This window comes from Peromyscus maniculatus, chromosome 23 (assembly GCF_049852395.1).
Source record: "Peromyscus maniculatus bairdii isolate BWxNUB_F1_BW_parent chromosome 23, HU_Pman_BW_mat_3.1, whole genome shotgun sequence".
NCBI lineage: Eukaryota > Metazoa > Chordata > Mammalia > Rodentia > Cricetidae > Peromyscus > Peromyscus maniculatus.
In genome coordinates this window covers 30,993,580-31,055,596 of record NC_134874.1, presented here as the reverse complement: position 1 = coordinate 31,055,596, position 62,017 = coordinate 30,993,580, and the positions used below count along the sequence as shown (strand labels likewise).

The 62,017-nt window shown below is 37.0% G+C and overlaps 1 pseudogene; it reads right to left on the bottom strand.

Annotated features, from left to right (window-relative positions):
* Positions 1 to 3,439: 3,439 nt before the first annotated feature.
* On the bottom strand, positions 3,440 to 10,880 carry LOC143270410 (vomeronasal type-2 receptor 116-like; annotated as a pseudogene).
* Between the last annotated feature and the right edge of the window lie 51,137 nt (positions 10,881 to 62,017).

The window sequence follows — 62,017 nt, the reverse complement described above, 5'->3', positions numbered from 1 at the left end:
ACTAGAGCCACATGATGTTATCTTTAGGGAGATAATCTCTCTAGGTTTATGTTCCATGACAAGGTATTTATTACATTATTTTTGTTTGGGTTTTTTTCGAGACAGGATTTCTCTGTGTAGTTTTGCACCTTTCCTGGATCTCACTCTGTAGACCAGGCTAGCCTTGAACTCACAAAGATCTGCCTTGCTCTGTCTCCCAAGTGCTGGGGACTAAAGAATTTATTTATTAAATTTTAAAGAAAGAGCATGAGCTCATTTAAAGGCAATTTCTACTTGTCTAATGACCATTTTTCACTGCTTCAGATGCTATAAGAAGAGAATTCTAACTTCTTCAGTTATTCACTGCAGAAACTTGCTTAGGAAATAAGAGGAAAAACTAGTTATCCTCAATGAGATCTCACAGGGTACACAGACTCACTGAAGATTAAATAGGCACCATGTCCCGCATTACATGGAAACACAAAATGAAGAACTCAGTGGAGATTTATGACTTTTCTATTTGTATGTTGTTTACTAGATTGTATTGATTTTATTTATTTAACTTGCATGTCTGTGTATTCTTACTGAGAAGGAAAAAAGAAAGGTTGAGTTTTGTGTGAGTAGAAAGTTGCAGAAAATCAGGGAGAAGTAGGGTAAGGAAAACCATGATAAGAATATAGTGTATGAAAAAAACCTATTTCCAATAAATTAGAAAATTAAAACATTGAAATCATGATATCTTGTATAAGTTTAGGGACTCATAATTCTCTGTTTTTTCATAATTTAGCTTACTCATCATTTGCTTAGATATTATGGTTTCCAATTACATTTTTTTTTGTCTTTTTTATCTTTCCTTTTCATTGATGGAAAATATTTTTTTAAATAGATGATATATCCTAATTCCAGTTTCCCTATTCTCTTCTTTTCCTGCTCAGATCAAACCCCATTCTATCTCTCATTAGAAAAGATTCAGATTTCTAAGGAAATCTAAGGTTTCTCTCAAGACACCATTGAGTTTGTTTCCTCTTTGCAATCTAGCGTTAGTTTTGCAGCCTATACTGAAAGAAGATTTTGTTGCCTTAGTAACACTCCCTTAGAGAAAACTAGACTTTCATTTGCAAAAGTATAGAGAGTTGCTGTGGATGATTGATAAATTTATTGATAAATAAAACACTGATTGGCCAGTAGCCCAGCAGGAAGTATAGGCGGGACTAACAGAGAGGAGAATTGAGAAAAGAGGAAGACAGGGGGAGACACTGCCAGGTGCCACCAGGACAAGGAAGATGTAAGCTACTGGCAAGCCACAAGCCCTGTGGCAAAGTATAGATTAATAGAAATGGGTTAATTTAAGATATAAGAACAGTTAACAAGAAGCCTGCGCCATTAGGCCAAACAGTTTAAACAATATAAATGTCTGTGTGTTTATTTTATAAGTGGACTGTCGGACTGCCGGGGCTTGGTGGTGGTCCCGGAGAGAAATTCTCCAGTTACAGAGAGTGGAACTAGCTACTGGGTTAGGAATGGAGGAATGTGAAAACTTCCAGTTTTAGCTCTGGGTTTTTAATAGTTAAGAACCAGTGCAGGTCTTGTGTATGTTGTCACAGTCTCTACGAGTGCATATGTACATCTATCTTGTTGATATAGAGGGTCTTGTTCTCTTTGTGTTTTCTATCCCTTCTACCTCCAACACTCTTTCTGTCTCATCTGCCATAATGATTCCTGTGTCCTGAGGGGAAAGATTAGATGGAGGCACACAATTTAGGGTAGTGAATTCCAAGGTCTAATATTCTCAGCATAGTGTCTGGCTGTGTGTCTCTATACTGGCTCTCATCTGCTGCTTGACAAAGCTTCTTTAACAATAGTTGAGGAAGGCACTGATATATTCCAGAATGCCATTATGAGTCATTGCTATGTTATTTACTAGAACTGTAGTATTTGGTTTTCCCTAGGCCCTTGAGCTATCTATCCGGTTTTTTGTTTGTTTGGGGTTTTTTTTGGTTTTTTTTTTTTTGGGGGGGGGGGGTTCAAGACAGGATTTCTCTGTACCTTTGGAGCCAGTCCTAGAACTCGCTTTGTTGACCAGGCTGGCCTCAAACTCACAGAGATCTGCTTGGCTCTGCCTCCTTAGTGCAACCACCACCCAGAGAGCTATCTATCTTTAGGTGCTTTGAAACATGAAAATAGTGTCAGGTATATTTTCCATTTCATGGATTGGACCAAAAGGCAAATCCGATGCCTGTTGGTTACTCCCCCAAGACCTATGTCACTATTGCAGTTGCTTATATTGCAGGCTGTACACCTGTGTGTAAACATATGTTTGTGTGTGAGAGTATGTCTATATTTCCATGTATTCTGCATACTGTACTTTGTGTTGATAATCTGTGTTTGTTTTGTTCTGGTTGGGTTTTTCCTGTTTGTTTTCTAAATAGACAGAATATATTTTTAAAAGTGAGCAAGGTGAATCTATTCTCAAAGATAGAATCTGGCTGGTTTTTAATTTAATTAATATTGTAGATATAATTAATCCTCTAACTTATTCTTAAAATGTTATAGCCTGAAAACTATATAAAGACTGATTACAATGAATGACAAGATACAAGGCAAATAGCACATAAGGTCTTAAACATTTATGAATACATATATTATAGAAGAAATAATATGTGTCAGAATTATACATGTCATATGAAATGTTGATAAAATATGGGGAAACAAGTATTCATAAATATGTAGGAGTTACATAGTACACAGTTTCTGTTGGAAGAATATAGAACAATTTATCAAAATTGAATAATTATAAATGACTGAGTACACAAAACATTTGGACATCTACAATCAATGATAGCCATGAGCACAGGTTTTATAGAAGTCATTACAGCAGGGATTTTCACATTCCTCACAGATTTAACAGTGCTGTCATGAAACTTACTGTTTAGGGAATTATCTGATTAACTGTTATCTGATTTAAGTTATAACTAAGTAATAGACTGGTCTTTATTCTATTCTAGTATGCTTCTCATTATGTAATTATTTGGCAGAGTAATATCTTCATGTCTAAATCATATTCATTTTTTAAAATGTGTCTCCCTTCATAGCAAAAACATACATGAAATGTAAACATAAATCCTGGAAAGATACCAAGTGCATCAAAGACACATGGCTACATATAAAAGCATTGGTTGCTATAAAGCCAAAACTATGCATTGTTGAAGTGGTGAAGAATGCATACATGTCCCATTCATCCTTTCTTTAATATTAATTGAGAGAGACAATGAATTTTATGGAAATAGGCTTTCTAATTTAGAGAAATATGTAAAAATATTAGAAGAGTAGATAATAAAGATGGATTTCAATATTAAATGAAAGCAATAAATATAAATTTTTAAATTTCTGTATAATCTCTGACAATTGCATTCATGTTAAACAGACTTGAAAACTTGTATATAATTAAGAAAAACATGGACTAGGCAGTATGATCTACTTTTCCTCTAGAATGTGCTTTGTTCTTGACATGATGAAGCACATTCCTATGTGGTCTGAACAAAATAATATAGCACTTGGGGAAAAAGATGCATCCTAGGATACTTGCACTGGAAGTCAAGATGGAGAAGACTTCCATGGCCACCATGAATTTCCCCTTGGTGCTGTGGTAGACAGGGAGGAAGATGACCCACACACTGAAGAACACCAATATGCTGAAAGTGATGAACTTGGCTTCATTGAATGTGTCAGGCAGGTTCCTGGACAAGTGAGGCATAGTGTAGCTCCCAAATGCCATGGAGCAAAAGTAAGCCAGGAAAGAATGGAAGGCAATAGTGGAGCCCTTGTTGCATAGAATAATTATGTGGCCATGTTCAGTGTAAGCATCTGAATCAATAAATGGAGAAGAGGTGCTCAGCTAAAATCCACAGAGCACAAGTGGGATAAGAGTACAGACAGGAATGATAAGATTAGTAGTCCTTGATATCATTATCCACCTTTTCAGCCTCCCTGGCAATGTAATCTTGAAAGCCAGAAGCACAGTAATAGTTTTGGCCAAGACTATGGAGAGAGACACTGTGAACAAAAATGCAAAGGTACTCTACAGGACACAGGTGGCTGTGTTGGGATGGCCAATGAAGAGCAATGGACAGAAAAAACAGATCAGAGTGATGAGCAGAATCTAAGAGAGAGTTTGATTGTTGGCCTTGACAATGGGATTGTGGTGGTACTTTACAAAGACACCAAGAACACCAGCTGTTAGTGCAGAGAAGCCCAAAGCCAAGTTGGTGAGTGCCATCCCCAAAGGGTCTTCATAGGCCAGAAATGTCACTGCTTTCTGGAGGCAGTGGTTCTGCTCTGTGCTTACATATTGACTTTCTGGGCACCCCACACAATGATCCATATCTATTCAGGAATTAAAGTTATTGTGAGTCTCTGCTCAGGTTCCCCTTTTATCTCAAGCCTTTTCCCAGCACCAGCTCTCTGGCATTTCGCCACATTTCCTTTGTTGTTTCAGATTCAAGTAAATCTGTTCTCAATAGTAATAATTAACAAATGTTCTCTAATCACTCATTCCAGATTAATACTGCCCTTTTTTTGTTGTTGGACATGAATTGAACAAGTCTATCCTTCTCATTGCTATACTTAAATATATTGTAAATTAAGTGATAATATTTTTAAATTCATATTGTCATAAATTATTGGATTAAATTACATAAACATGACTTGTCAGAGTACCATCTCCTTCTGAATTCCCTTGTGTGACTTTGTCATGTTAGTTAAGTACAAGTTTACATGCCTTGAAATTTCTTTCTTTTAGTTTTGTTCTTATACTCAATATCAAAATTAAACTATTTTCATAGAATTTATTAAATTCTCCAGTGTGCTTATTCTCTGATAGTGCTTGTGGGGAATGAGAATTATTAGGTTCTTGAAAGATGGAAAAACTCCCTTTATGAAACTGTTTATTCATTGCCAGGGAGAAAAAAACATATTTAACAAAACTCTTGTTTTAGTCTTAGATTGTAATGGAATAATTTTGTGATACTTCATCTTTTCTAATTTTTGAGTTTCATCTTGAATTCAAAAGATATAAGTATCAATGTACTTATTACATATTTTCATTAAAATAATTCTATTTCATACTTTAATTAAAAATTTTTGATATTTTTTCAAAGTGGAATTTGTGATTTAATTGTTGAGAATTCTAATGAAAAACCTATTTATTCAATCATTTTGCTAGTGTCTACAGAATTGTTTATTCCATTATCAGCATTTTTGTTTCTTCTAGATATGCCCTCCTGCTGTGCTCACACTCTCAAGGCACTGTCTCTACTGTATTGCATGTGTTTAGTTCTACTCATTTCTAAACAGAGCAAGAATGCTTCATATGCCAACCTCATATATTCTCTGGCGAAAGAACAGGGTACATAAGTCATGACAATTATAAATAAAGATATAAGTATGATTTTTTTCAATACAGATACACCTCATTTTTTAGGATTTCTAGTAGTTTTCACTGTTTTTAAATATTTAGCATTGATCTGTTACTCTTAAAAGGGACCTGTTTTCAGTTGTATGTACCCACCAGGAGATATAAATCCCTCTTCCAACTTTGATGTGTACTAAACAAGTACATGGTACACTTACATGTATGCAGGCAAAACACTCAAAGATAAAACAAAATGAAAGAAAATCTAAAATAAAGCATTTAAAAATATGTCCACAGTTACATCAAATTTGACCTTTCTGATAACATCTGATATGTTAGATTGACAAAGGTAAATTAAGCATCACCATTGGAAAACAAAACTGTACACTCCAGCTGTGAGGAAGTACACAACAGTATCCACATGCAATTACAGTTGCCCACTTAGACAAGAACTCAGTGACCAAACTTCTTATTTTGCCCTAGCTTTTATATTTTCACAATTTTTCAGATATCTATTATCTGATGATCATTATTTAAACACATTGATCTCCATTTGTATACTATGTTGAAATTAGAAGCATCAAAACAAGAGTGTGCAAAGAATAATTATAAAAATTTGACATGAACTATGACTGAAATTATGCATGTAAGAGTCACAAGGATGAAACCATTAAATGTGTGTTAACTATAAACTAAGTATGCTTTGAAATACATGAAAAGTCAGGAATTTATAGGTTGTGTGTGTTAAATGCCATGGTGAATCAGGCAGACTACTCTATTTTGAGTAAATTGTTCTCTGAAAAATAACAATGGCTATAATACATCGAACAAATAAATCTGGTGGTAGTTGCAATGGCCTGAGCACCGTTTAAAGTGATAATAAAATGAAACAAAACATTTTTACTGGTAACTGAAAGAATCACAGGACTTATCTCTACTGTTCCTTTACAAAACTTGTCCATCTGCTAAGACATTGCAGATTACTGTGGAAAGGTTGGGAATACCCCAGTTAGACTGATACTTACCTGTCTTGTTAGAAATCTCATTGTCTGGGCAACGATTGCAATCATAGCAGCAGGCAGCCTTGCCCTCCTGGGGGGATTTTCTGAATCCAGGAACACAGCTCTCAGTGCACACAGAAAGAGGAAGCTGAGAATTAAATATAAAAGAGAAAATAGTCAGGAGTGTATAGTTTTAAAACAATAAAAATATTATTTCTCAATATTTACCAATGAGATGACAAATTTTTATAATTATTCTTTGCACACTCTTGTTTTGATGCTTCTACTTTCAACATAGTATACAAATGAAGATCAATGTGTTTAAGTAATGATCAAAAGATAATAGATATCTGGACAATTGTGAAAATATAAAAGCTAGGGCAAAATAAGAAGTTTGGTCACTGAGTTCTTGTCTAAATGGGCAACTGTAATTGCATGTGGATACTGTTGTGTACTTCCTCACAGCTGGAGTGTACAATTTTGTTTTCCAATGGTGATGCTTAATTTACTTTGGCAATCTGACAGGATTTAGAATTCCCATATAAACTATTCTTTGTGAATCTCTGTGAAATATCATCGACATTAGGTACTAGAAGCTAGAAGATATATTTCATAATGAAGTATTGCTATTTCATTGGCTATTGTTAAGGATTGAATAAAATCAAAAAAGGATGTGAAGAGCAGTGTTCACATCAGTCTACTTCCTCACTGACGATATAACATTTCTCAGGTTTCTCACTTTCTCAGGTTCTTGCCAACATGATTGCCTGAATCATTATGAACTGCTCATGCTAAATGTGACCCAATAAAGTCTTTGTTCTTATGTTTGTCAGTCTGTTTTTCTTTCTTTCTTTTTTTTTGGTTCTTTGACAGATTACTTCCTTTTTTTAATCAGGAAGACATGTATTTAAACCATACACATGTGCCTTTCATACTATTGTACATTGCCATGTGCCTGAAATCAAATGACCATGCACTGATATTTTCTAATCTGGCAGTCAAATTACTACATTTGTCAAGTGGTTGCAGGACAAGAATGAAATCTTAATAAATAGACACTGTATTTATTACTGGAAATAAGTGCCCACAGAAAAAATATAGAAAAATAAATAATCCCATTCTTCAGAATAATAGAAAACTTCCTCATATGACAGTAATTTTGTTCATACTGATGGGCATTCTGTAAGGAACCAACTATCATAACATTCACAAACAAATGTTATTGACATAAAGTTCAAAGCAATGAGACAAAATGCATCCCACCTCTGTAAATCCTATAGCCCACTGTATCATATTCTCAGACAAAAAGAGTTCTTGGCCCTGTGGAGCTTTTGGAGAAAATGTTCCAAATTTCATCTTTTGTCTGAGACCATCTGGAAAATTTCAGAGAATATCATATTCTGCTTCGAATTCCCTTTGTGAATCCAAAACCATAAGGTTTCCAGCACCATTTTTGAAATGGAAATTCTTGAGATAAGAGTGAAGCTAAAAGAGATACAAAATTTGATGATGAATTTATTCCCAGAAAGATCAACAGAACCCATTGAAGCAATGGGTCTCATTTGTCCTAAATCCCTGATATGCATTGTAAGTTATACCATTGTTGGACCCTAAAGTTTAGGGTCTCAAGTAGGCGCCCCAAGAACCCAGACTCCAGTCCAGTTGATGCAAAAGCACGAGGATTTATTAAAGCTTCTGTACAGAAGGGCAAACTCTTGTCCTGAGAGTAAGAGCTGCATCTTACTGCAGCCACATGGGGGCTTTTAAAGGAAAAACCCACAAAAGCCATAAGATTACAATTCCCATACAATTTTGTTTCACAAGATCATGGTCTGGTTACAGAGTGATCACAGAGAGGGTACAGTTACATCAACAGGTACATTCTTCCTGAAACCTCAAGGCGGGTATCAGGGCAGGAGTGGAGTTTACACAAAGGTCATAGTGGTCCTTCCTGGAACACCTGCAACTATCCCAGTCACAGTTGAGCACATCTCTTAAGAGAAATCTTTTTACATTGTTATAGGGTTGCAGGGAAGATTGAACAATAGCTAAGTCAGGTTGCCCTTGGAACTAGATTTTTAGTTTCTCATTTCCTGGTGCTTGAAGTTTCTCTTTTCCTGAGGCTTGGGGGTGTAAGCCTGAAGGGCTAGGGTCTTTCACCATGCTATAAACACTTTAATAGATAAAGATTAAAAAGGAATATATCATAATGTTTCTTGTTAGTTAGTTTCAAAGGAAAGAATTCACACACACACAAACACACAAAAACAAACAAAATGATTTAATCAACTGTGGTGATGTATTGTGTCCCATAATATATTGTGCACCACAATGAAGTCTGTCTGAGGTTCAGAGAAAGAAGCCAGCTACTGTAGTAAACATAGAAGTCAGGCAATGGTGCACGCATCTTTAATCCTGTCACTAGGGAGGCAGAGATCCATCTAGATCTCTGTGAGTTCAAAGTCACCTTTGGAAACAAAAGAAGGCATGGTGACACATGCCTTCAATCCCAGCACTAGCCATAGAGGTCTGGAAGTCTGTACAGAGAGAGACAGGAAATGATATAGCTGGGCAGAGAGAGGAAGTGAGGTGCAGAACAAAAATGGATATAGGTGTGGGTATACATGAAGTATGTCTCTTTGGCTGAGGATCTCCAAGTGGTAAGAACATTGCTTACTCTTTTTCTGCTTTTCTGATCTCTTGGCTTTAACCCCAATATCTGGCTCTGAGTTTTGTTTTTTTTTTTATTAACAAGACCTTTTAGCAATTCATCCTACAATCAATGAATGTTGATTCCAGCAAATTTCCATAATAGTAATATACTCAAAGTTTCATTTTGTTAATTGGGGTGTTAATGTCCAAAATGAAATAAAATGGTCAGTTAGGAATCATAATCATAGATTCATAATTTGAACTTTAAGGATCTAATAGAATTTGACCATTAAAGATATAGTTCTTTTATTTCTGTTCTGCAATACACTCAGAGATAATAGGGTTACATTTGAGTATAGAATCATGAGAAGATTGTGAGTCTAAGTGTAAGACAAAGCAGATAATTATATACACATAATTAAACTTTGTTGCATTCCATTTAACCTGAACAATGACACATGTGTCTGTAAAGATTTCTAGACAAAGAATTACATACAGTCTCTCAGATGATTTTTGGTAAAAACCTGCCACAGTGTACAAACATGTATTGTGTGCTTTTAGGAAAACTCAGTATGTCACAGTGTGTTTGACAATATATAGAGGAAGAGAAATTACCTCCCAGTGGTAGGTATTTACCTCCCCATTTCCATCAGGGTGAATTTCCACTTGTTTCAGAGTCATCTCATGGATACTGTGAGCCACAGCATATATAGAATTATATACATTGTAACTCTCTTCAGTCATGTCCATTCCAAATCATTTCCAGGCAACATTTTCAAGGAAGCATTGGGTAGACAGCTATCCAAAATTTTACAGTCAGGTCCAGAAAAAGAGCAAATGAAATATCTCTTCCACAAAAGAGCAAGGATATAGTCTTCTGGATATTTGGAAGGCTTGTATGTCTGGATAAACTTCCCAAAGTCAGAAATCTCAGCATGGTGGTGTGCAAAAATGAGACTCCCATGGAATGGGTCAAATATGAAATAAGGAACATCAGTAGTTATATCCCATTGTGACTTAATAATCCAGACTTTCCAATTAATAAAATGTATTCCTATATATAATATTGCACCATGCAAATACTGAGTGACATCATAAAGGAAAACAACAGTTGTAGTTGATTTCAGGATATTTCAGTTAACTGATCTGGTTTCATAGTGCAAGTAAACATGGCTGTCTGGAATCATTTCTACAAAAGCCACACACACTCTGTTCCTGTCCATCACTCTTCTCAAGTGTGGTAGAATCTCAGCCACATTATGGTCATTTATGAGAACCAGTCCCACCCAGGTCCAATTGAAATGAAGCATCAAAATGACAATGCCATGTGACAGAGACATGTCCTTTTGTGCTGTCTGGTAGAGAGAAGAGAACTGGATTCTGTCACTCAGGATAGTGTCAAATGGCCCAAAAGTAATCTGAAGGAAATTTCAAATAGGAAAGAAGAGTGAAAACATTGACATAGAACACAGTTTTAAACCTGAGGTGACACTTTGTATTGGTATAGACTACCTTCTGCTCATGGTATTTTAAACTCGCATCTTTTTTCTGGAGATATTTATAGACAGTTTCTCACAAGACAGAGTTTTTTCTAAACACTCACTATAGGCTCCAGCATCTGCCTCTTCTCTATTGTGAGAAAAATAGATGAGGACATATAACCAATACCTGATTTATTTCTTCAATAGATGAATGTCGCAGATTTACTTCTTTACATTGTAAACATCTCAAATGTCTTCAGTTTAATATGGGTTTCTTGTTCCCTGCCAGCTATGTTCCTCACTTGTGGATATTTGTAAAGATTCAGCAGTCTCCCAACTTGTACAGATGTTTCCCATGCTGCTCGTATAAGTAAAGCAGCAGCCTTGTTCTTTCTTCTACATTTGTAATTAGGAATGTTTATTCTCATTCCTGTGAGGCAAAAGAAAGCTTTCTGCATAATATCCTGTAAATTGCTTTCAACATTATAGAGCTCAAATCCTAGAGATGTGTTGGGTAAAATGTGAGTGTTCCTGTTGATCTCCTCAATGGCAAATATGAAGGCCAAAGAAAACTGGTAGCTCCTCAACTTGAATCTGCAGAGAAGGATTGTCAATATTCATGGCGTGGACTCATATCATACCTAACAGTATGATGCTGGATTACATTGTAGATGGTATGGTACCAATGGCTTGTATATATCTATGAACAATAATTTTTTCATCACAGGAATTTTTTTAAATGCCACATTATCTAATGAGTGATGGTTTAATTATCTAAAAGACTTGGGTATGTCTAAAATTTCCTGGCAGGAATCTTGACCTGCACTGATATTAACCTTGGAATCTCTAGTATGGGGGAATATAAATAAAACCACCTAAATTTATTATACTTTAATGATATAAACAGCTGATGGAGACTTTCATCCTTAAAGGCTTCCCTGTTCTGCACTATAAAATGCCAATTACCCCACATCACAATCACTCTGTCTGTACAAAGATGGAGAGACAGCAGCCTTTCACTGGTTTTGATGAAGGACCAATAATGATTATGGGGATGTCAGCCTGTGTTGAAACTATCAATCCCAAAGCAACCTTGGATCTGAACCTGAGAAGGTTTAGGAGTCCAGCATCAAAACACATCTCTTTGAACAAGCTTCCCTCTCATGCCATCTTCCTCTCCTTTCTGAGAGCCATACAATGAAGAACATAATAACTGGGTGAACTTCTTATAGTTTACCAGTCTACAGTCATAACTTGAATCCCCTGGGCTACTTAGTGCCAAGTTTTTGCTATTTCTACCATTTATCTGCCTTTTTCTTTATTCTTTCAATATGTTCTTACCTCCCACACAAAGTGGATTACAAAACAACCCTGAGTGCCCTGATGATAGATGTAATTACATTATCCTGGAGCTGAGTACAACTTGAACAGAATATATGACCTGGTTTATTGCACACATGACTTGAGGATTCTCATCAAGATGGAAGCATCCATTTGCCTTGGCAGCTAGTTTGCTAATTATATCATAAAGCAAGCATATTCAATGTGACTTTTTGGAATCATCCAAAATGGTGACCACTGTTATATGTCATTGTCCCATTGAGTCCAGTAGGATCCACACACCCATATTATATGTGACCAAGGAGAAAACATAAAACCTCTGTGGTGTTTGTTTTGTCATTATTAATGCTTTTCCTCTATTTTGTTTTAACATTAATAGGTTATTAGATGATATAATTACTAGCTTCTAAAAAGATCCTCATTAAAATCACAATACTCAACAGAGACTCTAAGGATGAATTGCCATGTGAGAGAGAAACTGTAGCCAGAAAAGCACTTCTATGGTAGGCTCTATTGGGTCTCACTGCTAATTTTGACTGGTACGTCCAAGTCAATTTTCCTCTAACTGGGGTAAAATGTTTTTTGCCCCTCATACTCATTTGATATCTGAATGTCTGCTTTTGTTTCTGCCCTAACTAACAACATGTTGACTAAAGATCCCTCTGTGTGAGATTTTCCTTTTACAATGAAAAAGATAAAAATCTAATCTCAACAAACAATAATCATAAAATCTTGGGTTTTTTTTTTAGAATTTGTCATTTATATTTTTATGTATAGAGTGTCCACATGAAATTATGGTTTGTTGTTCACATCAGGTATTTAACAAAATGGCTATAAGTAAATGCTCCAGGAAAGAATAATAATTGACTTTGCCCTAGGTTATTTTGTTTAACATCAAGAAAAAAAACTTACATAAACTTTGTATTTAATCTGACTACATAGGTAAAATAAATTGAAATGATTATGTTCCTGCACACTTCTTTGGAATAACTAACCTGAGATTCTACATGTAAATTCAATGTGTACTTTAAGTCAAAGAGATATGGAATCATACAATTCTGGTCAAAATGTATCTCCTTAATGCTTATTCTAGGTCTAGTTCTACAACATGGTTCATTACCCTTAAGGTTATCAATTACCTTTATGATATTATTGTTCTTAAACCAGGATATGTTGCTCATATTGGAAAATAGCCATCATTTATGTACAAATTACTTATATGTGTGATTTTAAATGTGATATATATATATATACATATATGATTGCATATACAGAAATAAGTATTTTAATGGTTCTAAGTGAAGTGTCCAGGAATATATAAATATAAAATTGTACACCTACAAAATAAAAGCAGACAGTCATCATCTCAAAAGTTTAACTTCTAAGAATACCTCTCTGCTTATAGCCAGCTCCTCTGTCAAAAGCCAATGGTTAACTTTTAAACCCTTTTTCCCTTATAGTCAACAAATGCATGGATCGAAGTTAACTTCTAATTGTTGTTTCTATGTGACTTCTAGCATGCATCCCATGCTTGATTTCTGTGGATATCCTTCTGTATGCTGTGAATGTATTGCTCTGATTGTTTAATAAATAAAGTGGTGATTAGCCAGTAGCCAGTACAGGCAGGACAAATGGAGAGGAGAATTCTGGGTACAAAAAGGCTGAGTCAGAGAGAGGCTGCCAGCCACCACCATGAGAACCAAGATGTAAAGGTACCGGTAAGCCATGAGCCATGTGTCAAGGTAAAAATGTATAGAAATGCAAACTCCCTCCCTGTATCATGCCAGAATAAAAGAGCCATCTTCTGCAATGAGACAGGACAAAAACCAAATTAATTAAGGGACTATTCTATTATTAATCTCAACTCTTTGATTCTATTCTGATTCTTTAAACTTTTCTTAAAGTATGAATTTTATATCAAAATTTACAAGATTAGCATATATAGATATATATACATTTTAAACTTTGTTAAGATATGAAGAGTCATATAGAGTACTAACTAATTCTAAAAAAAAAGGCTTCAATTACCTGCATATATTTGTCTTTGTGTTCGAGTCTCTTATCAGTTTTCTGCAGGAAATCACGGCCAGGCCTTACATCAACTGAAGTCTCCAGCAAGAAGATGGGGCCCCACAACAACAACCATTCCACGTGGACAATAATAATATCATTAAGCTGACAAACATCATCCACAGATCAGCTTTGAACTACAAGGTGCTCAGAGCAATTTTGAGATGACTAGCTGAGATGATCCAGTCTCAAAGACTACTTGAATAAGGACTTGAGATAAACCCTGAACTTTGGCATTGTACACAGACTGGATAATGAAGGATATAGTTACCTCTCCTAGAATTTCACAATTAACCTAAAATTTTTCTTTCAGGATAAAGAAAACTTCGCTCATACCCAGCAGGAAGCAATTTTAAGAAAATGACACCCACATTCCCAAAGAAGTGGTGTGGGGCGGGGGGGTTTTTGGTCTTTTTAATGGGTTTTGGGTCTGGGATAATTTTCAGTGTTTAGGGGGGTTGGTTACAAGTTATTGTCAAGGGTTAGGGAAAAGGCTAAGCAAAAGAGATTAGATTTAAGATTCTTATTTTAAAAAGAAAGAAAGAAAGAAAGAAAGAAAGAAAGAAAGAAAGAAAGAAAGAAAGAAAGAAAGAAAGAAAGAAAGAAGGGAGGGAGGGAGGGAGGGAGGGAGGGAGGGAGGGAGGGAGGGAGGGAGGGAGGAAAGAAAGAAAGAAAGAAAGAAAGAAAGAAAGAAAGAAAGAAAGAAAGAAAGAAAGAAAGAAAGAAAGAAAAGAAAAGAAAAAGACAATTACTAGTTTTAAATACTTTACATTGTATTGGATTGTTTTATATTGTATACAAATTTGAAATTGATATTGTTAGAAAATGCTATATGTATATTTCTAATTGTATTTATACCATTCATTTAACAATGTAATGCAATTTTGTGATCCTTGAATGTCATTATTACCAACTATTAGGATATAAAGAAATGAAAGTTAGTAGTTAGACATTACAATAGAACTTGTAGTCATATTAGATATGTTTTAAAAATTGAGCAGAGATATTTTAGACAGGTCATCTTCAAACCCTTCAGAGATCTACAGAATATGGCATTTAAAATGTTTTAATAACTTAGAAATTTTTTATTTTTTGAGACATGTCGGCTCCTGGCAGTACCAATATACTTCAGAGAAAATACAGGCATTGAAGAAACTGCATATGGAGTCAACTTTCATTGTGGCAAAAGTTAAGCCACTGGACAACAAAGAATCCTCGAATCAACAGGACAAAATGGACAGACAGGACACGAAACAAAGGACTACTGATTCTTGCCAAAACAAGTGTGGTTATGGCTTTATCAAAAGGCATCTTCTGAGGCCAGGACAATATGGCCCCATCCCTGAAGTGGTCTTTGCAATCCGGAAAAGGTACAGTGCCCTTTTCCTCGAAGGCAGCTTAACAGGCAGAGGGCTGATAGCTTCTGTTGTGCAATGGAACAGCAGCTGAAAGCTCATGTCTCTCGAAAGTAGACTGGCATTTAATAGAGGGATGTGGAGAAGAAGGGGATGTTGAAATGAAGCCATATATACACAGCCAAGAAGAATGGACAGCTGAACTCAAAAACTGTCAACAATTTCCAGAATTTAAAATCCTGAATCATGACAGGTCACTAGTGGAATTCAGGTGTTTCTGGTACGTGGACTGCTCTCACCCAATGTGAGGTTGAACTGTTGACCTTGTGTACATCCTACATCACAAACGAGTCTGTCAGATACACTAAGCCTATAGGCTGAAGATGATGCCCCAACACTGTGGAGAAACCTCAGGTGACTGCCCAGGCAGCTGGCTGTTTCTGTCAACTCACAAATTTTTTGGAAGTTGCTTGCATGCACTTCCTGTTTTTATTTTTGTTAGCTAATATTATTCCCTTCTTGGGTCTCTGAGAGAGTTGAAGATTAGTTAGTTATAGCTGAAAATTAATTAGGATAGAAAGTGCATTAGATACATCTTGGATTTACCAAAATAGGATAGATAATGGAATTATTTTCTCTGATTTGTCAAATACCTATTTAGGTATTCATAACTTGTAAATATTGTATATAGTTATTGTACTTTTATATATAGTTTTTCTTTTGTTAGTTATAAACTTTTGCTTTTTTCTTTTTATTAAAATAGAAAAGGGGAAATGTGGTGGTATTCTAATTGTACTGAAATGTGATTTTGATTGTATGTTAATAAATAAAGTTACCTGGGGGTCAGAGCTATAAGAGCCATAGCAAGAGTGTGGCGGTGGTGGCACACGCCTTTAATCCCATAGATCTCTGTGTGTTCAGGGATACAGCCAGCATTGGAGACATATACCTTTAAGACCTGGGGGGCTGTACATACAGATCGTGACAAGGCAGTCATGTGTTTGGGTTTACAACCAATGAGAAGGCAGAATGACTATGAAAAATGACTTACACAAGGAAATAGCTCTCTTTCGGGAAGCTGGGACACCGCAGGAGAAAGGGTGAGATTTTAGCTCTGAGCTCTGACCTCTCAGCTTTCTCTTTTACATTGTTTCTGTATTTCTTATTTAATAAGATTGTTGGTTACATCTACATAATTACCTTTACATCCTAATGGTACAGCCAAAATTTTTTTTTCTTTTTTTTTATTATTATTATTATTATTTTACAACACCATTCAGTTCAACATAATAGCCACAGAATCCCCTGTTCTCCCCCTCTCGCCCACCCCTCCCCCCAGCCCACCCCCCATTCCCACCTCCTCCAGATCAAGGTCTCCCCCGAGGACCGGGGTTGACCTGGTAGACTCAGTCCAGGCAGGTCCATTCCCCCCTCCCAGACTGAGCCAAGTGTCCCTGCATAAGTCCCAGGATTCAAACAGCCAGCTCATGCAACGAGCCCAGGACCTGGCACCAATGCACAGCTGCCTCCCAAACAGATCAAGCCAAATGACTGTCTCACCCGTTCAGGTGGCCTGATCCAGTTGGGGGCCCCTCAGCCTTTGGTTCATAGATCCTGTGCTTCAATTCATTTGGTTATTTGTCCCGGTGCTTTATCCAACCTTGGCTTCAACAATTCTCGCTCATATAAACCCTCTTCTTACTCACTAATTAGACTCCCAGTGCTCCACCAGGGGCCCAGCCGTGGATGTCTGCCTTCAGATTCCTCAGTCCTTGGATGGGGTTTATGGCACCACTATCTGGGTGTCTGGCCATCCCATCACCCGAGTAGGTCAGTTCCTGCCATCTCGCGACCATTGCCAGCAGTCTTTTGAGGGGGTATCTTTGTGGATCTCCGTGGGCCTCCCTAGCTCTCTGCTTCCTCCCCTTCTCACCTTCTCATGTGGTCTTCATTTACCATGGTCTCCTATTCCTTGTTCCCCCTCTCTTTTCTTGATCCAGCTAGGATCTCCCACTCTTTCCCTCGACTGTCGCCCTTCATTGTTCCCACTCATGACCAGGCTATTCATGTAGATCTCGTCCATTTCTCCGTGTCTTTTTTTGGGGTCCCGTTTTCCAGGTAGCCTCACTGGTGATGTGAGTAGCAGTCTAGTCATCCTTGTTCCACATCTAGCATCTTCCTATGAGTGGGTACATACCATATTTGTCTTTCTGAGTCTGGGTTACCTCACTCAGGATGATTTTTTCTAGATCCATCCATTTGCCTGCAAACCGTGTGATGTCATTGTTTTTCTCTGCTGAGTAGTATTCCATTGTGTATATGTGCCACAATTTATTTATCCATTCTTCAGTTGAAGGGCATCTAGGTTGTTTCCAGGTTTTGGCTATTACAAACAATGCTGATATGAACATAGCTGAGCAAGTGCTCTTGTGGTATGATTGAGCATTTCTTGGGTATATGCCCAGGAGTGGTATAGCTGGATCTTGGGGGAGATTGATTCCCAATTTTCTAAGAAAGCGCCATATTGATTTCCAAAGTGGTTGTACAAGCTTGCATTCCCACCAGCAGTGGAGGAGAGTTCCCCTAGTTCCATATCCTCTCCAGCATAAAGTGTCTTCAGTGTTTTTGATCTTAGCCACTCTGACAGGCGTAAGGTGGTATCTCAGAGTTGTCTTGATTTGCATTTCCCTGATGATTAGGGAAGTTGAGCAATTCCTTAAATGTCTTTCAGCCATTTGGGATTCCTCTGTTGAGAATTCTCTGTTTAGTTCTTAAGCCCATTTCTCAATTGGACTGTTGGTCCTTTTGATGTCTAATTTCTTGAGTTCCTTATATATTCTGGATATCAGTCCTCTGTCAGATGTGGGGTTGGTGAAGATCTTTTCCCATTCTGTAGGCTGTCGCTTTGCCTTGTTGACCGTATCCTTTGCTCTACAAAATCTTCTCAGTTTCAAGAGGTCCCATTGATTGATTGTTTGTCTCAGTGTCTGCGCTACTGGTGTTATATTTAGGAAGTGATCTCCTATGCCAAGGCGTTCAAGACTATTTCCTACTTTCTCTTCTAACAGGTTCAGAGTAGCTGGATTTATGTTGAGGTCTTTGATCCACTTGGACTTAAGTTTTGTGCACGGTGACAGATATGAATATATTTGCAGCCTTCTACACGCTGATATCCAGTTATGCCAGCACCATTTGTTGAAGATGCTTTCTTTTTTCCATTGTACACTTTTGGCTTCTTTGTCAAAAATTATATGTCCATAGGTGTGTGGGTTAATGTCAGGGTCTTCAATTCGGTTCCATTGGTCCACATGTCGGTTTTTATGCCAATACCAGGCTGTTTTTATTACTGTAGCTCTATAGTAGAGCTTGAAGTCGGGGATTGTGATGCCTCCAGAAGTTGTTTTATTGTACAGGTTTCTTTTAGCTATCCTGGGTTTTTTGTTTTTCCATATGAAGTTGAGTATTGTTCTTTCCAGATCTGTGAAGAATTGTGTTGGTATTTTGATGGGGATTGCATTGAATCTGTAAATTGCTTTTGGTAAGATTGCCATTTTTACTATGTTAACCCTGCCTATCCATGAGCATGGGAGATCTTTCCATTTTCTGAGATCTTCTTCAATTTCTTTTTTCAGGGACTTAAAGTTCTTGTCATATAGGTCCTTCACTTGCTTGGTTAGTGTTACCCCAAGGTATTTTATGTCATTTGTGGCTATTGTAAAGGGTGATGTATCTCTAATTGCCCTCTCAGCTTCTTTGTCCATTGTATATAGGAGGGCTACTGATTTTTTTGAGTTGATCTTGTATCCTGCTATGTTGCTGAAGGTGTTTATAAGCTTTATCAATTCCTGGGTGGAATCTTTGGGGTCACTCAAGTATACTATCATGTCGTCTGCAAATAGGGAAAGCTTGACTTCTTCCTTTCCAATTTGAATCCCCTTAATCTCCTTATGTTGTCTTATTGCTCTGGCTAGAACTTCGAGTACTATATTGAATAAGTATGGGGAGAGTGGACAGCCTTGTCTCGTTCCTGATTTTAGTGGAATTGCTTTGAGTTTCTCTCCATTTAATTTGATGTTGGCTGTTGGTTTGCTATATATTGCCTTTATTATGTTTAGGTATGTTCCCTGTATTCCTGATCGCTCCAAGACTTTTATCATGAAGGGGTGTTGGATTTTGTCAAATGCCTTTTCTGCATCTAGTGAGATGATCATGTGGTTTTTTTCTTTGAGTTTGTTTATATGGTGTATTACATTGATGGACTTTCGTATGTTGAACCACCCTTGCATCCCTGGGATGAAGCCTACTTGATCATGGTGGATAATTGTTCTGATGTGTTCTTGGAGTCTGTTTGCCAGTATTTTATTGAGTATTTTTGCATCGATGTTCATGAGGGAGATCGGTCTGTAGTTCTCTTTCTTTGTTGCATCCTTGTTTGGTTTAGGAATCAGGGTAATTGTAGCCTCATAGAAGGAGTTTGGTAATGTTCCTTCTGTTTCTATTATGTGGAACAATTTAGAGAGTATTGGTATTAACTCTTCTTTGAAGATCTGGTAGAATTCTGCGCTGAAACCATCTGGTCCTGGGCTTTTTTTGGTTGGGAGACCTTTAATGACTGTTTCTATTTCCTTAGGGGTTATTGGACTATTTAAATAGTTTATCTGGTCTTGATTAAACTTAGGTATGTGGTATCTATCCAGAAAAATGTCCATTTCTTTTAGGTTTTCCAGTTTTGTGGAGTAGAGGTTTTTGAAATATGACCTTATAATTCTCTGGATTTCCTCAATGTCTGTTGTTATGTCCCCCTTTTCATTTCTGATTTTGTTGATTTGGATTCTCTCTCTCTGTCTTTTGGTTAGTTTGGATAAGGGCTTGTCTATCTTGTTGATTTTCTCAAAGAACCAACTCTTTGTTTCATTAATTTTTTGTATTATTCTCTTAGTTTCTAATTTATTAATTTCACCTCTCACTTTGATAATTTCCTGGCGTCTATTCTTCCTGGGAGACTTTGCTTCTTCTTGTTCTAGAGATTTCAGATGTGCTGTTAATTCACTAGTGTGCGATTTCTCCAACTTCTTTATGTGGGCATTTAGTGCTATGAATTTCCCTCTTAACACTGCTTTCATAGTGTCCCATAAGTTTGGGTATGTGGTGTCTTCATTTTCATTGATCTCTAGGAAGTCTTTAATTTCTTTCTTTATTTCTTCCTTAACCCATTGGTGATTCAGTTGAGCATTATTCAGTTTCCATGAGGTTGTAGGTTTTCTGTAGTTTTTGTTGTTGTTGAAATCTAGCTTTAAACCATGGTGATCTGATAGAACACAGGAGGTTATTCTGATTGTTTTGTATCTGTTGAGATTTGCTTTGTGGCCAAGTATGTGGTCGATTTTAGAGAAAGTTCCATGGGGTGCTGAGAAGAAAGTATATTCTTTCTTGTTAGGATGAAATGTTCTGTAGATATCTATTAGGTCCAATTGGGTCATGACATCGGTTAAGTCCTTTATTTCTCTGTTAAGTTTCGATTTGAGAGATCTGTCCAGTGGTGAAAGTGGGGTGTTGAGATCTCCCACTATTAATGTGTGGGGTTTTATATGTGGTTTAAGCTTTAGTAATGTTTCTTTTACATATGTGGGTGCCCTTGTGTTTGGGGCATATATGTTCAGAATTGAAACTTCATCTTGGTCGATCTTTCCTGTGACGAGGATGTAATGTCCTTCTTGATCTCTTTTGATTGATTTTAGTTTGAAGTCTATTTTGTTGGATATCAGGATGGCTACCCCTGCTTGTTTCTTAAGACCATTTGATTGAAAAGTCTTTTCCCAGCCTTTTATTCTTAGGTAGTGTCTATCTTTGAATTTGAGATGTGTTTCTTGTATGCAGCAGAAAGATGGGTCCTGCTTTCGTATCCATTCTGTAAGTCTATGTCTTTTTATAGGTGAATTGAGTCCGTTGATATTAAGGGATATTAATGACCAGTGATTCTTCATCCCTGTTATTTTTGGTGGTAGTGTGTGTGTACTTCTCTTCTTTGGGGTTTACTGTTGTGGCTTTATCTATTGCCTGTGTTTTCAAGTGTGTATCTGACTTCCCTCGGTTGGAATTTTCCTTCTAGTGCTTTCTGTAGGGCTGGGTTTGTGGATAGGTATTGTTTAAATCTGGCTTTGTCTTCGAAAGTCTTGTTCCTTCCGTCTATGATGATTGAAAGTTTTGCTGGGTATATTAGTCTGGGCTGACATCCATGGTCTCTTAGTGTCTGCATTACATCTGTCCAGGTCCTTCTGGCTTTCAAAGTCTCCATTGAGAAATCAGGTGTTATTCTGATGGGTTTACCTTTATAGGTCACTTGGCCTTTTTCCTTGGCTGCTCTTAATATTCTTTCTTTATTCTGTACATTTAGTTGTTTAATTATTATGTGTCGAGGGGACTTTTTTTGGGGGTCTAGTCTGTTTGGTGTTCTATAGGCTTCTTGTATCTTCATAGGCATTTCCTTCTTTAAGTTGGGAAAGTTTTCTTCTATAATTTTGTTGAATATATTTTCTGTGCCTTTGAGTTGGTATTCTTCACCTTCTTCTATCCCTATAATTCGTAGGTTTGGTCTTTTTATGGTGTCCCAGATTTCTTGGACATTTTGGTTCATGACTTTGTTGGCTTTAGTGTTTCCTTCGACTGATGGAACTATTTCTTCTACTGTATCTTCAATGCCAGAAATCCTCTCTTCCATCTCTTGCATTCTGTTGGTTATACTTGCATCCGAAGTTCCTGATCTTTTACTCAGGTTTTCTATTTCCAACATTCCCTCTATTTGTGTCTTTTTTATTTTTTCAATTTCCCTTTTCAGTTCTTGGACTGTTTCCTTTGTTTGTTTCATTGCTTTTTCATGATTTTCTTTCAGTGCTTTATTGTTTTCTTCCAGGATTTTAATGTTTTCTTCCAGGACTTTATTGTTTTCTTGGAGGGCTTTATTGTTTTCTTCTAATTTGTTTGCCCTTTCCTCTAGTTGTTTACAGCGTTCTTCCAATTTTCTTGTCTTTTCCTCTACACAAGCCTCTACCTTCTTCATGAAGTTACTCATAAGGCTACTTTCTTCTGCTTCTTCCAATTTTTGGTGTTCAGGTCTAGATGTTGGAGGCGAGCTAGGTTCTGGTGATGCTGTATTGCTCTTCATTTTGCTGTATGTACTTCTGCTTTGACGTCTGCCCATCTTCTTGTGGTTCCTTCTTGGTCTTATCAGTGTACTTGTTTCACAAAGAGCTGACAGACCCAGGAAGACTCTCTCTCTTGTCCAAAAGGGAGTTCTCTTGTCCAACTCTTTGGTCCAGAAGGGAAGTCAGGGGCAAGCTCTGGTCCAGAATGGCAGTCGGGGACAGGCTGGGAGCTGGGGGCCGGTCTCTAAGTCTCAGGAAGTGGCTGGGGTCTTGGGCAGATGGGCGTGGGGGCAGGGCGCGGAGACTGCAGGGGCTGCCGGGGGCTTGGAAAAGGGGATCCCTCCCGGTGGGGCTAGAAGGGGAACTGCCCGGTGGCCAGAACCTGGTGCCAAGTTGGGCAGGTCCTCCCAGGGTGGCTGGTGGCCAGGGATGGGGTCCGGGCTGGACCCAGGCACTCACCTCTGGTCCAGAAGGGAAGTCGTCAGGGGCCGGCTGGGAGCTGGGGGCCGGTCTCTAAGTCTCAGGAAGTGGCTGGGGTCTCTGGCAGATGGGCGTGGGGCAGGGCGCAGAGACTGCAGGGGCTGCCGGGGGCTTGGAAAAGGGGATCCCTCCCGGTGGGGCTAGAAGGGGAGCTGCCCGGTGGGCAGAACCCAGCACCAAGCTGGGCAGGCCTCTCAGGAGTGGCTGGTGCCCAGGGATGGGGTCCGGGTTGGACCCGGGTACTCACCTCTGGTCCAGAAGGGAAGTCCTCGGGGGCAGGCTGGGAGCTGGGGGCCGGTCTCTAAGTCTCAGGAAGTGGCTGGGGTCTTGGGCAGATGGGCGTGGGGGCAGGGCGCGGAGACTGCAGGGGCTCCCGGGGGCTTGGAAAAGGGGATCCCTCCCGGTGGGGCTAGAAGGGGAGCTGCCCGGTGGCCAGAACCCGGCACCAAGCTGGGCAGGCCTCTCAGGAGTGGCTGGTGCCCAGGGATGGGGTCCGGGTTGGACCCGGGTACTCACCTCTGGTCCAGTCCTCGGGGCCAGCCAAAATTTTTTTAAGCAAGGAGGAAAATGAGCAGTTGAGGACAAGCAGCTTACACAACAAAGGCAGCTGGCAGGCTGGGTCTCAGCATATAAGAGAGTAAAAAGGGAACATTACCCTCCCCATTGTATAAGAATCATTTCAAAATGATCACAGTCCTTAGCTTAAAACATATATCACTGAATGCAATAGAAGAATACGCACCTAATAATTGTCAAGCACTAATGTAGGCAAGAAATTACTGAAGAGAATGACAATGTTACACAAAATATCCTCTGATATCAAAAGGTGGAACCATACAAAATGAAGATGCAACTAATAAAATGAAACAGAAAAGTATTCTGTACAGCTAAAAAAAACTATCATCAGAACATCACATAATGGGAGAAAACAAGTTTCAATTTTTCTTTAGACGTTGGACTAATGTCCAAAAGTTTCAATTAATTTAAGAAGTTGTAAATCAAGGAAATAAAGCCTCCACCAACAAATGGGTAATTACATAAACAGAATCTGTACTAAAGAAAAGCACATACAACTAGTACCTACTTTTAAAAGTTTTCAATATCACTTATCATCAGATATAGGCAAAACTAAAAAAAATACTACACATTAATTGTTGCCTGTATTTTTTGTAGAGTATGATGCTTCAAGATACAGAGATACGTGAACACAAAGAAACTAAGTACAAAAATGTCCACTATGGATTTCTGAATGTTTCCCATTTCACTCAATTCCACTGAAAAATCAAAAAAGATAGAGTATGTTAAAAATTCAGTTAAAAGGATAATATGAATGACTGGAAAAATTAATGGGTGGTAAAACCATTGATATTTCAGGAAACATTAAATGACATGCAGTTTATATTATTAATGAGGGTAAGTGGCCTGGAAGAATTGATGTGGTCATATTTGTAGACAGTGTTTATTCATGAGAAAATGAATAATAAAGACAAGGATGGAAAGCTTTTGATCAATTTTGAAATTCACATTTTTATTTTCACAAAAATATATAAAATCTATTTGAAATGAACATAACATTATGAAAATTTTAGAATAACCACAAAGCAAATATTATGTCCTTTAAAGTGAAATATTACATTAAATATATAAATAAGATATTTATTATAAAGAAAGCAGCAAATTAAAAACATTATAAAGTTAAAACTACAAGGAATATATTCTTCATAAAAATGGAAATCTTCTCTAAGGCAAAGCACACTGTCAAAAGGACAAGACAGCAGCCTACAAAAGGGAAAGTATCTTCACAAACTGTATATCAAAGGACTGATTTCCAAAATATATTAAAACTCAGGAAACTGGACATTGAGAGACCAAATAATCCAATTCAAAAGTGGGTTAGAGACCTAAACAGAGATTCTCAACAGAAGAATCTCAAATGGCTGAGAATCACTTAAAGAAAAGTTCAACAGCCTTAGCCATCAGACAAAGGGAAATCAAAAGAACATTGGTCTTCTAATTTATACAAGACAGAATGACTAAGATAAAAACCTCAAGTGACAACTATTCCTGGTGAGAATATAGATATATATATAGTTTTTACTTATTATCATTTAAATTAGGACCTCATGAGGGTAAAATAAAATTACACATTAAGACACAAAAATATAATTGTAATAGAATATGTTCCTCGTCACACATTCAATGTGCTTTTTGTTATGATTATCAGAAAGAAAATACTTGTGTGGATCCAATCAAAATGTGAGGAGAATCAAGTAAGAGGGGAAAAGACAAAACAAACCCACTTTCCACATATAGTCACATAGGCAAATTCATGTGAATGGATTTCTGTCACCATATTTGCTATGTCTATTTCAGTCTAAGCTGGCAAAACATACTTATGTCTACCAACTTTTCCTCCCTGATCATGTTTCCTGTTCTACATTCCAGGGCTGATACCTTGGACCTACATCCAGGTTTCAGCATAAACATAATTGTATTTCAAGGATCTAAATGTATCTTTACTCCTAATTGTCTATCTGCTGACTCTCATCCTGTACCTTGCTTGCTCATTTTCATTTCAGAGGTTTTTGTTCTAAATGGAATGCAAGCTATCTTCCTCCATTTGAGAACTTAATAGGTGGATTCTACAGCTATAGAATGTCTGCATGGAGTAAAATAAATCTTACATCATTCAAAAAGACTCCTATATAGACATTTCTCGCCAGGAGAGTCTTCTCAATTCTATCTTTTGTCTGCTAATACCCTGTAATCCTACAGGCATCATACTAAGAACCAATCCTCAGAGGTCACCAACAACATCTATGTGTCTTGCAGAACACACACATACCAGTTGTAAATAATTAGAAACACTGGAATGAAATAGAATGTTTTAAAAGTAACAGAATCTAAAAGATTACTACTCAAAATTATAGATACAAATTGTAAGTCATTTTGAAATCATCTTAGCAGATGAAGTCCCAAAAGCAAATTCTCATATTCTGACTTCCAAAAGAACAGTAACTAGCACAGGCAGTCCCTCTCACCTACCATTACACAAAGACTCTCAGTAACTACAATTTATGGCATTATTTCCTCCCCAAGGAGAAAAGCTACACTTTGAAAATTGACCAAAACAACATGTCAACTTTTTAAAAATATTCTCTCTGCAGAGAAAGCCATGAAAATATCCCTCACCTGAAAAGCTGAAGGCAAGTCAGAAGAATGTAGAGAGATTCAGCTTATCAAGTGTGTAAAATAACATGAATTAAAACAATCTCTTTTTATTTGAGAGAGGAAACAAAGATATACCTGAAAAAGTTTTGTGAGTAGAATAAAGCAAATGACAGAATGGGAAATTAAAGATAAATTCATGTGAAACCAAACTTACTTGAGGACAATGAAATCTGAATTCTGAAAAGAAATTTTAAAAGCACTTGCCGTATTGTTGGTTTATCTTCACATTTAAAATGATGGATTTCTGTGCAATAATAATTAAAAAGTGTAAAAATTGCTGAAATCATCACATTTCCATCACTATGTAAAGGACTTAATGACTTTAAATTGCATTGAAAATCATTGAAGGAACACAAAGGAACAAGAGTCTCCAGGAGCAAGAAAAGAAAAATCGAAGAGAACATCATGAAATAGTAGTGTCTACCACACTGTAAGCATGGGGGACACAGATCTCAATGTGTTCAGCATCTACATATACAGATCATGTTTTTGTGAGCAGAAGAGTTGGTAATATTTTTGGTGATTAAAGTCATTACTCTAATCACATATATTTTTGACAAGCCGCTTCTACACTCCATGGAGATATTTGGATAATTTTCTTCCCTGAGATTTCTCATCTGAGACACTTCACTCAAGATAAAAAAAAAGCTTCAAAATACATTTGTGAATCTTCCTTAAACACAGGCCTCATGACTTCAAGAGTAAAGAACATCAAGACCCCAGAGGTGACTCCTCTTGAATAGTCTTGGCAAGAGCTCTCTATCACAAAAGTTACATGAGACAGTGAATCAGCATGATGCAAAGACTGTGCAATGATGATTCCACATGAACAATAATAATACCAAGAAGCTGACAAACATCACCCAAAGATCAGCTTTGGAATACAAACTGCTCAGGACAATTTTGAGATGGCTAGCTGAGATGATACAGCCTCACCTTCTGTATTTACCTCCCTCCCTATCCCAACTAAAGTCACCCCTTCCCATTTTGTCATTTCTCTCCCCAGATCACTGGTGTACTGTTCCTGTTCTTCATTTTTACCACACACCCTGATGTGGTTACTTTCTCTTTTCCTGATTTCTCAATTGCTTTAGGTCATGAGTTCTTATTTGAAGATATGGAACTAAGACCCAAAGAAAAGGGTATTGAATAAAGTAGTACAGGATGTAATTTGAATAAGATGGCACTGGATTTGAACACCATCACAGTCATGACAAAATGCCAAAAGTCCAGATACTTTCAAAATTAATTTCAATAGCTTAGAGACATGTCTCCAAAATATCACAGGCTGGAAAAAACAACATTAAGAAAAAAAACATAAAAATAGTATAACATCATTATAATTAGGAATACCAATCACTCAATAAATATCAACAAATACTAACAGTGACATTGCATGTAACTCATGACCAACAGGGCAGAAAAGTTATTACAGCAATAGGAGGGAAATAAGAAGCCAAAACATTATCATCTGGTTTTGTGAAGGATTATTTTTAGCTTATTGAATCATGATTATCAAAATGCCAAACGAGTCTCTGAAGATATATTGAAAGTGATTTACTGATCAAAAATAAGCTTTCATGTAACAGTATTTTCGAGTAAGACAACCAACCCTCAAATAAAAACATAGAGACTCATTAATTATGAAAGATTAGCCTATAACTTAGGCTTGTTCCTAACTAGTTCTTATACCTTATATTAACCCATTACTATTAACCTGCACATTTCCATGTGGCTTGTGGCTGTTACCTCTCCTCCTTCATGTCTTTCTTGTTCTGATTCCTGATATCTCTTCTCTCATCCTAGAACGAATAGAAAACACAAACTATAGTCCCCACCCTTTCCTTCCTGTTTACCTTATCTATCCAAATTGCTGGCTTGTTTATAAACAATTCTACTCAGTCACTGGTTTTACCCCTTAATTTAAGGTATAACTTTACTGGGTAGTAACAGGAGTGTCAGAGTGTGATCAACCATCTCACCACACCAACCCACATCTTCTCATGTATTGTAATTTCAATTACTTAAGATTACAAAAGTGAAGCCAACACTATTACCTATTCTCTTTAGGCTGCTGTTTTCCAAATTTCTGTTTAATTGAGATGTTGTAATCTCAATTATTTATACTGAAGTAATTAAATATTCCAGTATTTAATAGCCAAAAATAGGTATTATATTCCTACTCCCCCAAACAATCTCAGGCTTAACTAGTATGAAAAGAAGCTTCTCTTTGGAGCAGATAATGACTAATACAGAGACCAAAAAATGAGCAATGCACATTGAGTAAGTGTGGAGAATGGTCAGTCTTAAGTGGGACATTACAATATAAGGCTCCTGGATCCTTGTGAAAGTGTTGAACGATGGTCAGAGACTGTGGTGTTCGATTTACTATAGGGAAACAGTTTCTTGTTGCTCAATTGCACAAGAAGGCAGTTGAGCATATGAACTCACATTCAGTGTGAGAGCATGCAAAAGCCTATTGCAATAGAAGAGGTGATGAAATCTCTGTATTAAGATAAAAGATAGTATTGAAGTCCTAACACTAATTTTCTTAAGAAATATACCCCTAATATCCCTACTGTATCACAGGGGATTAACAAAGAATCTGGACATATATGGACAAGAATTATTTACTCCATGTTTGAAATATAGGGCAGAAAGTTAAGCTGATGAAGAGAGGGTAGACCAAGAGTCCACAAACTGAGGGGAAATAATCATCAAAACCCACTCAACAAAATTTATTCAGAACTAATAATAATAAATAAGGAATTACTTGACCTTGGGTCAAACTTGTTGAGTTAAAGTTGCACGCAAGATGTTGCAAATCTCCTGTAATTGGTAGAGATTAACATCATTATACAGAAAACATATGCTCTGCACAGTGGAAATATTTAGGATCTCCATGGAATAAAACTGCATCTATACAAGACTCTCAATGAGAAAATGACAATTCTGTTAAAATATATTTGGCTGAAATGCTGATCAAATAGAACCATGCCAGAGAATCATCAAATTTGGACATATTCCCAAGGATTATCACAAGAACATTACTGTAACTTTGAACCATGCACAAAGGTACAGTTTAAAATGGCAGGACATGTCAGAATTTTTTAAATAGTTCTGTATTACAAGAATTAAAAAGACTTGCAAACATGAGAGCTCCAAAGATGCTTGCATCAGGATTCATAATTCACTGACAAGTGGTGTGCAGCATGCCCACAGTCCTGTAAGGTGGCCCTAAAAAGATATTGCATCTGGGATGTCTTTTGCTGAGAAATACTATATGAATAATATGAATGGTGTGGAGCTCTTCCAAGACTTGGGTAATGTGTGTACAAAAGATGATCTGAAATTACGAGACATCCCAGTGGGGATTAAATCATCTCAAAGGTACTCTTACATGTTGCACGAAGGTCTGAAATTCAGGGTCTTTGCTTGACTCTTTTTTTTTCTTCTTGGATTTATTTCAGTGTTTTGTGGTACCCAAGTTCAGGTGATATGTGGAGGGTGGAGGGCTGTTAACATTCTGAGCCTATATAATGGAAATAGATTATTAGTCAAAAGTGTTTGAAAGCTATACTGATCTCAGATTTTGGCTTTCAGTGTCAACTTCCTTGTCTTCTATTATGTTAAGAGTTGATATCTCAAGATTTCACCACCTGGAGCTCTCCTGCATCTTGCTGTGTCTGCTTTGCAACAATAATGATATCTCTCCTAATATGCAAGTAAAATAGTCCTATCATCCATTACATTTTTTTAAAAAAATACAGGTATCTTTTCTTTTCAGGGAAGAGAGAAGTAAATAATACAAATGAAGAACATTTTTTTGGTCATAAGTCATCATAATTCTTTCATGGTTGAACTGATGTATATGCCAGATTCATTAAGAAAATAAAAATACTTGAATTGGAAAGGTGCATGGAAAAAAAATACCTTAACTTTACATTTGCCATCTTACAATATAAATACTTTGTTGTAGCTGGTGTTTCTCACCAAAGTAGTTGCATATGCCATTACTAGAAAAATAAATTTGAAAATTGCTTACATTATCTAGAGACATGCATTTCCTTTCAGGGCCCCCATAAGACTCAGCTTCTTGGTTCATGCTAGTGGCATGGATGGCTCCTTTGGGAGGTCTTTAACCAAACAAATAGATGGGATTTATGAGCAGTGGAAAGGGTACTGCTCAGTGGCAAAATGGACCCAGAAATTCCCCAGAGTTGGGGTGGTGAATTTGACTCTTGCTGATGCTTCCATAAGAAAGCTGAGCACTTAGGGAACCAGGCAGGGTGGAGCCAACTGCCAGGTCAGAGTTGGAGGCCCTAGCCATGTCCAGACATTCCGCTTTGCAGTTTAAAGACTCATGCAGTCAGAAAAATATTGAGGTTATACAGTAAAAAAGGATTCAGATGGAAGAAATGTCTAAACGGGTTTCAGTGTGTTTTAAAATGTCAGAAGGCTTGAAGGAGAAAAGAGAAAGGATATATAAAAATAGTGTAGAAAACATTAAATTCTTAAAAAGAGTGTAAAGTAATATAAAAAATAAGCCATATAAAGATGGAAAATACACAAAGTATCTGGATCCTGTATGTTATTGTGTTCTCTTTAAAGATTTGATTGCTAAATACTGAACAATAGCTGCTAAGAGATATTGGGTATATATGCTGCTGGATTAAAACAACCTATATATTTTTAAAATGTCTTGACTGCTAAGTGGAAATCAAAAGATATGTTAGTTTGTAAAGAGGTTCTGCTTTTACTTCAACAGAAAATAAAAGTCTATGAATTCATTCAAAGTTTAAAAAATTATGTTTGTTGAGAAAAAAAATCCCTCAAAATCCTGATTGCAGAAATATAGAAATAAACCTAAAGGAACTTCAAGAAACATGCTATATATTTTACATGTTCAAACACAAAATAAAAAATCATGTTTGACTGATGGTGTACAATGTACACTCCTTACGTTAATACAGGTGTGCGTGTTACCTTTACAAATTTATATATTTTCAGAACAAGTGGACCAGACACCAATGAAAAAAGAATGGCCCAATTATTCCAGCATCTTACAGTGCCACTGTTGCAGTTCACTGAGAGTTTTGCCTCCAGAACAGCTTCAAGGCTGCTGGCTTAGATTATGCATCAAACAGGACTTGACCAAAATTCTGAATTCTCTCATGTCTCTGAAAGATTACCAGTGGCGCCAAACAACAGCGCTTTGTCTAGAGAACTATGCTCACGTTTCCAAGTAATTGGTTATGGATGTTTGTTTTCATATAAGAAGGGTTGGGTACAAGTTGTTATTGGTCATAGTATAAAAAAAGCTAAATGGCAGAATTAAATTCAGAGATCTTTTTCTAAAGGAAGAAAGGAAGATATGATATAGAAATGATAGGACAAAGATAGATTACTGAATCTACTTTAATCAAAACAACAGCCTTTAATCTCAAAATATTTTACATTGTTATGGATTTTTGTTTATCAGTACATATTTAAAATTATTTCTGTTACACTATATGTATGTTTCTACTCCTATTTGGGATGTTATGCACTGGCAGCTCATTTAAAATTTAGTGTAAAATAGTTATGAAAAACAGATTAGTAGTCATCTATAACAGACAAACGTATACTCATGTTAGGTACTGGCATAAAAACCGACATGTGGACCAATGGAGTCGAATTGAAGACCCTGACATTAATCCGCACACCTATGAACATATAATTTTTGACAAAAAAGCCAAAAGTGTACAATGGAAAAAGGAAACATCTTCAACAAATGGTGCTGGCATAACTGGATATCAACAGTTATGTAAAAGCTGGTTCAAAGAAACTAAAGAATTCATGCTATAGAATATTATCTACAAATTCAACAAATACACACACACACGTGCATTTGAAGATCTATAAAAAAAGAAAGTTCTCATTATCAAGAAATGGTTAATATTTTGTAGAAATGTGTCTATTTATGTGAACATATTGAAATAAATGTGAATTTATACTGAAAACAATAAATACAAAATAAAATTGTACAATGTATTTAAAAAACAAAAAATGCAGAACAAAAAATGATAAGAACATTATTCACAGTGATAGAAAATCTTCAAGAATGAATGCAGAGTTTTTTGGAGATGAAGCCAGAAGTGGAATTACTGTTTCATGTGTCATTTTATTTCTATTTTAAAAGTTTGATGAACCTCCAAAATTATTTTCATAACATCTCTATACATTTTAATGCCCACCAACATCAAATAAAGATTTCTCTTTGCCAAGAGACTTTCAAATTCTTATGGTTAGATTTCTTGATGATAATCATTATACTGGAGTAAGCTGGTACTTCTAGACAGTTGTAATTACCTTTACACACCAATGGTATAGCTAAATATTTTTTAAGCAAGGAGGAAAATGAACAGTAGAGGAAAAACAGCTTACAAAACAAAGGTAGCTGACAGGCTGGTTATCAACATGCAGTACAGTGAAAAGGGACCATCATCCTCCACCTTGTATAGGAATCAATTCAAAGAGATCACAGTTCTTAGCCTAAAACCTGAAACACTGAGTGTTAGGAGACTGTACACCTAATAAATGTGAAAACAATAATGTAGGCAAGAACTTACTGAACAGTATGCTAATGTTACACATATTAGCCTCAGATATCAAAAGATGGAACCACAAAAAAATGAAGATGTAACTACAAAAAATGAAAAAATACTATGTACAGCAAAGAAAACTATTACTTATAATGGGAGAAAACATGTTCCATTTTTTATTTTAGTTTTTGGACAAATTTCAAATATTTTCGATTGACTGAAGTAGTTTTAAATCAAGGAAATAAAGCCTCCAACCAACAAATGGGTAATGATATAAACAAATCCTGTAATATGAAAGAAAAAAATTTACAACATAGCACCTCCTTTAAAAAGTTGTCAACATCACTAATCATCAGGTAAATGCAAAACTAAAAATAAGAGATGATTTTTACAGTATTTTGAGTAGAGTAATAATGTTTTATGATACAGAGATATATGAGCAAGAAGACACAAAGAACAAAATTATCCACTATGGATTTCTGAATGTTTTCCGGTTCATATAATTTCCAAATAAAAATCAAAGGAGATATAATATGTTAGAAATACAGTTAAAAGAGTGATGTGAAAGACTGGAAAATTTTTTTTTTTTTTTTTTTTTTTTTTTTTTTTTTTTTTTTTGGTTTTTCGAGACAGGGTTTCTCTGTGTAGCTTTGCGCCTCTCCTGGAACTCACTTGGTAGCCCAGGCTGGCCTCGAACTCACAGAGATCCGCCTGGCTCTGCCTCCCGAGTGCTGGGATTAAAGGCGTGCGCCACCACCGCCCGGCAAGACTGGAAAAATTAAAGGGTAGTTAAACCATTGATATTTCAGGGAACATTAAATGACATGTAATTCATATTATTAATGAAGGTATATGGGGTAGAAGAATTGAAGTGCTTATATTTGTAGACTGTGGGTATTCAATATTTTATCAACATTTCATATAACATGTATAATTCTGACACATTTTATTTCTTGTATAATGCATAAATGTTTAAGACCTTATGTGCTATTTGCCTTATATCTTGTAATTCATTGTAATCAGTCTTTTTATAGTTCACAGGCTATAAAACTTATTTCAAGAATAAGAGTGTTAATTATATCTACTATTTTAATTAAATTAAAATCCAGCCAGATTCTGTCATTGAGAATTGATTCTCCTTACACACTTTTAAAAATATATTCTCTATATTTAGAAAACAAAATGGTCTTATCAGGGCTCTTGGTCCAGTCATACCTGACAAATTCAGCATTTCAGGAAGCCTCTCTTGGTCCAATGAGAGGTGGCAGATTCTACTTCTCAGAAAGCCACTCTGGGTTTAATCAGGGCTGGCAGATTCCCTGTCTCCTGAGTTTATTCTTGGTCCAATGATGGCTATTTGTCCAATGAGTTCTCTCTCTTTCTCTGGGCTGGATGGGAGGTCTCTGGGCTAGATGGGAGCTCTCTGGCCCAGATGGGAGCTCTGGGCTAGATGGAAGCTGGGGCTGATCTCTAAGTCTCAGGCAGTGGCAGGGTCTTGGGCAGATGGATGTGGAGGCAGGGTGTGTGTGGATTGCAGGGTTTTCTGGGGGGTCTTGGAGAAGGGGAACCTTCCTGCAGCCCTGCTGGCTGGCTGACCACTGGGGCCAAGTTGGGTGGGTCTTCCCCAGGAACAGCTGGGTCCCAGGTATGAGACCTAGGGCAGGCCTTCCTGGGTATGACCCCAGTCATTCACCTCTGGTCTAGATGTGAGCTCTGAGCTGGATGGAAGCTGGGGGCTGGTCTCCAATTCTCAGGAAGTGGTGGGGGTCTGGGGCAGATGGGTGTGGGGACAGGGCTTGTGGATTGCAGGGTCTGCTGGGGGTTCTTGGAGAAGGGGAACCTTCCCGTGGGAGCCCTGCCCACTCACTGACATCTATAGTAGCATATAAATCTTAGGGGGAGTAACCAACCAATATCTGGTTTAACTTAAGGTCCACTCCATGAAATGGAAAATACACCTGGCACTGTTTTCATGATTAAGCACCTGAGAATAGGCAACCCAAGGTCCTAAGGTAAGACCAAACACTACTAGTATAATGAAGGAATAAAATGACTCCTAAAGACATTCTGGTATATATCAGTGCCTTGAACAGCTGTTGTCAGAAAATTTTCCTCCTGAAACAGATGGAAACAATAGAGACCCACAGGCAGAATTTATGCAAAGACTTGGAACATTCAGCCTTAAGTAGTATGTCTGCATCAAATCCCTCTTCTCGGGGCACAAGGAATCCTGTGGCAGGTATGGTAGAAAGAGTGTCATAACTGGAGGAAATAGAATACACCAAGGAAACAGGGCCTTTTAGATCAAAAGGATAGATGCACATATGAAATCACAGAGGCTAAGGTAACATTTCCAAGGCATGCATGAGTCTGTACCAGATTGGGATATTTGGCTGAAAAGAGAAATGGAAACATGACTGACTCCTAACCCTGTAGATACCTCCAATTGGTAACCATTTGCAAATGAAAATTTAAGTTTAGGCTGCAAAACCATACAGGATGACCAAGAAAATAAAAAGCCAAACTCAATGGCATATTTAGAGGTTACTTCTATCATAATATCCAGTTAAGGCTCTTTGTGTTTTAACATTACATTTTATTTTATATGTTAATATATATTACATAGTACATAATTCATACTTATATATTATATGAAAGAAAAATAAATGATAAAGGAAAGGACATGGTTGGTGCTGAATATGCTAGAGGAGAAAGTTTATGATAGACATGAGGGAGAGCATAGTCAGAGGAAGAGACATCTGGGAGAGTCCAGAATGAACATGACCAGAAAAAGCCATGAGAAGAGAAATGGGAGAGGAGAGGGGATATGAGGGCACCATGTGTGGCATCCAGGGTCCCATGTTTATGTACCCAGTGAGATTCCACTGAAGAAAATTGTTTTTTCCTTTCCTTTCTTAAGCTGTCCTAATACTCTGCAGTGATCAATGAAGATGTTATAACTTCCTTCTTAAAAGCATCTGGTGTTTTTAAATAATCAAAAAATAAATATTAAAAATAAATAGATCTAAAAAATAAACAAATGTTATGAAAAATTGACCATAAGAGAAGTGGAAATTGTTTTAAGCATAAGCTCACATTTGTTGGCAGAATTTCACTGCCTCACCAGCTGTTTCCCAAAGGCTTATATTACAAATGCTTGGCATTAGCTGGGGCTTATTACTAACTTACTCTTATATTTTAAATTTACTCATATTCATTATTTGTGCTCTACCACATGGCAGTACTTTTATTAACATGGCATGTTCATCCTGCACCTTCTGCATCTGCCTGGTAATTCCTCTGACTCTACCCTCTTCTTCCTAGAATTCTCCTATCTGGCTTTTGCAATTAATCCTACTTTGTTCTGGTATTGGTCAATCAGCTTAACCAATGAGAGTAATGCACATTCACATTGTACAGAAGGATTGTTCCACAGCATTTACTCCTTTTTGTCTAATTAAAAAGAAAGATTCTGACTACAACATAGTAAGATTATATACAATAAAAAGAGGTATCAAGAATTTCATCTTCATATTCCATACATTTGTATTTGTCAAAATTAGAGAAAATACTCAATTATCTATACTATCTTGGTGAGTCTAAAATTTTGTACCTAATTCACTTTCTATCCTAACTAAGGAAAACTACAATGACTATCTAATCTTTATCTCCATCAAAGACCCCAAAAGAAATGTGAAATGTTACCTAATGACAGGGACATCTCACTTAAGTTCTTCTGTAATTTTGGGTCATCCAACTTTTGCCCACAAGCTTAGTATATCTAATAGACTTTCCTATGAAGAAAGGAATTTGAAAGGAATGTACTACTTTGTCTTGGCAAAGTTAAGCACTTTTCTTATGTCCTGTTTGTCCAATTTGTACGGGATATTGTCAGCAATTGATGCCATGACAGTTTCTGTGCTCACATGGCTAGTTTTTGCCATAAAGAAAAGGAATTCTATACAGAGTATCTTTGATGCCCTTCATCTTCTCTGAAGGAGACTGGTGCTGCCAGGAGTAGATGTGTCTCACTGTCATGAAAAGCCTTAGGTTATTAAACACATTAAATGCCATATTGTATAATTTGTTGAAGATTTTGAAGATGATCTATTGAAATGTATCTGTGTATGACATTTAAAAATACATTTTATTTAGCCATTATTCAGTTGAAGGGCATCTAGGTTGTTTCCAGATTCTGTTTATTACAAAAAATGCTGATATGAACATAGTTGAGCAAGTGCCCTTGTTTTTCATATCAAGGTATGATTGAGCATTCCTTGGGTATATGCCCAAGAGTGGTATAGCTGGATTTTGGGGAAAATTGATTCCCAATTTTCTAAGAATGTGACATATTGATTTCCAAAGTGGTTGTACAAGCTTGCATTCCCACCAACAGTGGAGGAGAGTTCTCCTAGCTCCACATCCTCTCCAGCATAAGGTGTCTGCAGTGTTTTTGATCTTAGCCATTCTGACAGGCATAAGGTAGTATCTCAGAGTTGTTTTTATTTGCATTTCTCTGATAATTAGGGATGTTGAGCAATTCCTTAAATGTCTTTCAGCCATTTGAGTTTCCTCTGTTGAGAATTCTCTGTTTAGTTCTATAGCCCATTTCTTAATTGGACTGTTGGTCTTTTTGATGTCTAATTTCTCGAGTTCCTTATATATTCTGGATATCAGTCCTCTGTCAGATGTGGTGTTGGTGAAGATCTTTTCCCATTCTGTAGGTTGTAGCTTTGCCTTGTTGACCATATCCTTTGCTCTACAAAAGCATCTCAGTTTCAAGAGGTCCCACTGATTGATTGTTTCTCTCAGTATCTGAGCTACTGGTGTTTTATTTAGGAAGTGATCTCCTATGCCAATGTGTTCAAGACTACTTCCTACTTTCTCTTCCATCAGGTTCAGAGTAGCTGCATTTATGTTGAGCTCTTTGATCCTTTGACTTAAGTTTTGTGCATGGTGACAGATATGGATCTATTTGTAGCCTTCTATGTGTTGATATCCAGTTATGTCAGCACCATTTGTTGAAGATGCTTTCTTTTTTCCATTGTACCTTTTTGGCTTCTTTGTCAAAAATTATATATTCATAGGTGTGCGGATTAATGTCAGGGATGTCAATTCAATTCCATTGGTCCACATGTCAGTTCTTATGCCAGTACCAAGCTGTTTTTATTGCTGTAGCTCTATAGTAGAGCTTGAGGTCTGGGAACATGATGCCTCCAGAGGTTGTTTTATTGTACAGGATCCGTTTGGCTATCTTGATTTTTTTTTCCACATGAAGTTGAGTATTGCCTTTCCAGGTCTGTGAAGTATTGTGTTGGTATTTTGATGGGGATTGCATTGAATCTGTAGATTGCTTTTGATAAGATAGCCATTTTTACTATGTTGATCCTGCCTATCCATGAGCATGGGAGATCTTTCCACTTTCTGACATCTTCAATTTCTTTTTTCAGTGACCTAAAATTCTTGTCATATAAGTATTTCACTTGCTTAGAGTTACCCCAAAGTATTTTATATTATTTGTGGCTATTGGAAAGGGTGAGGTATCACTGATTTCCCTCTCAGCCTGTTGTCAATTGTATATAGGAGGGCTACTAATTGTTTTGAGTTGATCTTGTATCCTGCTATGTTGCTGAAGGTGTTTATGAGCTTTATCAGTTCCTTGGTTGAATTTTTGGGGTCACTCATGTATAGTATCATGTCATCTGCAAATGGGGAAAGCTTGACTTCTTCCTTTCCAATTTGTATCCCCTTAATCTCCTTATGTTGTCTTATTGTTCTGGCTAGAACTTTAAGTACTATATTGAATAAGTATGGGGAGATCAGAAAGCCTTGCCTTGTTCCTGATTTTAATGGAATCGCTTTGAGTTTCTCTCCATTTAGTTTGATGTTGGCTGTTGGCTTGCTGTAAATTGCCTTTATTATGTTTAGGTATATTCCCTGTATTCCTTATCACTCTAAGACCTTTATCATGAAGGGTTGTTGGATTTTGTCAAATGCCTTTTCTGCTTCTATTGAGATGATCATGTGTTTTTTCTTTGAGTTTATTTATATGGTATATTACATTGATGGACTTTCGTATGTTGAACAACCCTTGCATCCCTGGGATGAAGTCTACTTGATCATGGTGGATAATTGTTTTGATGTGTACTTGGAGTCTGTTTGCCAGTATTTTATTGGGTATTTTTGCATCAATGTTCATGAGGGAGATCAGTCTGCAGTTCTCTTTCTTTGTTGCATCTTTTTTTGGTTTAGGAATCAGGGTAATTATAGTCTCATAGAAGGTGTTTAGTAATGTTCTTTCTGCTGGTATTGTGTGGAACAATTTAAAGAGTATTGGTATTAACTCTTTGAAGATCTGGTTGAATTCTGCGCTGAAACCATCTGGTCCTGGGCTTTTTTTGTTTGGGAGATTTTAATGACTGATTCTATTTCCTTATGGTTATTGGTCTATTTAAATAGTTTATCTGGTCTTGATTTAACTTAGGTATGTGGTACTTATCCAGGAAATTATCCATTTCTTTTAGGTTTTCCAGTTCTGTGGCATAGTTTTTTGAAGTATGACCTGATGATTCTTTGGATTTCCACATGTCTATTGTTAGTTCCCCCCTTTTCATTTTTGATTTTTTTAATTTGGATGCTCTCTGTGTGTCTTTTGGTGAGTTTTGAAAAGGTCTTGTCTATCTTGCTGATTTTCTCAAGGAACCAACTCTTTGTTTTATTAATTGTTTGTATTGTTCTCTTTGCTTCTATTTTTTTATTTCAGCTCTCAATTTGATAATTTCCTGGCATTTGTTCTGCATGGGAGACTTTGATTCTTCTTTTTTGAGGACTTTCAGGTATGCTGTTAAGTCACTAGTGTGAGATTTCTCCATCTTCTTTATGTGGGCATTTAGTGCTATGAATTTACCTCTTAGTACTGCTTACATTGTGTCCCATAAGTTTGGGTATGTGATGTCTTCATTTTCATTCATCACTAGGAAATCTTTAATTTCTTTATTTCTTCCTTAAATCATTGGTGATTGAGTGGTCTGAGATAACGCAGGAGGTTATTCCAATTGTTTTGTATATGTTGAGATTTGCTTTGTGACCAAGTATGAGGTTGATTTTAGAGAAGGTTCCATGGGGTGCTGAGAAGAAGGTGTATTCTCTTTTTGTTAGGATGGAATGTTTGGTAGGTATCAGTGAAGTCCATTTGAGGCATAGCATAAGTTAAGTCCTTTATTTCTCTGTTAAGTTTCGATTTGGGACATCACTCCAGTGGTGAAAGTGAGGTGTTGAGATATCCCACTATTAATGTGTGTGGATTTATATGTGATTTAAGCTCTAATGTTTCTTTTACATATGTGTGTGCCCTTGTGTTTGGGGCATAAATGTTCAGAATTGAAACTTCATCTTGGTGGATCTTTTCTGTGATGAGTATGTAATGCCCTTCTTGATCTCTTTTTATTGATTTTAGTTTGAAGTCTATTTTGCTGGATATCAGGATGGCTACACCCACTTGTTTCTTAAGATCGTTTGATTGGAAAGTCTTTTCACAGCCTTTTATTCTTAGGTCATGTCTGTCTTTGAATTTGAGATGTGTTTCTTGTATGCAGCAGAAAGATGGGTCCTGCTTTTGGATCCATTCTGTAAGCCTATGTCTTTTTATAGGTGAATTAAGTCCATTGATATTAATGGATATTAATGACCAGTGATTGTTCATTCCTGTTATTTTTTGGTGGTATTGTGTAGATGTAACCAACCGTCTTATTAAATAAGAAACACAAAACCAATGTAAAGAAGAAAGCCAAGAGCTCAGAGCTCAGAGCTACAACCTTACCCTTCCTCCTGAGGTGGTCCTACCTCTCTGAAAGAGACCAACTTCCTGTGTGTTTGTCTTGATATAGTCTTTCTGTTCTGCCTTCTCATTTGTTGTAAACCCAAACACATGACTGCCTCATCACTGCCTGTATGTACAGCCCTCCAGGTCTTCTATGGTATTGAGATAAAAGGCATGTGTCTCCATTAGTGGCTGTATCCTTGACCACACAGAGATCTACCTAGCTCTTCTACCAATTGCTGGGAATAAAGGTGTGCGCCATGAATGCCCAGCTCTGCTATGGCTTGATATTAACTCTGACCTCCAAGCAACTTTATTTATTAAAATAGAATTAAAATCACATTTCAGTACAAATAAAATACCACCATAGTAGTGTGTGTGTACATCTCTTCTTTGGGGTTCACTGCTGTGTTTTCAAGGGTGTAGCTGACTTACTTAGGTTGGAATTTTCCTTCTAGTGCTTTCTGTAGGTCTGGGTTTGTGGATAAGTATTGTTTAAATCTTGCATTGTCTTGGAATGTGTTGTTCACTCCGTCTATGATTATTGAAAGTTTTGCTGGGTATAATAGTCTAGGCTGGCATCCATGGTCTCTTAGTGTCTGCATTGCATCTGTCCAGGTCCTTCTGGCTTTTAAAGTCTCCAATGAGAAATCGGGAGTTATTCTGATGGGTTTGCCTTTATACTTGGCATTTTTCCTTTGTTACTCTTAATATTCTTTCTTTATTTTGTACTTTTAGTTGTTTAATTATTATGTGGTGAGGGGACTTTTTGGGGGGTCTAGTCTGTTTGGTGTTCTATAGGCTTCTTGTATCTTCATAGGCATTTCCTTCTTTAAGTTGGGAAAGTTTTCTTCTATGATCTTGTTGAATATATTTTCTGTTCTTTGAGTTGGTATTATTCTCCTTCCTCTATCCCTATTATTTGTAGGTTTGGTCTTTTCATGGTGCCCCAAATTTCTTGGATATTTTGAGTCATGATTTTGTTGGCTTTAGTGGTTTTTTTTTTTTTTGACTGATGAATCTATTTCTTCTACCGTATCTTTAATGCCAGAGATCCTCTCTTCCAACTCTTGCATTCTGTTGGTTATACTTGCATCTGAAGTTCCCATTTGTTTACGCAGATTTTCTATTTCCAGCATTTCCTCTGTGTCTTCTTCATTTTTTCTATTTGAATTTTCAGGTCTTGGATTGTTTCCCTCATCTGTTTCATTGCTTTTTCATGATTTTCTTTCAGGGATTGACTGTTTTCTTCTGCTTTATTTGTCCTTTCCTCTAGTTTTTTTTAATAGCATTCTTCCCATTTTTTGTCTTTTCCTCAGTTTCATTTGTGATTTCTTCTATATAAGCCTCTACCCTCCTCATGATGTTATTCATAAGGTTACTTTCTTCTACATCTTTCATTCTGTGATGTTTGGGTCTAGCTTTTGGAGGAGGGTTAGGTTCTGGTGATGCCGTATTGCTCTTCATTTTGTTGTATGTACTTCTGCCTTGACGTCTGCACGTCTCCTTATAAATTTGTTCTTGGTCTTATCAGTACTCTTGGTCCAGACAGACCTGAAAGATTGAGGAAGCCTCTCTCTCTTGTCCAGATGGGAGCTCCCGTCTAGATGGGAGGTCCGGGGCAGGATGGGAGCTTTTGTCCAGATGGGAGGTCTGGGGCAGGATGGGAGCTGGGGGCTAGTCTCTAAATCTCAGGAAGTGGCTGTGGTCTTGGGTGGATGGGCATAGGGGAAGGCCATGGAGATTGCAGGGTCTGCCAGGGGGGTCTTGTAGAAGGGAACCTTCCTGGTGGGAGTGGAGGGGATCCTGCCAGATGGCCAGAACCTCTTTCTAGATGGGAGGTCTGGGGCAGGATCCTTTGCTGCATTTTTATAGCTAAGTTTTTATTATTTTCTAAAGAACACAGAATAATAAACACAGTTAATTAAATGTGAAATAAATCACATTCAAAGAGAAATGTCCTTGTACTTAAGTAATTGCTTTCTTTTTTCCTGTAGCTCAAATTCTTTTTTATTGTTATTATTTTTTTATTTTACAATACTATTCAGTTCTACATAACAACCACAGATTCCCTTGTTCTCCCCCTTCCTGCCCCCCTCCCCTTCCCCCCAGCACACCCCCCATTCCCACCACCTCCAGATCAAGGCCACCCCCAAGGACTGAGATCGACCTGATAGACTCAGTCCAGGCAGATCCAGTCCCCTCCTCCCAGACTGAGCCAAGCGTCCCTGTATAAGTCCCAGGTTTCAAACAGCTATCTCATGCAGCGATCCCAGGACCGGGTACCACTGCCTAGATGCCTCCCAAACAGATCAAGCCAATCATCTGTCTCACCTATTCAGAGGGCCTGATCCAGCTGGGGGCCCCTCAGCCTTTGGTTCATAGTTCATGTGTTTCCATTCATTTGGCTATTTGTCCCTGTGCTTTATCCAACCTTGGTTTCAACAATTCCCACTCACATAAACCCTCCTCTTTCTCGTTAATTAGACTCCCAGCGCACTACCCGGGGGCCTAGCTGTGGATGTCTGCATCCAGATTCCTCAGTCCTTGGATGGGGTTTCTGGCCGAACTATTAGGATGTTTGGCCATCCTATCACCAGAATAGGTCAGTCCCGGCTGTCTCTCGACCATTGCCAGAAGTCTTTTGTGGGAGTATCTTTGTGGATTTCTGTGGGCCTCTTTAGCACTTTGTTTCTTGCTTTTCTCATGTGGTCTTCATTTACCATGGTCATCTATTCCTTGTTCTCCCTCTCTGTTCTTGATCCAGGTGGGATCTCCCGCTCTCTTTCCCTTGACCCTCGACGTTCATTGCTCCCACTCATGTCCAGGCTGTTTATGTAGATCTCATGCATTTCTCCGTCATTGCGTGATCCCTGTGTCTTTCTTGGGATCCTGTTTTACAGGTAGCCTCACTGGTGTTGTGAGTAGCAGTCCAGTCATCCTTGTTCCACATCTAGTATCCTCCTATGAGAAAGTCCATACCATATTTGTCTTTTTGAGTCTGGGTTACCTCACTCAGGGTGATTTTTTCTAGATCCATCCATTTGCCTGCAAAACTCATGATGTCATTGTTTTTCTCTGCTGAGTAGTATTCCATTGTGTATATGTGCTAGAATTTATTTATCCATTATTCAGTTGAATGGCATCTAGGTTGTTTCCAGGTTTTGGCTATTACAAACAATGCTGATATAAACATAGCTGAGCAAGTGCTCTTGTGGTATGATTGAGCATTTCTTGGGTATATGCCCAAGAGTGGTATAGCTGGATCTTGGGGGAGATTGATTCCCAATTTTCTAAGAAAGTGACATATTGATTTCCAAAGTGGTTGTACAAGCTTGCATTCCCACCAGCAGTGGAGGAGAGTTCCCCAAGTTCCACATCCTCTCCAACATAAAGTGTCCTCAGTGTTTTTGATCTTAGCCATTCTGACAGGCATAAGGTGGTATCTCAGAGTTGTTTTTATTTGCTTTTCCCTGATGATTAGGGATGTTGAGCAATTCCTTAAATGTCTTTCAGCCATTTGAGTTTCCTCTGTTGAGAATTCTCTGTTTAGTTCTATAGCCCATTTCTTAATTGGACTGTTGGTCTTTTTGATGTCTAATTTCTCGAGTTCCTTATATATTTTGGATATCAGTCCTCTGTCAGATGTGGTGTTGGTGAAGATCTTTTCCCATTCTGTAGGCTGTTGCTTTGCCTTGTTGACTGTATCTTTTGCTCTACAAAAGTTTCTCAGTTTCAAGAGGTCCCACTGATTGATTGTTTCTCTCAGTGTCTGTGCTACTGATGTTATATTTAGGAAGTGATCTCCTATGCCAATGTGTTCAAGACTACTTCCTGCTTTCTCTTCTAGCAGGTTCAGAGTAGCTGGATTTATGTTGAGGTCCTTGATCCACTTGGACTTAAGTTTTGTGCATGGTGACAGATATGGATCTATTTGCAGCCTTCTACATGTTGATATCCAGTTATGCCAGCACCATTTGTTGAAGATGCTTTCTTTTTTCCATTGTACACTTTTGGCTTCTTTGTCAAAAATTGTATTTTCATAGGTGTGTGGGTTAATGTCAGGGTCTTCAATTCGATTCCATTGGTCCACATGTCGGTTTTTATGCCAATGCCAAGCTGTTTTTATTACTGTAGCTCTATAGTAGTGCTTGAAGTCAGGGATTGTGATGCCTCCAGAGGTTGCTTTATTGTACAGGATTCTTTTGGCTATCCTGGGTTTTTTGTTTTTCCATATGAAGTTGAGTATTATTCTTTCCAGGTTTGTGAAGGATTGTGTTGGTGTTTTGATGGGGATTGCATTGAATCTGTAGATTGCTTTTGGTAAAATTGACATTTTTATTATGTTGGACCTACCTATCCATGAGCATGGCACATCTTTCCATTTTCTGACATCTTCTTCAATTTCTTTTTTCAGGGACTTAAAGTGCTTGTCATATAGGTCCTTCACTTGCTTGGTTAGTGTTACCCCAAGGTATTTTATGTCATTTGTGGCTATTGTAATGGGTGATGCATCTCTGATTTCCTTCTCAGCTTCTTTGTCCATTGTATATAAGAGGGCTACTGATTTTTTTAGTGATCTTGTATCCTGCTATGTTGCTGAAGGTGTTTATAAGCTTTATCAGTTCCTGGGTGGAATCTTTGGGGTCACTCAAGTATACTATCTTGTCATCTACAAATAGGGAAAGCTTGACTTCTTCCTTCCCAATTTGTATCCCCTTAATCTCCTTATGTTGTCTTATTGCTCTGGCTAGAACTTCAAGTACTATATTGAATAAGTATGGGGAGAGTGGACAGCCTTGCCTCGTTCCTGATTTGAGTGGAATTGCTTTGAGTTTCTCTCCATTTAATTTGATGTTGGCTGTTGGCTTGCTGTAAATTGCGTTTATTGTGTTTAGGTATGTCCCCTGTATTCCTGATCGCTCCAAGACTTATTATGAAGGGGTGTTGGATTTTCTCAAATGCCTTTTCTGCATCTAGTGAGATGATCATGTGGTTTTTTTCTTTGAGTTTGTTTATATGGTATATTACATTGACGGACTTTTGTACGTTGAACCACCCTTGCATCCCTGGGATGAAGCCTACTTGATCATGGTAGATAATTGTTCTGATGTGTTCTTGGAGTCTGTTTGCCAGTATTTTTGCATCAATGTTTATGAGGGAGATTGGTCTGTAGTTCTCTTTCTTTGCTGTATCCTTGTTTGGTTTGGGAATCAGGGTTACTTTAGCCTCATGGAAGGAGTTTGGTAATGTTCCTTCTGTTTCTATTATGTGGAACAATTTAGAGAGTATTGGTATTAGCTCTTCTGGTAGAATTTTGAACTGAAACCATCTGGTCCTGGGCTTTTTTTGGTTGGGAGACTTTTAATGACTGTTTCTATTTCCTTAGGTGTTATTGGACTATTTAAATAGTTCATCTGGTCTTGATTTAACTTAGGTATGTGGTACCTATCCAAAAAATTGTCCATTTATTTTACGTTTTCCAGTTTTGTGGAGTAGAGGTTTTTGAAAAATGACCTGATAATTCTCTGAATTTCCTCAATGTCTGTTGTTATATCCCCCTTTTCATTTCTGATTTTGTTGATTTGGATTCTCTCTCTCTCTGTCTTTTGGTTAGTTTGGATAAGGGCTTGTCTATCTTGTTGATTTTCTCAAAGAACCAACTCTTTGTTTCATTAATTTTTTGTATTATTCTCTTAGTTTCTATTTTATTAATTTCACCTATCACTTTGATAATTTCCTGGTGTCTATTCTTCCTGGGAGACTTTGATTCTTCTTGTTCTAGATCTTTCAGGTGTGCTGATAAGTCACTAGTGTGAGATTTCTCCAACTACTTATGTGGGCATTTAGTCCTATGAATTTCCCTCTTAGCACTGCTTTCATAGTCTCCCATAAGTTTGGGTATGTGGTGTCTTCATTTTCATTGATCCTTAGGAAGTTTTTAATTTCTTTTTTTATTACTTCCTTAACCCATTGGTGATTCAGTTGAGCATTATTCACCTTCCATGAGATTGTAGGTTTTCTGTCGTTTTTGTTGTTGTTGAAATCTAACTTTAAACAATGGTGGTCTGATAGAACACAGGAGGTTATTCCAATTGATTTGTATCTGTTGAGATTTGCTTTGTGGCCAAGTATGTGGTCGATTTTAGAGAAGTTCCATGGGGTGCTGAGAGGAAAGTATATTCTTTTATTTTTAGGATGGAGTGTTCTGTACATATCTATTAGGTCCATTTGGGTCATGACATCAATTAAGTCCTTTATTTCTCTGTTAAGTTTCGATTTGGGACATCTCTCCAGTGGTGAAAGTGGGATGTTGAGATCTCCCACTATTAATGTGTGTGGATTTATATGTGATTTAAGCTTTAGTAATTTTTTTTTTACATATGTGTGTGCCCTTGTGTTTGGGGCATAAATGTTCAGAATTGAAACTTCATCTTGGTGGATCTTTACTGTGATGAGTATGTAATGCCCTTCTTGATCTCTTTTGATTGATTTTAGTTTGAAGTCTATTTTGTTGGATATCAGGATGGCTACACCCGCCTGTTTCTTAAGACCATTTGATTGGAAAGTCTTTTCACAACCTTTTATTCTTAGGTAGTGTCTGTCTTTGAATTTGAGATGTGTTTCTTGTATGCAGCAGAAAGATGGGTCCTGATTTCGTATCCATTCAGTAAGCCTATGTCTTTTTATAGGTGAATTAAGTCGGTTGATATTAATGGATATTAATGACCAGTAATTGTTCATCCTTGTTATTTTTTGTGGTAGCATGTGTGTACTTCTCTTCTTTGGGGTTTACTGCTGTGGATTTATCTATTGCCTGTGTTTTCGAGTGTGTATCTGACTTCCTTCATTTGAAATTTTCCTTCTAGTGCTTTCTGTAGGGCTGGATTTGTGGATAAGTATTGTTTGAATCTGGCTTTGTCTTGGAATGTCTTGTTCATACCATCTATGATGATTGAAAGTTTTGCTGGGTATATTAGTTTGGTCTGACATCCATGGTCTCTTAGTGTCTGCATTGCATCTGTCCAGGTCCTTCTGGCTTTCAAAGTCTCCATTGAGAAATCTGGTGTTATTCTGATGGGTTTGCCTATAGGTCACTTGGCCTATTTTCTTTGCTCCTCTTGATATTCTTCTTTATTCTGTACATTTAGTTGTTTAATTATTATGTGTCCAAGGGACTTTTTTGGGGGGTCTAGTCTGTTTGGTGTTCTATAGGCTTCTTGTATCTTCATAGGCATTTCCTTCTTTAAGTTGGGAAAGTTTTCTTCTACGATTTTGTTGAATATATTTTCTGTGCCTTTGAGTTGGTATTCTTCACCTTCTTCTATCCCTATAATTCATAGGTTTGGTCTTTTCATGGTGTCCCAAATTTTTTGGACATTTTGGTTCATGACTTTGTTGGCTTTAGTGTTTTCTTTGACTGATGAATCTATTTCTTCTACTGTATCTTCAATGCCAGAGATCTTCTCTTCCATCTCTTGCATTCTGTTGGTTATACTTGCAACTGAAGTTCCCAATTTTTTATTCAGATTTTCTATTTCCAGCATTCCCTCTGTTTGTGTCTTCTTCATTTTTTCCATTTCCCTTTTCAGGTCTTGGACTGTTTCCTTTATTTGTTTCATTGCTTTTTCATGATTTTCTTTCAGTACTTTATTCTTTTCTTCCAGGACTTTATTGTTTGCTTCTAATTTGTTTGCCCTTTCCTCTAGTTGTTTACAGCGTTCTTCCCATTTTTTTGTCTTTTCCTCTATACAAGCCTCTAACTTCTTCATGATGTTATTCATAAGGCTGTTTTCTTCTGCTTCTTCCAATTTTTGATGTTCAGATCTAGATGTTGTAGGTGGGCTAGGTTCTGGTGATGCTGTATTGCTCTTCATTTTGTTGTATGTACTTCTGCCTTGACATCTGCCCATCTCTTTATGGTTCGTTCTTGGCCTTATCAGTGCACTTGTTTCAGACAGAGCTGACAGATTCTGGAATTCTCTCTCTCTTGTCCAGATGGGAGTTCCCTTGTCAAAATGGGAACTCCGGGGCAGGATGGAAGCTCTTATCTGGATGGGAAACTGGGGCAGGATGAGAGCTTTTGTCCAGACAGGAAGTCAGTGGTAGGATGAGCACGCTTATCCTGAAGGGATGTCTAGAGCAGGATGTGCGCTCTTGTCCAGAAGGGAAGTCCAGGGCAGGATGGGAGCCCTCTTCTCATCCAGAAGGGAAGTCAGGGGCAGGATGGGAGCTGGGAGCCGGTCTCTAAGTCTCAGAAAGTGGCTGGGGTCTCGGGCAGATGGGCGTGGGGGCAGGGTGTGGAGAATGCAGGGGCTTGGATGAGGGGATCCTTCCCGGTGAGGCTAGAAGGGGACCTGCCCAGTGGCCAGAACCTGGGGCCAAGTAGGGCAGGTGTTCCCAGGGGTGGCTGGAGCCCAGGGATGGGGTCCGGGATGGGCCCAGATACTCACCTCTGGTCCAGAATGGAAGTTGGGGGCCAAGTAATTGCTTTCTTATTTAAATACAAGTCTTGAAGCCAGTTCAGTACCATTTCAACAATGAGACATACGGTTATGATTTGAAATTTGATTATACATGTTATTCACTTCCTGATATAATTTTATTTGGAAACAAAATCTTCCTGGTAGTTAATTCTAGGCTATGCATATATTTTTATGAAAAATTAATGTTAAATTTTAATTTTTAGTAAAATATAGTGCATTAATTTTTGCAAGCAATTGTTGCATATAGTTTTGACATGTTTAGTGTCTTAAATGGTTTTGTGGTTGTGACATGTTTTTCTAGATAAGAGATATTTACTGGCCTTTTCCATCACCTTTCACCTGTGTCACTCTTACCAATTATTCTCTCTTTGTGCTAATGTCTCTTTTTTGGTGTTTGTATATTTGTGTCTCTCTGTGTGCATCTCGGTGTGAATGTGTATGTGTGATAGTGTTTCTTTCTGGTGTTTTCTCTTTCTGATTTTGTATGTGCACATTTGTGTCTCCATGTGTGTGTCGCTTTCTGCATCTGTGTCTATGTGTGTGTGTGTTTATATACTAGGAAGAAGAATAAAATGACAGAAATTATGTCTGAAAGGCCCATTTGGAATCATACTATTAAATATCTAGATTCAAACACCTGTATTCATGTAAGTTAAAATAAAATATATGCAAATAATTTAAAGACACATTTTCTATCTAACTGACAACAGTCTTCTGGGAAGCCACAAACCAAACAACAAACACCCAAAACTAGCAGTGAGAAAACTGTTGTATTGTTGGTCAGGATTGTACAACAGACTCCTATAGGAAGCAGAAGGTTAGTTCTTATGATTTTAAACACAATTCACTTCTGGAAATACACTCTGAGGAGCCTGAGTTGTAAATATATTGAAAATTTCCTCCATTGGGGTAGTTTTCGGGGTAAGAGATGCTGCTTTTCAAGGTGCCAAGTAAAAAATGGAGTAAGGAATGCTGAGAGCAGGAAAAATAGTCTCCCTAAAGGTAGATCATAGCTTTTTCATAGTAAAGAACAGACTGGGAACAGAGCACTGGAGAATGTGTAGGTGTAATGAGGCATGAGGGTAACAGAGAATACATGGATGGTAGATGTGAAGGAGAAACAATAAAATCTGTGCTTATGTAAAAATACTCTAAACAAACCCATTTCTTAATAAGGTAATTAAAAAACTAATGCTAAGTCAGACACAGACTAACTCAAAATTTTGGTTCTGAATCAAAGATACTCTGATCTCTCTACTTCAATTTCCATTTTATTCCAATTTCCACAATTTTCACCAAAGTATAATAAAGATGTAAGAGGTTTTGATGTCTATTGTCATGCTGACATAAGAAATGTAATTGTATATATATGTATGTATGTGTATGTATATATACATATATATAGAGAGATGATATATAGATATAGATATAGATATAGATATAGATATAGATATAGATTAGATATAGATATAGATAGTACAACTCAGGATTATATGAGAAGTCAGTGATAATATGAAATCCCCATATTTCAGATTCTAGAACAAAAAAATAAAAATAATATGTCAGTTAAATGTCTGGAATTCCTTGCTTCATGCTGAGGTATACAGGCCATTGTCATTAAAAAGAATTGTACTATCTCACCTGTCTATAAACTGGTAAAGTAAAAATAACAATATAGAACCAAAACTAAGTGTTTAAACATGAGCTATCTTTTGTTGCACAATTTTGGAACACAGAAACTCAAACTCAGAGATTCCCAAGGCCTGTATATACTCTGAGCCTTTGACAAAAAAAGTGACTTTTCCCCCTGAGAGTCAAGAGGTAAATACCCTGAAGTCCTAACATCGATTCTTGTCATCTTGGCCATGCAATGGCAGGTTCTGTATGTTATAGAGTTCCAACCACATCAGGTCCATGAATAATGACTTTATCCACATTGATCATCTCAGGAAACAAACCATTTTCCAAAAGAAGTCACAAGATATTGGGACATACAGCTTCAAAAGAGCCTTTGGGGAGACAAGAGTCTAGAGTCATTTATAACTTAGTTGAAGATAAAGGAAGTGTACTTCATTGTGATAGTTAGTAAATGCCTTTGTTGTTTTCAGAAGGGAGAAACTCTGCTCCCCAATACTCTGCAGAAATATATTGGAAATGTGTGCACATGATCAGGTTAGGAGCTATATGGTATATTCAGCTTTGTCACTTAGGTAGTATAAACAAATAGAAGTAATGGTTTGCATCACATCATGAAACCTATGAGTGTGCCTGAGGTGTTAAGCATTCATTTTTGGGTAAAATCCTTGAATGTTCAGGGTAATTTATACTCCATAAATTACTGTTTAGATAAACTTCATTCCAATATCCAGAATTAACTTTTGACTACTGGAAATTCTTATGAACTGTTAATTATTTTTGTTGTTTGAAATAAATATATTGTGTTTTTAAGAGCAGTATCAAGGAAAACAACTTGTAGAGAAAAATACTAGTTAACATACCACATATAACATCTCAATTTTCTCCTGTATAGACTGTAAATGTAACCAACCATTTTATTAAATAAGAAACACAGAACCAATGTAAAAGAGAAAGCCAAGAGTTCAGAGCTCAGAGCTAAAACCTTACTCTTCCTCCTGCGGTGGTCCTACCTCTCCGAAAGAGACCTACTTCCTGTGTGTTTTTTTTGATATAGTCTTTCTGTTCTGACTTCTCATTGGTTGTAAACCCAAACACATGACTGCTTCGTCACTGCCTGTAAGTACAACCCACCAGATCTTAAAGGCATATGTCTCCAATGCTGGCTGTATCACTGAACACACAGAGACTTACCTAGCTCTGCCTACCAAGTGTTGGGATTATAAGTGTACGCCAACACCACCCTTCTTTCCTATGGCTTGCTGATAGCTCTGACACCCAGACAACTTTATTTATTAACATACAATTAAAATCACATTTCAGTACAAATAAAATACCACCATATTTCCCCTTTTCTATTTTAATAAAAAGAAAAAATAAAAAGGTTATAACTAACAAAAGAAAAACTATATACAAAAGTACAATACCTATATACAATATATACAAGTAATAAATACCTAAACAATGTCTAATCCATTTGTATTTGAAAAATCAGAGAAAATAATTCCATTATCTACCCTATTTTGGTAAGTCCAAAATATATCTAATTCACGTTCTATCCTAATTTATCTTCAACTATAACTAACTAATCTTCAACTCCCTCCGAGACCCAAGAAGGAAATAATATTAGCTAACAAAAATAAAAACAGGAAGTGCATGCAAGCAACTTCCAAAAAAATTGTGAGTTGACAGAAACAGCCAGCTGCCTGGACAGTCACCTGAGTTTTTTCCGCAGTGTTGGGGCATCATCTTCAGCCTATAGGCTTAGCGTATCTGACAGACTCATTTGTGAAGTAGGTTGTACACAAGGTCAACAGTTCAACTTCACATGGGTGAGAGCAGTTCATGTACCAGAAACACCTGAATTCCACTAGTGTAATGTCATGATTCAGGATTTTGAATTCTGGAAATTGTTGATTTTTTTTTTAATTCAGCTGTCCATTCTTCTTGGCTGTGTATAGATGGTTTCATCTCAGCATCGCCCTCTTCTCCACACCCCTCTATTAAATGCCAGTCTACTACTGAAAGGCGTGAGCTTAGTTGCTCTTCAAGAATAACTGTTTCAGCTGCTATTCCATTGCACAACAGAAGCCATCAGTCCACTGCCTGTTCAGCTGCCTTCGAAGAAAAGGGCACTGTACCTTTTCCAGATTGCGAAGGCCACTTCAGGGATGGTGCCATATTGTCCTGGCCTCAGAAAATGCCTTTTGATAAAGCCATGTCCACACTTGTTTTGGCAAGAATCAGTAGTCCCTTGTTTCATGTTCTGTCTGTCCATTTTGTCCTGTTGATTTGAGGATACTTTGTTGTCCAGTGGCTAACTTTTGCCACAATGAAAGTTAACTCCATATACAGTTTTTCAATGCCCATATTTTCTCTGAAATAGATTGATACTGCCAGGAGCCAACATGTCTCAAAAAAGAAAAATTTCTAAGTTATTAAAACATTTTAAATGCCATATTTTGTAGAACTCTGAAGGGTTTGAAGATGACCTGTCTATCTAAAATATATCTGCTCAATTTTTAAAACATATCTAATACGACTACAATTTCTATTGTAATGTCTAACTACTAACTTTCATTTCTTTATATCCTAATAGTTGGTAATAATAACATTCAAGGATCAGAAAATTGATTACATTGTTAAATGAATAGTATAAGTACAATTAGAAATATACATATAGCATTTTCTAACAATATCAATTTCAAATTTGTATACAATATAAAACAATCCAATCCATTGTAAAGTATTTAAAACTAGTAATTGTCTTTTTCTTTTCTCTCTTTTCTTTCTTTTTTCAAACAAGAACCTTAAATCTAATCTCCTTTGCTTAGCCTTTTTCCTAACCCTTGACAACAAATTGTAACCAACCCCCCTAAACAATGAAAATTATCCCAGACCTAAAACCCATTAAAAAGACCAAAAAACCACCCACCACACACCACCTCTTTGGGAATGTGGGCATCGTATTCTTAAAATTGCTTCCTGCTGGGTATGGGCGAAGTTATCTTTATCCTGAAAGAAAAATTTTAGATTAATTGTCAAATTCTAGGAAAGGTAACTATATCCTTTATTATCCAGTCTGTGTATAATACCAAAGATCAGGGTTTATCTCATGTCCTTATTCAACTCAGCTAGTCATCTCAAAATTGCTCTGAGCACCTTGTAGTTCAAAGCTGATCTGTAGATGATGTTTGTCAGCTTATTGGTATTATTATTGTCCACATGGAATTGTTGTTGTTGAGGGGCCCCATCTTCTTCCTGGAGACTTCAGTTGATGTTAGGCCTGGCCATGATTTCCTGACTCCAACACAAAGACATATATATGCAGCTAATTGAAGCTTTTTTTTCTAGAATTAGTTAGTACTCTATATAACCATTCATATCTTAACAAAGTTTAATATATATATATATATATATATATATATATATATATATCAATCTTGTAAATTTTGATATAAAATTCATACTTTAAGAAAAGTTTAAAGAATCAGAATAGAATCAAAGAGTTGAGATTAGTAATAGAATAGTCCTGTAATTAATTTGGCTTTTGTCCTCTCCCATAGCAGAAGATGGCTCTTTTATTCTGGCATGATACAGAGAGTTTGCATTTTCCTTTTAACAACATGCTTGGATTTAAAGAAGGAGAGAGACATTCCTCAACTCCAAAGTCAGCTTTATAATTTAATTGAACTGGGACTATTAGAAGACCAACAGTGTTAAATCTTTAGAGAAAAGCAGAAACAAACATTTAGGAAGACTTATTAAAAAAATTTTAGATAATATATACTCACGCCATTTAACTCTGTTTCCTGGGATAGATGATTTTCCCCATTTCTTCAGTTGTCTCATTTGTCTTGTGTTCTTCAGATTCCTTAACCTTCATTCTCCTAAAAGACAAAAACAAAACCCTTTCCCCAAGACTAATTTTGGGGATATTCCTTTTTGGCAAGTTATTATCTGATTAAATGAAAAGGCATGTGTTACTGGTACAAGTTAGTTTAAATTGGATGTTCACGCTGGTTGATGAACTATCACCTCCTCTAATTAAGAGGTTTCTCTTACTCAAATCGAAGCTTTATCAATTTTGATGGTACCCACAGCTTATCTTCTCCTGTAGGAAAAAAGCAAAACCTCGTCCCCAATGTAATACATACCCTAGTTTCCATTCTGAGGTCTGCACATCCTTAAAGTATATAGGCTGATTTAATTCTGTAGTTTTTTTCTATTATCTAATGTCTTTCTGCAGCTATTGTTCCTTTCTCATTGGCATTAAGAAAATTCAAAGTTAATAGAGCATTATGCAGTCTATTTCTGGGGATTTTTGTTACCCCTTTCTGTTTATTTAGCATATCCTTTAGAGTTCTGTTTGATCTTTCTATAACTGCTTGACCAGTAGGATTATGTGGTATGCTTGTAATATGCTTTATATTGTAATAAGCAAAAAAAACTGTTTCATTTTAACAGAGACATATGATGAAGCATTGTCAGTTTTGATTTGTGCAGGTATACCCATGATGGCCATAACTTCTAGCAAATGAGTGATTACAGAAACAGCTTTTTCAGAACTCAAAGCAGTTGCCCATTGAAATCCTGAATAAGTTTCAATGGTATGGTGTACATATTTCAGTTTTCCAAATTCTGCAAAGTGAAACACATCCATCTGCCAGATTTCATTCCTCTGAGTAGCATTTGGGTTACATCCTGCAGGTAATGACATTTGATTGTAGAAGGAACAAGTAGGACATTTCTTTACTATTTCTTTGGCTTGTTACCAGGTTATGGAAACATCCTTTTTTAAACCTTTACTATTGACCTGATTTTTTTTTATGAAATTCTGAGGCCTCCAGCACATTTCCTATCAATAATTTCTCAATCTCATCATTGTCTTGTGCTAGAGGGCATGGAAGACCAGTATGGGATCAGTATCAGTTATATATAAAGGATGACTCCTTTTCCTGATTGTATCTTGTAATTGAATAAATAGTGAAGTTAATTCTGAAGCATCAGGGATAAATTCTGCAGTCTCAATATGAAATACCATTCTTTCAGCATACTGAGAGTCAGTTACTATGTTGAGAGGTTGTGAAAAATCCATTAATATCAACAGAATAGCATACAATTCTGATTTTTGAACTGAATTATAAGGACTGTGAACCACTTTACTTAAATTTTCTGATTTGTAACCTGCCTTTCCTTGTTTGTTGGCATCTGTAGAAAATGTACTAACTCCAGATATGGGTTCCCGCCCCCCCCCCTCGCCGCTGCACAATTCGAGGCATGATCCAATCAGCTCTCTTTATAAGATCAATTCTATCGCTTTTGGGATATTTGCTGTTAATTTCTCCCAAAAAAATTACTGCAAGCTCTTTGCCAAGGTACGCTTTCTGCCCACAATTTTTCAATGCCTTCCTTAGTTAAAGGTACAACAATTTCTGCTGGGTCTATTCCTGCTAATTGATGAAGTTTCAATTTCCCTTTCCAAATCTGGTCAGAGATATTTTCCATATAATTTTCTATTTTTTTTATTTGGTAAAAATATCCATTCCAATATAATATCTTCCCTCTGCATTAGTATTCCAGTAAGAGAATGCCTTGAAGGTAAAATAATCAAATTAAATCCAGCTTTGGATCAATATGATCCGCGTGAACTTCATGTACTTTCTTTCCTACCAAGGCCAATTTTTTCTCAGCTTCAAGTGATAATTCTCTCGGACTATTTAAGTCCTTGTCACATTCTAAGGTTTTGAACAAATTATTCAGTTCATCATTTTTTTACCCCCACAATAGTTCATAGATGAGAAATATCTCCAAATAATCTTTGAAAGTCATTAAGAGTCTGTAGTCTATCTCTCCTAATTTGCACCTTTTGGGTTCTAATTTTTTGTAGCTCTATTTTATATCCTAAATAATTAATAGAATCTCCTTTTGTATCTTTTCAGGAGAAATTTGTAATCCCCAGGAAGGCAAAATTTTCTTTACTTCTTCAAACATTCTTTCTAAAGTATCTGCATTTGAGTCAGCTAGTAAAATATCATTCATATAATGATAAATTATAGATTTAGGAAATTTTTTATGTATCACTTCCAATGGCTGTTGTACAAAATATTGGCACAGAGTTGGGCTATTCACCATTCCCTGTGGGAGGACCATCCATTGAAATCTTTTAACCGGTTGAGAATTATTATAAGTAGGTACTGTGAAAGCAAATCTTTCTCTGTATTTTCTTGTAAGGTTATTGAAAAGAAACAGTCTTTTAAATCAATAACTATGAGAGGCCATCCTTTGGTAACAGAGTAGGCAAAGGAATCCCATATTGTAGGGAGTCCATTGGATGAATTACTTTGTTAATTGCTCTAAGGTCTATTACCATTCTCCATTTACCAGATTTCTTTTTAATAACAAATACAGGAGAATTCCAAGGGCTGGTTGATTCTTCAATATCCTGAGCATTTAACTGTTCTTCTACCATCTCTTCTAAAGCCTGCCTGGAGTTTCTCTGTTGCTAAAGGCCATTGATGAACCCATACAGGCTTCTCTGTTAACCATTTTAAAGGTAGAGCTGTTGGTGTCTTTGGGAGATCATCAGTTATTGTGCCCTGTTCTTGTATAATATGGATGGCTGGTGACCACTCATTAGAATAATATCTTCTACTATTTCTCTCAGAAACATGTGCTAGTTTATGATTTGTTTCTGAGATTGGAGGGATGTTAATCTGAGTATTCCATTATTGCAACAAGTGACCTCAAAGGATTCATTGCTATGTTAGCCATATATGGTTTTAATTTTCCTCTCTGTTCTTCTGGACTTATACATTCGAGCCATCTTGCACTCTGTTTTACCTGAGATAATGTCCCTATTCCTAACAGTTGAATGTCTACCTCCTGAAGAGGCCACGTTAGATGCCAAAATTCTGGTGCAATTATGGTAACGTCCACACCTGTGTCTACCAGACCAGACAACAAAACACCATTTATTTTTATCGTTAATTTTGGTCTTTGTTCATTAATAGAAGTTTCTCAAAAAATTTTCTTTATGTTTTCTCATGAATTTTCTATTCTCTCTGTTTCATCATCCTGACCAGCATGATTTATTCCAATAGGCATTTGGCTAATTAATTGCTCTGAGCAGGGGTTTCCTCTACAGCTGCAGGAAAGGTTTGAACTGGATTTGTTATGGGGGCCTGCATGATGCCCTCTGGGAGTTTTCCAAAGACTGAGGCAAAGGATTACCCCGTCTGTCCTTTGTTGATCTGCATTCATTGGTCCAGTGTTTTCCGTTACCACACCTTCTGGATACTCCAGAAGGAAGGGGCATTCTGTTCCCATTGTTCCTTGAAGAAACATTGTTTCTAGGAATGACCTGTCTACAGTCCCTTTTCAAATGTCCTTGCTTTCCACACCCAAAACATCTAACATTCTTCAAACCTTTTTAAATTGCTTCTCCTACCCACATATCATCATGGTCATGAGCCTCAACATTAACTGTGTCTCTAATCCAATCTTCCAAAGCTGCAGATCTTGCCTTTAATGGCCTGATTATTCTTTCGCATGCTGCATTTGCATTTTCAAAGGCCAAATATTCAATTATTATCTTACTAGCTTCTGAATCTGGGACCATTCTCTTTACTGCTGAAGCCAGTCTTTGTAAAATATCTGTGAAAGATTCTTTTGGGCCTTGCATAACCTTTATAAATGAGTAAGTTTCTTTCCTGGTTCCTCAACTCTGTCCCATTCATTTAAGACTGCCATTCGACATAAATTTAGGGTTTGGACATCATATAAACATTGTGTTTGTACTGAAGTATATTGGCCTTCTCCAATAAGCTGATCCTGGCAAACTTATATTCCTTTATCCCTCCATTGTTTTTCTATGTTTTTAACCTCATCCTTGAACCAAGTTAGCCACTGAAGCTTTTGGGAGAGTTCAAGAACAACTTGTGCCAGCTCCCGCCACTCCTGTGGTACAATCCTATTATATGTTGACCAAGAGTTTAACATTTGCTTTACATATGGGGAATGCATGCATAAGATACTATTGCTTCCTTAAACCTTAGTAAAACCAACATTTCAATTGGAGCCCAAATATTTTGTGTAGTCATTTGATTAGGCAACTGCTGTATGATTACAGGATAAATTAAGGGTGACTGTGTGAAAACAGGCTTTCTTTCTGTAATCTTATGATCCAAACTTGAAACAACTTCACTGTTAATTTCTTCTGTCTGAATTTTTACAGGTTTAACAAGTTTTTCTAAAGCTGTCATCCTGGCACTTAAATTGACTATCTTTTTAAATAGTAAAATGAGGATAAGAATAGTAATAAACTGCATAATTCCATCAATATTAATCTTCTCATATAGTTGTTCCATTTTCAGACTGCCTAAAATTTCAAACAAAACCCAAATTTTTTTTCCAATGTACACATAACACCCATTTTTTTAAATGTGGAAAAAATTCTTTTAAATAGTTTCCTTTAAAATATCTGATATGTTGTGACTTACCAAATCTGCATAGAACAGTAGAAATCCAAGGGAATTTCAAAAAAGCCACCTAGTGTCTGAGGTATGAATCCAGAGAGAGAGAGAGAGAGAGAGAGAGAGAGAGAGAGAGAGAGAGAGAGAGAGAGAGAGAGAACGCAAGAAAGTGTAGCTGGCTAAAGCTTAAATCCAGCCACGTGTTCCCTCTTGAGCCAAGTCAAGGCTTGGCTCTGGCTTCCTTAAGATCCAACCACGTGCATTGGCTTTACAGGCAGGGGCCCTGTTTGGCAGGGCAGGCTGAAATGTTTGTAGCACCGGCTTTAAGCAAGTAGCTCACGGTTAGTCCAGCCTGAGGCCAAGTCGCCCTGGGGCCTGGGCTAGGGAGCCGGCTGCCCTTATGGGAAACTGGACCTGCCGCCAAGCCAAGCAGTTTTTAATGGATTCTTGTCATGTTGGGCGCCAAATGTAGATGTAACCAACCATCTTATTAAATAAGAAACACAGAACCAATGTAAAAGAGAAAGCCAAGATGTCAGATCTCAGAGCTAAAACCTTACCCTTCCTCCTGGGGTGGTCGTACCTCTCTGAAAGAGACCAACTTCCTATGTGTTTGTCTTGATATAGTCTTTCTGTTCTGACTTCTCATTGGTTGTAAACCCAAACACGTGGCTGCCTCGTCACTGCCTGTAAGTACAACCCTCCAGGTCTTAAAGGCGTATGTCTCCAACGCTGGCTGTATCCCTGAACACACAGAGACTTACCTAGCTCTGCCTACCAAGTGCTGGGATTATAAGTGTATGCCACCACCACCCTGCTTTCCTATAGCTTGCTAATAGCTCTGACCCCCAGGCAACTTTATTTATTAACATACAATTAAATCACATTTCAGTACAAAAAAATACCACCATAGACTTCTTGCATTATCAGGGAATATGGAAAAATTGATCAAAAAGTCTTGATGCACCATTTAAAAGAAGGTTCTTTTTTTTTCATGTCTCACACTTTTCATTTTACATGGTTCTCATCATGAATAATTAACATTAAACAAGTTTATAGCTGCAGGATAGCACAGACTAGATTCACTGGTTTAACTTGTATTGCAACCCACAAGAAGTAACTTCCAGGCTGCAGACATGGCTCAAAGAGTATTCCAAAGAATAATGAAACATAGACTTAAACTTTCTCTCTGAGAGCTTTTAGGGAAGAAAATATACTCATGCATATTCTGATGTTTTCTCTTTATTCTTTTATGTGGAATATAAATCTCTATGCTTTTCACAGTTATATATAACCAAGAGAAACATTCAGGCAAATATAGGAGTTATGTATAAAGGTTACATTCTATTTCTTAAGTAAAAGAAAGAAAAAAGAATGCCACCACAATAACTCACATGCAATAAATCTAAATTTCCTTATTGGTGGGCAGCAACTTGCAGCTGCAAAGAAAGAACCAGTCATTTTGTTATTGACCTAGAGAGATAGTCTTATAAAAGATTTTAAAGGAGTTATAAAATTAAACTACTGAGAAGTCAAATAAAAAAAGGAAATCATGTACTACATCCTGCTTCTGAGTGTAGTAAGTATTTTAAACAGATTTTTTTTGTGATTAACAGTCCTAAAATACCACTCTCTCTTGGACAGGGAGGGTTAACAAAGAGAGATGTGTCATAATTGATTTGGTTCTGACTCAGAATTATCTTAAATCTCATAATATGAGCTCACTCAGCACTCTCCAAGGCTCAATGACACTAAAATAATTTTAAATCTTAAAATATATTTTTCTGTCCTGTGTGGAACTTTAAACCTTAAAAATGAAAAATGCAATTTTTTCTTGGGTCTATACTGTCCAATTATTCTATGTAGCCCTGGACAGTTGGAAAATCTTCCCCTGTGCTTTATCTGAATGAAAGCCATTTTGGTTTCTAAACCTCAGTGAAACACTCCCTGTCACCCTTGCAATTTCAGGACCCCAAATGAAAAACTGGCCAGACTGTGGTGGTTCATACCTTTAATCCAAGCACTTGTGCATTAAAGATATCCAAATCTTTGTGAGGTTGAGGTCAGCATGGTCTACAGACCAAGTTCCAGGACAGAATCTAAACCTTCCCCAGAGAAACACTTTCTAAAACAGCAAAAAAAGTTAGTTGGTTGAATTTTTATTCTTCAGGTTACATACCAGCACCATAAAACTGACGTAAGGAGTTTGTTCAGAGAAGTTAATCACTGTCTTAGGTTATCAACCAGACATAGCAAGAGAGACTGGCATAGCAATTAGGTTTCTTTGTAACTTTAAACTTTGTTCAATGAATCAGACAGCTGGGGATTATGTCCTTTTGAACTTGGCTGCTTTTCCTGGAAATAGTTGATATTACAAGATATTAGCAAGGTACCTGGTCTAATATAAAACTACTTTCAAAATATATTTCAGTTCATAGTATACAGCTATCTTGGCAGTTGAGTAAATTCAACTCTTTTCCTATGTCAACATTATTGATATCAAATAGACAATACAGGGAAAGGAGGAGCCATCTTCTAGACAATCAAAAGATAGAGATCCCCAAAAGGTCAAGATGCATTTATGAGAAAAACACACCACAATACAGGCAATGGGGATTCCCCAGAGCAGCTAGGGAAAAATTGCAATAATCTTTGTGAAATTACAGACAGAAGCAAGTGATATTCCAGAGTCTGTAGCCTCATGGCTTTGTCTAAATGTGTAATCCCATCAGAGAATTTTCCTCCTCGTGGGCTGACACCTTGAGTATTAATTGCATCTGCTGTTCCTATGTCATGGATTTTGGAAAACTACAACTTGCTCTAGGAAATTCAAGATATTTGTTGAGTGGATTGTATAATATGATACATAGAGTTGCT